The sequence below is a fragment of the Dama dama genome, chromosome 22 (genome assembly GCF_033118175.1).
Source record: "Dama dama isolate Ldn47 chromosome 22, ASM3311817v1, whole genome shotgun sequence".
NCBI lineage: Eukaryota > Metazoa > Chordata > Mammalia > Artiodactyla > Cervidae > Dama > Dama dama.
The window spans coordinates 20,166,191-20,238,279 of NC_083702.1; the positions used below are offsets into that span (position 1 = coordinate 20,166,191).

At 38.2% G+C, this 72,089-nt stretch overlaps 3 protein-coding genes across 8 annotated transcripts; all 3 read right to left on the reverse strand.

Annotated features, from left to right (window-relative positions):
• Nucleotides 1-2,413: 2,413 nt before the first annotated feature.
• CLEC1A (C-type lectin domain family 1 member A) lies at nt 2,414-21,739 on the reverse strand. Of its 2 annotated transcripts, XM_061124935.1 has the most exons (6): nt 21,447-21,733; nt 10,815-10,913; nt 9,070-9,246; nt 7,728-7,879; nt 4,973-5,091; nt 2,414-3,230 (listed from the first exon to the last, which is right to left on the reverse strand). In XM_061124935.1, exons 1-6 carry the CDS (start codon nt 21,559-21,561, stop codon nt 3,056-3,058), a joined length of 837 nt encoding a protein of 278 aa, XP_060980918.1. In that variant the 5' UTR covers nt 21,562-21,733; the 3' UTR covers nt 2,414-3,055. The 2 variants fall into 2 exon arrangements, with proteins under 2 accessions (XP_060980918.1, XP_060980919.1); XM_061124936.1 differs by lacking the exon at nt 10,815-10,913 and having other exon boundaries at nt 21,447-21,739.
• Nucleotides 21,740-21,827: 88 nt separating this feature from the next.
• On the reverse strand, nt 21,828-38,919 carry CLEC7A (C-type lectin domain containing 7A). Of its 4 annotated transcripts, XR_009689764.1 has the most exons (7): nt 38,723-38,919; nt 36,239-36,337; nt 34,870-35,007; nt 33,575-33,726; nt 29,681-29,799; nt 24,600-26,229; nt 21,831-21,878 (listed from the first exon to the last, which is right to left on the reverse strand). XR_009689764.1 is itself a non-coding variant. In XM_061124938.1 (6 exons), exons 1-6 carry the CDS (start codon nt 38,823-38,825, stop codon nt 26,097-26,099), a joined length of 744 nt encoding a protein of 247 aa, XP_060980921.1. In that variant the 5' UTR covers nt 38,826-38,919; the 3' UTR covers nt 24,030-26,096. The 4 variants fall into 4 exon arrangements, 2 of the variants coding, with proteins under 2 accessions (XP_060980921.1, XP_060980922.1); XR_009689765.1 differs by lacking the exon at nt 34,870-35,007 and having other exon boundaries at nt 21,828-21,878; XM_061124938.1 differs by lacking the exon at nt 21,831-21,878 and having other exon boundaries at nt 24,030-26,229.
• Nucleotides 38,920-59,510: 20,591 nt separating this feature from the next.
• On the reverse strand, nt 59,511-70,328 carry OLR1 (oxidized low density lipoprotein receptor 1). 2 transcript variants are annotated; one of them, XM_061124941.1, is made up of 6 exons: nt 70,175-70,328; nt 68,209-68,310; nt 66,464-66,709; nt 61,738-61,877; nt 61,302-61,417; nt 59,511-60,738 (listed from the first exon to the last, which is right to left on the reverse strand). In XM_061124941.1, exons 1-6 carry the CDS (start codon nt 70,227-70,229, stop codon nt 60,594-60,596), a joined length of 804 nt encoding a protein of 267 aa, XP_060980924.1. In that variant the 5' UTR covers nt 70,230-70,328; the 3' UTR covers nt 59,511-60,593. The 2 variants fall into 2 exon arrangements, with proteins under 2 accessions (XP_060980924.1, XP_060980923.1); XM_061124940.1 differs by having other exon boundaries at nt 70,160-70,328.
• Nucleotides 70,329-72,089: the final 1,761 nt, after the last annotated feature.

Consider the following 72,089-nt stretch of genomic DNA (forward strand, 5'->3'; position numbering starts at 1 on the left):
TTCTTCAGAATTACCTAAATGCACAAGAATCTAGAAAATAAGTCTTCTCGTGTTGGAAAATCCATTCACAGGGTGCTACCCTCTCTGATTTTTGACAGAAAATTGTTCTCAGAAAGTTGTATTTTCAAAGTCATGTTATGATTATTTCCTATTTTTTAAATTAAAAAAAAAGAAAGAGAAGTTTGTGGAAAGAATAATGTGTCATATTTCTTTCTGTTCTTTTAAAATATTTTACTTACATTGTGGTCAGTACTGTGGATTTTGTTAGGCTGAGAAGGAATCGAGGAAAGGGTTGGAGAAGAATCGGCTCAAGAATTAGTAGAATTGGTTTCATATGAAATTCTCCAGGCCAGACTACTGGAGTGGGTAACCACTCCCTTCTCCAGGGGATCTTCCCAACCCAGGGATCCAACCCAGGTCTCCTGCATTGCAGGCAGATTCTTTACCGGCTGAACCACAGGGAAGCCCTTTAATCTATTAATAAATGTTAAATGAAAGCTATTCAGTGAATTAAAGTCATCGTTTTAGCAACACATACAATTGTTGACTTCCCTGGTGGCTCAGATGGTACAGAATCTGCCTGCAAAGCAGGAGGCCTGGGTTGGATCCCTGGGTTGGATCCCTGGGTTGAGCAGCTCCCCTGGAAAAGGGAATGGCAACCCACTCCAGTATTCTTGTCTGGAGAATTCAATGGACAGAGAAGCCTGCTAGGCTAAAGTCCATGGGGTCGCAACAAGTCAAACATGACTGAGCTGAGTGAGTAACACACTTTCAGTAAAGATTTAACATTTTCTATCTCATATAATCAGTGAAGTTTTAACAGTATTTTCTATCTTATATAATATGCATTTTATTAAACAAATGTGTTTGTTTTGCACATTTAATGCTACAAGTTTGGAAAATGCAGAGGAATAAAGTGTGGTTTCTTTTTTTCCAAAAATAAATAAATAAATGCTATTATTTTTCCTTCTTCCTCATCTAAAATGACACTTCCCCTTAGGTTGCAGATTTGGAGAGAAAACACTGTTCATTACCCACTAACCAGGCAGCTAGGCCCGCTAAAGCAATGACATTTAGAGACATTTGTCATCCATGCTGAACCAGTCTGTAGTTGTATAAGATGCCAGGGGTCAAAACTGAACATGTGCTAATTTTACTCAGTTCACAAAATCACCTGACTTTCTCATGAGGCAAGGTTTGAATAATACTTAATTGCTTAACTAAAAGCCTAATCCCTGCTTCTTGTTATATGCTTATTATATTAACCATGTTCATTAAACATGTGTACTTGTCATAGAAAATATTTTGTAATATCCACAGGTCCCCAGTGGAGGGATCTCTGCAATTTGTTCACGAAAGAAAGTTGTTTTTTGCTTGCTTTCATTCACCCATTTTTTAAAATTAAATCCCTTCTCTGCTTTGCAACATATTTTTAATATCCCTTATATTATATATTACAATGTAGATTATGAAACTAATTTCACATGTACCTCATTTCATCTATCAGTAACACCCTGAGAAAACTATAAATATGCCCACTTTATGCCTAATGAAATAAGCTTTGTGAAGTAAAGGGATTTGTCTGATAATAAATCACAATAAGGGGTTTTTAACTGTCATTTTATGGTCACAGATGTAGTTCTTTCTGCACGACACAATAAATTAATGCAAAATTTGTTCAACAGTGAAGAAATTTCCTAGCTAACAAATGGAAAACTGAAGGGAAAATTCGTAAGAAAGAAATCTACAATCAGTGATTGATAAGTGGCACAGTATTAGGGGAATAAACACAACCATCTTCTCTTTATTGTGTATTTGTTAATTTTATGTCATTTCACCATGAGATAGATGTTTATGAAAAATAAAAGTGAAGCATCTCAGCTTCCACTGTTGAAAAACAAAGAATGATAACAAATTATCCCTTCTAGTGTTAAACCCCTAAAATTGACTTCTCTCTAAGCCAATGAAGTCAGGGTGTCGTGCTGGTGTTATTTGGAATTTCTGCTACATGTGTGCATGTTGTTATTCTGAGCAGGGGACACCTGCACAAGAAGCCAGCTGTGTGTACCGATGTCACAGTGTCCCTTTCATTTGCCATGATCTGATTAGATAACTTACCCTATCACAATTCAGTTGACTCATCCTTAGCCATATGCTGAAGACATACACATAACTAAAAAGATTTAAAATTCAGAATGTTAAAACTATCCTCCTGAAGACAGCATGCCTCTCCCAGACTTCTTAATTTCCTCAAATAATGAAATAATCAGTACTATTGCAAAAGCAACTACAAACTCTCAATAAGACACATATAACCACAACATTGACTGCTATCATATTTTGTGGAAGAGCACCCTGAAGTTGAGTTTTTCCCTAAATCATAAGTCCATTCTAAAATCACCAACACTTTCCATTATTTATATTCATTATTATTAAATCTTTAGTACCTGGGAGAGTACACGACTTAGCGACTAAACCACAGCAACACCTGGAAGGCATTCAGTTCAGTTCAGTTCAGTTCAGTCACTCAGTCATGTCTGATTCTTTGGGACCCCATGAATTGCAGCACACCAGGCCTCCCTGTCCATTACCAACTCCCGGAGTTTACTCAAACCCATGTCCATCGAGTTGGTGATGCCATCCAACCATCTCATCCTCTATCGTCCCCTCCTCCTCCTGCCCCCAATCCCTCCCAGCATCAGGGCTTTCTCCAGTGAGTCAACGCTTCACATGAGGTGGCTAAAGTACTGGAGTTTCAGCTTCAGCATCAGTCCTTCCAATGAACACCCAGGACCGATTTCCTTTAGGATGGACTGGTTGGATCTCCTTGCAGTCCAAGGGACTCTCAAGAGTCTTCTCCAACACCAAAAAAAAAAAAAAGCATCAATTCTTCGGCGCTCAGCTTTCTTTATATAACAGGGACTAAATGGACAGAAATAGAAACTGGACCCACACTAGGCCAGGTGCATATAGAGTCTAGAGTTGTGTTCTGCAGAGCAGAAGCTTCCAGCTCTCTGAAGGGGGCCTGCAGTTGCGGTTGTAGCTGGAGAACCGTTCACCTCCACCTCTGGCTCAGAGGCTCATGGAGACTCTGCACCTTCACCATGGCTGCAGCTTTTTCACAGGCGCATCGTCTCAGCTCTCTGCAGTCCTTGGAAAAAGCCTTCCCATTGAGGATGGTCACACAGTCCCTGCTTCTCAGGTTGGTCAAATCTATCATAACCTCAAACCTCAAAAAAGAAAGAAAAAAGTTATTTTATCATAGTTTATTTCTAAAATAAGTAAAGTACATAGAGAGGGTCCTAAGCTAGATAAAGTTATAGAATAGACACCCAGAATGAGTTTACTGAAAAAATGGGGTCACCAGCCTTTTTCCTCTCAGTGCTCAACTTCCACATACATTCCAGGGGCATCAGGTCACTCAAAACAACTATTTCTGACTAAAATTAAAATACATGTTGTCATCCAACGTATCATATGATTTTACTGCCATCCGAAAAATTATCTATCTTCTCTGTGACTCAGTTTATTTAACTGTAGAATAAAAAATAATCACATTGAATATGTACTCTCTCCTGGAAAAATAAATCTTATATAGGTATATAGGGGTTTCCCTGGCAGCTCAGATGGTAAGGAATCTGTATGCCATGCAGGAAACCCGGGTTTGATACCTGGGTTGGGAAGATCCCCTGAAGAAGGGAATGGCAGCCCACTCCAGTATTCTTGCCTGGAGAATTCCAAGGACAGAGGAGCCTGCGGGGCCACAATCCATGGGGTTGCGAAGAGTCAGACACGACTGAGCAACTAACTTTTCACTATAGTTATACAGAAAGATGTCTGCTCAAACATGGTTTTAAATTGTTATATATTTTTAAATTAATTTTTATTGGAGTAAAGTTGCTTTACAACGTTGTGTTAGTTTTTACTGCACAGCAAAGTGAATCAGCTACACATGCGTGCGTGCTAAGTCGCTTCAGTCATGTCCGACTCTTTGCAACTCCATGGACTGCAGCCTGCCGGGCTCTGCTGTCCATGGGGATTCTTCAGGCAAGGACACTGGAGTGGGTTGCCATGCCGTCCTCTAGGGATCTTCCCAACCCAGGTATCGAACCCACATCTCTTACATCGCCTGCATTGGCAAGCATGTTTTTTACCCACTGAGCCACCTGGGAAGCTCAAATCAGCTATATGCATATCTATATCCTTTCTTTTTGGATTTCCTTCCCATTTAAGTCACCACAGAGCATTGAGTAGAGTTCCCTGTGCTATACAGTAGGTTTTCATTAGTTATCTATTTTATACATTAGTATCAATAGTGTACATATGTCAATCCTAATATCCCAATTCATCCCAATTCACCCCTGCCATTCCCCCTTGATATCCATATGACTGTTTTCTATGTCTGTCTCTCTATTTCTGCTTTGCAAATAAGATCATCTATATATATTTTTAGATTGCACATATATGCATTAACATATGACATTTGTAATATATTTTGATGATATAGATATTACATTTACCAATCTCGGAGAATATACCATACTCATTCCTATCTAAATGCACATATAAGTAAAACTAATTTTTGATAATATAATTGTTTATATTGTAAATCCTCAGAGACTGTATTTTGAAAAATGTGCTCCCCATTTCAATGCACAGAAAACCAAGAGATCTAAGGTTTTACTTTATCTCTAGGTACTGACAAGTTGTAGAGTTGTGTGACCTTACATAGGTCACCATTACAACCTGGGCTTCAGTTTATTCATCTGTAGCAGAGCTTCCTCCCTCCCCCTCTCTTTCTTGCTCTCTCTGTGTCAGTGAATCCCACTGGGCCTCTCTCACTGATTTATGAGCCATTCGGAGAGTAAGTACTATATTCTGTATATATCTTTGATGTCCTCCTACACAGTATCTTGTCATTCAAGCAAAATCTATTAAATGCCTTTCCCACGAAATGTGCTAAAAGGCTTACAGTTTGGAGGAGTGAGGGGTTCCGTCCATCCACAGCCAGGCCTTGCCGCTGCCATTTCGGGATAGCCCTGTCCAATAAGAGTAGAAAAACTCAGAGTAGCTCTGAGGCATGGCAAACTCCTGTGAAAGGCACACAAGAAAACCTTTAGCTTTAGAGATGTTGTAATATATCCATGGAGATGCGTATATATTGGCTGGCTTGCACTTTTAATACAAGAACAACACATGAGTCCTGCCTGCGTAAGTAATAGGACATTTACAAAAAACAGTGTTCATCCTGAAGTCAGCTAATTTGCCCACGTTACAGAATTATTTTGTCTTAGGAAGCATGGACTGAATACTGATGTGCTGAAACCAAGAATCACATCAGCCAAGATTTAGAAATGATCCACTATTTTCAAGTCACAGGATTAAATAGGATTGATATGAAAAAATGCAGGAGACAGATTTGGAGACATCTGGGAAATGGAAGAATCTGGAAGGAAAAGTGCAGGAATGTGAAGTAATCGTCACAAATATATGTGACGGGGACTGACCAGGAAGGAGAAAAGAATAATGCAAAAAAATAGGTAAAACAGGAATTTATAAGGATGATTTATGTCTCAGATGAAGAAGAAAAATGTTTCATATATTTGTATATACATTTTTGTGTATTTACATATATAGAATTCCTTTTCTACTGTCCATATTGAAAAATGTTTGATTATTTCCCTCTATCTATTCTCATTCTTTAACATGGAATTTATCTAAATCTATTATAATTATATATTTTTATGTATTTTTTTTCAACAATACTATGAATTCCTTAAGGACATACACTTCATTTTATTTATTTTCACATTCTTAACCCCTCAGATAATTAATGGCACATAATGGTTCAATAAAAGATTATCAGAAGTATAAATGAAGCTATTGCTAAGCAACAGTCATAGAACAGGCATATCAAAGGAACTGTAGCTGAAAATATTATCACCAAATAAATCGTGACCCCTTTATGTTAAAATTTCTATAGATAAATCATATGAAAGTGATTTAAATATATATAAATATACAAAGTACATGAGAGAAAATTACTATATAACTTTCATAATAATATTTCCAACCACTGAATATATTGTTCTTCAGTGGTATATCTGAATCCTCAGTATATGCTGGAGGTGGAGGAAACGAAGAGAATCTGAAAAATTAACAGAGTTTATGCCAGCTTACACTGGCTTGGCCAAATAAATTGCCTCATTTTCTGCCTAAACTAAGCCATCAAGAAAGGATGAAAAAGATTATTTTAGTAGATGAGAGAGACTGCAGAGTTTCATTCATCACAGATTTCAGGAAATGGAAAGGAATTAAGATGCAACTAGAAAGACATTCTTCCCCAATGGCTCAGAGGGTAAAGAATCCGCCTGCAATGCAGGAGGATACCTGGGTTCAATCCCTGGGTCGGGAAGATCCCCTGGAGAAGGACATGGCAACCCACTCCAGTCTTCTTGCCTAGAAAATCCCATGGACAGAGGAGCCTAGTGGGCTACAGTCCTTGGGAGTGCAAAGAGTTGTAAATGACTGAGCATGATGCAAAAAGACAAGTTTACAGAAAGATGTTAAGAGTTTGCAGACTTAGTTGAGTATTAATTTTAATTAAATAACTCTTTTGATAAAGTACTCTGTGCCATGACCCCTGTCGAAACAATGATAGATAAATAATGGAATTTAATTCAAAGTCAATAACAAATGTAAGAGAAAAGGGAACAACCACAGCATTTTAATAGTGAATTTGAATTGTATGTACCTATCAATAAATGCCAATTTTATTTTCATATTTTCCTTGACCACTCTATGTTAGGGTATAAACTCCCAGAAGACAAGATATTTATTTGCAGATTATGGAAATGATTTAATTACATAGTTTTCAATCAAAAGTTTTGTCACTCTCACAGAAAGACAGGAAGTGCTATTTTCGTTCCTCTGGTATGACACCAATATTGCTCCCTTCTTGCTGCTAAGTCACTTCAGTCATGTCCGACTCTGAGACCCCATAGACGTCAGCCCACCAGGCTCCCCTGTCCCTGGGATTCTCCAGGGAAGAACACTGGAGTGGGTTGCCATTTCTTTCTCTAATGCGTGAAAGTGAAAAGTGAAAATGGAGTCACTCAGTTGTGTCCGACTCTTAGCAACTCTATGGACTGCAGCCTACCAGGCTCCTCCATCCATGGAATTTTCCAGGCAAGAGTACTGGAGTGGGGTGCCATTGCCTCTTACATAAGCCAAAAGAGGTTAAGAAATTGAGACATTCTTTATTTGAGTCCTGACTGATGGTGAGTTTGAAGGACTTTCTTTCATGTTTCTAAGGGGTGGATATTTGTGGAGATCGTTCCACAAATGATGACCACAGAGGATCACTCAAAGCAATAAAAATAAGATTAAGCCTTGATTACAATAAATGAGAGAATCTGTGGACCTTAATTGCTTAGAATCTTTTTATTAATTTTTATTGGACTATAGTTGATTTATAATATTGCGTTAGTTTCAGGCATACAGCAAAATGAATCAGTTACACATATATCCACTTTTTTCTTTTTTTAGATTCTTTTCCCATATAGGTCATTACAGAGTACCGAATAGAGTTTCCTGTGCTATAGAGGGATTTTTATATATAACAATGTGTATATGTTATTTATTTTATATATAATAATATGTATATGTCAATCCCAATACCTCTTTCTGAGAATACTTCAGACACTCACCAAGCCTCAGGACCTTACCAGCACTTCCTGTGTGTTTATCTTCAGCATAGTCGAGTTCTCAGCAATGCAGAAATATTCACAGCCCTGCCAACTCTTACTTTCTTTATAGAATTGGTAGCATTTGTCCCCATGCCATTTCCATTTTTCTGGGCAAGGGCTACATCTGTGTTCTTAAAAAGAAACCAAATTGAGTGAGTTATTTCCTACCCTGTCTTCCTTCTCTTAAAATCACATAATATTTGATGACCCAAGAAACAATTGATTCTTTCTCTCTCTTAGATATTTAATTGCCCAGGCAATGATAATTACAAATGTTTACTGAATACCCACTGTACGCCAGGAATTATAGTTGGGTTTATAGCAGGAACAAAAACAATGTAGTGGGAGTTAGAACAGACATGATCTGCTTTCATGGGCAATGGACTCTAGTTATAAATGGTTAGAACTTCAAATTTCTTGCCCTGTGTAATTCAGCATAAAGAAAGTATATTCAAATTCATAACCTTTTCATCTGTTCAGAAACTCAATATGCATTGGATTTGAGAAACCATTGAAGTTTCTATAATTTTCTTCCTCAATATCCTCTTATACAGTAGTACAAGGATTTATTAATGAAATATATAGCAATTGGATATGGATTATTTTCTCACTCAAATATATGTAAGTAAAATTTTAGAAAAAGACCACATAAATACTAAGCCAAGCATGAATTAAACCAGCAAATCTCCCTGGGTCAGAAATTAAGATGGACATCATAGTCAGAGTAGTAAGTGCACAGACCAAGGGTGAGATGGACTGAGTGGGTAGTGACTATAAATGCAAGAACTAGGCTCTCAGAGCCATGGTCTAACACCTATGTGGGCACATGGTCCTAGGCCTTTAAGAGTTGGGTATCTGAAACTAAGTCCCTTGTGGGTATACAGTGAGATGAAAATCCCACCATTCCACAAAAATATCTTTACTTTAAAAGCAATCCAGTGTCAAAATGTTGACATCTTAAAATCTAAGGTCAACACACAAATGGTTATTATATTCTTGTTTGTATTTTTCTATTTGAAAGATTTCATAAGGTAATCCTGTATTTTATTTACTTGTAGTGTTATTTTGGTTATTCAAAGTTAACTGTACTTATTATTTTAAAATGTCTGAACTTGATGAATCTCATCCTGTACTGTAACACAGACACAGTTGAACTACATGATCTTGATAACTAGGGATGACCTGGTTGTTCAAATCCTTTATTAAGTTTGCCAGATGACTTGCTGAACAATACATGTTTCCCAGGTACACTGATGGGAGAATCAGCTCTGTATGGATAGGTGTGCTCAGATCAGAGAGCAGCTCAGTGATCAGGACTCACCTCCAGTTTTGTTATAGAGCTCACGACAGAGTTTCTCAGCCACGTGATGCAGAGTTTCTGCAAGTTTCCTGTTTTGGGTTCGAAGAGATTGCAGCTGTCGGGAGAGATTCCCCAATCTTTCCTCCTTTTGCAAAATGCTGTCTTGCTGAGTATTGGAGAGCTGGTAGAACTGAAAAACTAAACCAAATTACCAAGTGAGGCTGGACAGCTTATTTCTTCACTTTTATTTCTATTGTCTACACCTTGGAAAATCAAAACAGTACATTGTTTGAGATCCCAGGCTCTGAGATCTCATATTGCCTACATTCAGGTTTGGACTCTATAATAAATTGCATTGCTCTGGGCAAATGAATTTCTCTATTTCCTTATCTGAAAATGTAGAGTTATAATAACTGTTCCCAGCTTCAGGGATAAATTCCTTAAACATATTTACTGTTCAATAAATATTTCTGTGTATACTATCAAACCATTACTCAACCTAAAAGTATAAATAATTTATCAATTAATCATTATATTGAGCATTGACAATGTACCATATGTTTTTATCACATTCATAGTAATATTATCATTTTTATATTTTACAACTTTGTAAACTGGGCTCAGTGAGAACAAGTAATTTTCTCAATATGACTAGGCTAGAAAATTTCAACTTAGCTTTAAATTCCAAGTTTCTAAATCTAAGTAGAAACATCCTTCATGAATCATGAGAGTCGCTTTATATCACTGAAAAGGATATTGTTTGCAAAACAACAGTTATATCAAATTGGGGAGCCAGGGTAGAAACATTAAAATTAACATTAACTTTAAAATTAACATAAAATTGACATTAAAATCTGCTTTTATTGTTAACCACTTTCTTCAACTGTTCAGGACATATTGTTGTAGGGTCCTATCTGTTGAAATAAATTTATCCCCTTTCTTTGCTGAGTTTTAAACTTTATTCTTACTAGTTTGAAAATTAAAGACTTTTATACATGAATTCTTCTTTATTTGATTTCCACAAGTCTCTGCAAAATGATTCTATAACTTCTTGGACTTCTTCATTACAATAGTGTATGTGTGTGTGTGTGTGTGTGTGTGTTAGTCAGTCATGTCTGACTCTTTGCAACTCCATGGACTGTAGCCCACCAGGCTCCTCTGTCCATGGAATTTTCCAGGAAAGAATACTGAAGTATTCTAGGAAATAGGTTGCCATTCCCTTCTCCAGAGGATCTTCCCGACCCAGGGATCAAACCCAGGTCTCTGGCATTGCAGGCAGATTTTTTACCATCTAAGTCACCAGGGAAGTCCCCCCTTTTTAAAATAATATTTAATATTAAATATTATAGTGATTAAAGACTTGGTCTATTCTCTGTACCTTGAGGAGGTTGGATATAAATTAAATCTTTCCCTCTGCATGGCCCACCGAGCCATACATGCCAGAAACAAAAATCACTGCGGCTGTGTAGTCTTTTGTGGAATGGAAAAGGGCTGATGTGTACATTCATTAAAAATTGCTGATGTTAAATATCGATAAATAAACAGACAAAAACCTTCTTATTGCACAGAGAATGTAAACGTTTAGCTGGAACGTGATTGTCGTATTTTAATGCTTCTTCCACTAGACTCATCATTTACAGAGTTTCATCCGAAAAAGGACTTACTCACAGGCTCCAGAATCAAAGTTAAAAAAAAATGATAAGTATTTCTCATCCTAGACAAACCTTGAAACCAGGATCCTCCCCCAAGTCAGAGTGCGGACTTACACACAAGCCCCAGCGCGGCCAGGCCAATCAGCAGCCCCAAACAGAGAGTCAGCAGGATCAGGGCCACTGGGCGCCAAGCCGAACAGGGACGCCGGCGCTCTGCAGGGAACGGAAGCAAAGACAGGGTTTCACTTTTTCTTCCTTTTGGATCTACATCACTAGCAAGGGAGTAAGAGGACTTGGTTCTGACAGGTTTCAAGGTCTAGATACCATTTCCTCGGTCCTGGGAAATAGTAACAAGGCTCCAGGCCAGGCCTGACTTAATCTCTGCTAGATTCTTTCACAAGCCCCGCCCACTTCTACCTTCCTCCTCCACTCAGTCCTACTTTGCATTGAGTCAATCTATGCATTACTGTTAACCTTCTTTTTGTCAGAATTAAAGTCGCAAAAGACAATCACGAAAATGCCTTAACAAAGAACAATTTTTCACATCATCAGAGAAGAAGTATTGTGTTGTTACTTTTTGCAAAACACTCCCTTTCCCAGTTCGAATTATTCCCAGTTCGAATAAGCAAATTGCCTATCAGTAATGAGGCACTATTGGTAAAGAATCCTCCTGCCAACGCAAGAAAAGCGAGTCTGATCGCTGGGTCAGGAAGATTCCCTGGAGGAGGAAATGGCACCCTACTCCAGTCTTCTTGCTTGGAAAATGCCATGGGCTGAGAAGCCTGACGAGCTACAGTCTTTGGGGCAGCAGAGTCAGACACAACTGAGCTACCCACGATGAGAAGTTATTGTTTTACTGTTTCTTTTTGGAATTTCTTTGTTGAAAGTTCTTCTTATTTTGCTTGTTCATTCATTTGATTTTATAGCTCCAAAAATAGATGATAAATGCAACATGATCATCAGTTTTTGAATGATGGATTTAAGTAATCTCCACCTTGTACCCATTAAGGAATGGGGGTGGGGGGGGGAACTCTAGCCAGCATCTTTCCCTTTCCCACATCCCACAAGCTTGCCTTCTGGTGATTGCATAGGTTCTGCTGAGTCAGGGATAAGCTCATAACCTTGTGAGGTCAGCTGTCAGTCTGAATAACTAGCAATATCTGACTAGGAAGACCCACAGTCAGATGCAAATATCCTCTGGCATTGTGATAAAAATTAAAGGGCAAACTCTCAAACCCTGGTCTCTTTTGTGACCTGTGAGTTTCACTTCATTGGGAATTCAAATTAGGTTCAAAGCAGAAAGATTAAAGACATATAAATTCATTTCCTCTTTAGCAAAGTCCTCTGCATGATAACTTTCAGAAACAGAGATTTGTACTATGCATTATTTCCAAGTGGGTAATGATAATTATTAATAGTAAAGATAGTATAGAAGTAGAAAATATGATCAATATCCTCTGAGACTTACCACCAAACAGGGAAAATAAAAATCAGGATCCAGACATTGATATATTTTACAATGTGAATCCTATTTTAATTTTATAATCATATCTTTTCACAAAAACTTTCAATGGTGTGCATTATTTTTAGGATAAAATCCATTGTCACTTTTCCTAAAGATAGATGGCTCTTTTTAAAAAGTGGGCATTTTATTATTGTACTTCTCAACTTAAAAACTTGGGAAGACCCAGAGGAATCGGGTGGAGAGGGAGGTGGGAGGGGGGATTGGGATGGGGAATACATGTAATTCCATGGCTGATTCATGTCAATGTATGACAAAACCCACTACAATATTGTAAAGTAATTAGCCTCCAACTAATAAAAATAAATGAAAAAAAACAAAAACAAAAACTGCCAGTAGGGGGAATTCCCTGGTGGTCCAGTGGTTAAGAATCTGTCTGCCAATGCAGAGGACACGGGTTTGATCCCTGGTCCAAGAAGAGCCCATGTAAGTGGGGCAACTAAGCCTGAGAGTGTGGCAACTACTGAAGCCTGGCATGCCCTAGAGAGCCTGTGCTCTGCAACAAGAGAGGCCACCATAGTGAAAAGCCCATGCACCACAAGTAAAGAGTAGCTCCTGTTCAGTTCAATCAGAGAAAGCCAACACCCACCCAGCAATGAAGACCCAGCACCAGCCAAAATAAATAAAAATTAAAAAAAAAAAAAAAAGCATACCTGCCAATAGCTTTATTGCACTTATAATAAAATTCTACAAGCATCTTTTTCATCTGGAGCCTGTCTAGGTCTCTCATCCATTTCTGAACTATCCTCCTCTCACTCAAACAGTCTAGTCACAGTGACCTTCTGTTTATCCTTGATCCAAACCACTGTGTCCTTGTCTTAGTACCTTTGTATTAGCTCTGTTTATACTCCTGCATTAGTCAATCCTCAAGTGGGTTACTGGTAGCCTACTTGCAATCCAGCTTCCCATTTAAATGGTGCATCCTTGTAAGATGTCATTGGGAGTTCACTTCTAGCATATCATCACATTATGTATGTATGTCAAAAAAAAAAAAAAGATTACTAAGTGCTATTCCATGGCCTTTCTTTTGTCTATTACCTCTGCTTGAATGTCCATAGCATTAAAACAGTGTTCTTGTCGGGACTTCCCTGGTGGTCCAATGGTTAAGAATCCATCTTGCAGTACAGGGCACACAGGTTTGATCCGTGGTCAGGGAACTAGGATCCCACACACTGCAGAGCAACTAAGCTTGAGGGCTGCAACTCCTGAGTCTGTGTGCCACAACCAGAGGGGCCGTGTCTGCAGTGTAAGATCCTACGTGATGCCTGGGTGCCACAACTAATACTTGAAGCATCCAAATAAATAAGATAATACAAATAATAAAAACAATGATCTTGTCTATCTTGTTCACCAATGTATTTCCAGCACCGAAAATAGTGCCTGGTCACATAAGGGCTGAATACATATTTGAGGGCTTCCCTCACAGCTCAGTCCATAAAGAATCTGCCTGCAATGCAGGAGACCCAGGTTCGATCCCTTGGTCAGGAAGATCCCCTGGAGAAGGAAATGGCAACCCACTTCAGTATTCTTGCCTGGAGAATCCCATGGACAGAGGGGCCTGGCGGGCTACAGTCCACGGGGTTGTAAGAGTCAGACACAACTTAGCGACGAAACCACCACCACCACATATTTGAAGGAGCAAATGCAAGAAGGGTGAAATTATGAAAAACTAATATTACCTAAACTATGCAATTTTTACAGAGGCACAGAGCATTGTCTATCATTAAGCTTTACAGGTTGGTATTTTATTTTTTTAATCTACTGACTTTTCAGCAATATTTCTGTCAGCAGAGGGCAGACTCAGCTAAATTCATCTCCTGGCCAGACTGGTTTCTAGACACTGACTTAAGTGACATTCTGAAGCATAAGCAGATATAATAAAGATTTGCTTTCTCCTCTGTTTCCTTCAAGCGGCTGGTCTATCTGGTTTGGTCTAAATTTTTCTGGAAATTGCTAGCTACTTATGACAGCATCCTTAAGGATACATCAAATCAGCAGAACATGAAAGAGTAAGATCAGAGACTGAATACAGCTTGAGCTAAACATTCTCCCGCAAACCCTATGTCTCTTTAAAGTTCTATATAGCCTATATAGCTCAAGAAAATTAACCAGATGGATGTTTCTAGATTCCAGAGGCAAGTATATATGTAGACCCACCACCATGGTAGCTTTATTTCTCTCTCTTATCTATTCAGTTTAGTCATGTCCGACTCTTTATGACCCCATGGACTGCAGCACGCCAGGCTTTCCTACCATCAAATATACTATATATCCTATTTACTTGGGGTAGCGAGGAGGAACTGTGGGAGAAGAACTGACCCAGCACTAGGAAACCAGGCTTCCATGATGGAGAGACTACAGTATTGAAAGTTTTACTTATTTCTTTTCTTTGAAGTTATTTTTCCCTCTAGGTACTTTTCTTTTCTAACTGAATTTAATTTTCCCGAGTTTTGTTCCAAGCGCCCTGATCATAATGAAGTCTCTCTCTCTGGGGACCACTCCCACCCTAAAATAAGAAAAATAAGCTGCCTGGAGGTGCTTCAGTTTGGATTGGCTTTATTATGGCTTTATTTCTTGGAAGACAACTGCGATGCTGTCTCCTGAGGCATGTTTAGAAAAAGGTGTGGTCAGGCCAAGGAATGATACCAAACATCCCTAGGAATAATAAGATATATATAGAAAAAAAACACCTCTTTCCTGTAACCTCTTACTATAATATGCTATAAAAAGCTGTAGTGCTAAGGTCAAGTTTTGAATAAAAATCCCTTTGTAGTTACAAGAAATTTTATGGATGAAAGCAGTTGCCTTACTTGAACAACTGCCCTTCATTAGCCATCAAGGAAGAGTTTGTACACCTCCTCTCCCAGGGCCTCTAAGAAATAAAACAACACTGCTGAACGTAGACTTTTTAAATGCTTCTGAAATAAGAAGGGTCCTAAAAGCTTGAAAAGACACAAATAATTGAAATAATTTGCATAAAGTCACATTGCAAACTGGGCTTCCCAGGTGGCTCAGTGGTAAAGAACCCGCCTGACAATGCACGAGATGCCCGTTCGATCCCTGGGTTGGGAAGATCCCCTGGAGAAGGAAATGTCAACCCACTCCAGTATTCTTGCCTGGGAAATGCCATGGACAGAGGAGCTTGATGGGCTACAGTCCATGGGGTCACAAAAGTCAGACATGACTTAAACATTAAACAACAACTTATATGTCCAGTCGAGTTTCGTTTCTGAAATATATTTCAAAGATAATATTACTATTAATGATAATTGCTAACATTTTTTGAGTTACTGAGATAAATACTGTATAGGAATTAATATCATCCATCCTTACAACTACGTTATGACGTAGATACTATTGTCATCTCAGTGTTACAGATAGGCAGCTGAGTCCTAGAGAAGTCAGTAAGGCAATTAATTAATTAGAGGCTAGTAAGGCAAGGGGCTTCCCTGGTGGCTGAGAGGTTATTAAAGTGTCTGCCTGCAATGTGGGAGACCTGGGTTCGATCCCTGGGTTGGAAAGATCCCCTGGTGAAGGAACTGGCAACCCACTTCAGTATTCTTGCCTGGAGAATCCCATGGAGGGAGAAGCCTGGTGGGCTACAGTCCATGGGGTGGCAAAAAGTCGGACACGACTGAGCGACTTCACTTTCTTTCACTTTCAAGGCAAGGGTACATAGCTACTGATGATAGTACTTATTGAGTGTGTTATATATATTTTAGTGTTTCGTTTGAATCTCCCAATAATTATTCAAGAGGGCACTACTTTAAACTTTTATTTGGATAAGAAAATTGCAGTGCCCAAGAGCTGCTTAATTTTCTTACGGTTGCACAGCTAGGAAATGATGGAGCCAGATATGCTATCCAAGCATTCATTCTAGAGCTGAATGTTTTTTAAAGGTGATTTTATTTTGTTATTTATTTATTGGCCAAGCAGCATGTGAGATCCTAGTTCCCTGACCAGGGGTTGAACCGGTGTCCCCTAGAACTGGAAGCACAGAGTCCTAACCACTGGATCACCAGGGAAGTCCCAGAGCTGAATATTTTAAATCATTTCCCAATCCTCCCAACAAATCCCACATTAATATTTGCCTTTATAAGGGAGCTCCATATGGAATTACAGAAACCCTAGCATTTCCCCACTTGCAACTTTTCACATCTGTGTTGTGAATAACTTAATAAGAGTCACCTTAAATTCATATATTTTCTACTCTACCACCAAGGTGAGCTTACTAAATTTAAGTCTCCCTCAAGGTTAAAATGTTCCTCGGCTATAAAAGGTCCTCCATAGAAGAACACCACCACCCCCTCATTACTCCCTCCCTTTGAGGACCACACATTCTTCAGACCAACAGTCTACCTTGCCATCCTGTTTGACTCTGCTGATGATTCCCAAAATTGTCTGGATCTAAATTCCAATCTGACATCTACGCCTGATCTCTTCCCTCTATAGTTTTGTCTTCCTTCTTTTTCCCATGAATATCCTGCACCGAGCTAGCTCTTATCTCTGTGCTTGTCTTTCCACATGTGGTCGTCACTCTGGAAAGGCCACCCAGGGCCAGAGTTGCTCTTCCTGGAAAACCTGAACTTAGACTTACAGACTAGATCAAATGTCACCTCGTTCAAAGATACCCACATGTGTAAACACTGTCAGTAACTTATTCATTCCTCTTTGCTTCCGTGACTTCCTACATATGTTCAATAGCAGTACATGACATGCTCTTCTAATCAGCAATTCAGATCATTCCTTCCACTTCTCCAAGCACCTAAAAATAGAGTCTCCCCAGTGCCTACCATAATGTTTGACTTTTAGTAGGCATGAATTAAAGATGTGTTGAAACAGTTAGAAGTGGTTTATGCTATGACTCTTTTTCTACACAGTTTTTTCTTTTATTTATGTTATCATGGAGCTCTTTGCTTTTTGGGGGGGAGGGAGGCTGCAGAGCATATGGGATCTTAGTTCCCCAACCAGGGATGGAACCCAAGCACCCTGCATTGGAAGAGCAGAGTCTTAACCACTGGACTGCCAGAGAGGTTCCTATGCCATGTCTCTTGAATGAAGGGTTTGTGCTGTGGTTGAGGAAATGAAGCTAAAAATCTTGGAAAAATTTAAAAAAACATTATAATTAATATGAGTAAGGGGAAAGTGGAACTTGAATTTAATAAAGGTTCTCTTCTTACTATTATTTTCCTCTTAAACACAAATATGTTTTCACATTTTTTGATAGGGTTATATTTAGGCAAGAAATCGGACCCATAGTTATTTAATTCTCTCTTTCTGGTACATTATTACTGGGAAGTGCTGTAGTTGCACCTCTTTCCAATCTGCAATTGAATTAGAATCTCCTACACTGTAAAAAATAATTTTAGAAAGCACTCATACAACCCCACAACACATTAGCTCTAACATTTTACCTTTTCTCTTTAGAGCCAGGCTCCTCAAAAAAGAAGACAGAAAGGGGGGAAAAAAGGAATGAAGAGAAAATTACTTAAATTATGTATTTTCTTTCTTAACTAGTAGTTCCTTTCAAACCCCTGCTATGAAAAATGACCAATAATCCCTTTTGCTTCCTATTTCTAATAAATTTGTTTTTAACCTTCCTCTTGCTTGAACTCTCTGCCCTAATGTTTATTATTTTTAAAATTTGCTATTTATTACCATTGGCATGTCCATTTCTCTCACAGTTAGTGTCTCTTGGCCTCTTAGAAGCCTCTCTCTCCTGCTCCACATCCATTACTATCTATCACTCATTGTTAGTGGGTTCTACTGGGTCTCTTTCTCAGCTTGCCCTTCAACTATATTCCCCAAGATTCTCTCCTTGGCACTCTTCTCCTGTGTTTTGTCTTACTTTGTTTTCATTTTACATTCCTCATTGATCTCACTCAGAAAGTTTAATCCCTGCCTAAAAGCCATTAATTCTCACGTGTGTTGAGTTGGCCAAAATGTTGGAGTTCTTCTGTAACATCTTATGGAAGAACCCAAATGAACTTTTTGGCCAAGCCTATGGGCTTCCCTTGTGGCTCAGTTGGGAAAGAATCCAAGAGCCCCTGGAGAAGGGAAAGGCTACCCACTCCAGTGTTCTGGCCTGGAGAATTCCATGGACTGTATAGTCCATGGGGTCACAAAGAGTCAGATACCACTGAGCGACTTTCACTTCACTTCATACGTGTAGCTCAGAATCCTTACCTCAGACCCACATGCAATACATACAAGTGCTTTAGGCAACTCCAACTGCTTGTGCCTTCTCTTACAAGCATGTCATACTCACACTGAATCCATCATCTTTCCTAGTCCTTCTGTAGCTTTCTTAGTTAATGGGAGCACCATCTACATAATGTCAGATGGAACCCAATCAACCCATGTTCTCCTCTTCCTTGACTTCCCCCTTTGTAACCGGTCACCAATACTTTAAACACTCACTTCTCAATATCTTTCATATCTAATTCCTCCTCCTCATTCCCACACTACTTTAGCTCAGGTTCTTCTCACCTCACCTTACTTTAGACTAAAGTAAAAGCTGGATATGAGCTCATCCAGCTTCACATTCCTTCAAAACATCCCCCTCCAACTCTACTCCTTAACCATAATATATTTCATTCTCTGTAATACAGTTACATAAGACTGCCATGGCTTTCCTCTTATGTGTCTGGCTGCCTGTAGTAACCCCAGCCCCTTAAACCCTCCCATTTCTGTTCCCATATCACAAGAAACTTCTTAAAGTTAAGTCCACTCAATGGTCACTCCCTCTTTCAAATCTTTCCTGATCTCTACCCTTACCAGACAGAAATGACCAATTCCTCTAGGAGAGCATGCCCCATCACAGCACTGCATCACACTTGCTGTTCACTTCACAACTTTCTTATTCTTTAAATTTCCTCATAAGCAGGGATCATACCATATTTGAAAATATATCCTCAGTACTTTGCAACACGCTTGGCTTGACACGGACCTCAAGCATAAGTTTAGGGAAAGGAGGTCTGAGAGTGTTGTCTTTCACTTTTATTTTGTATCCTTTGAATTATTTGGCATGTTTTAAACACAAATGTAAATTTTATATCAAAAATTGAAAACTAGAAAATAAGTTAATATGTATACTTAATTTTATTCATTCTAAAGAAAATATTAAATTTTCCCAGGCACAATTGTGTCACAATCTTAAATTGAATCTGAATCTTCTGCATTTCTGAAAAACTCCCAGAGTAGTTGTTACTGTTATTTTTAGCAGCAAAATGATATCAGATCTGTTTTTCTAGTAAATAATGAGGCTTCTATTATGACATTCCTCTAAATACTTGCATTATCATGAGATGGAAACAAAATATCAGACATGTAGGGTAAGACAACTATTATCAGATGTTTGCCTGCAAGACACTTTGACCTCCACTCCTCCTGCTTCAATTGCCATTCTTACAAAAAGGCTGCCAGATGTTTCAGCTGGTGTTTTATCCTGCTCCACCCCTCTCTCCACCCTCTAACCTCAGCAGAACTTACCGGTACACCCTGTCCCTGATTATGCTGATCACTAAGCCTTGTGCGAGTTCCCAGCTCTAGTCAAAGGTGAAGATGAAGCTGTATACAAGCGACTTGAAACCACAGTCCTGAGAGCTGACTCTTCACGGGATTTGTTGGAGGAATATACCATATCCTATTACACATATCTGGTGGCTACAGAAACTGACATCCCAAAGTTATCAGTTTGTTTCATATCAAGGAGGCTGGAAATTTCCAGGATCTAGTACCAGAAACTAGATACTTTAGTATAAATAAATCAATGAATAAAATCTAAAAAGCTGCCACAAGAATCCCAGGTGGCACAGTGGTAAAGAATCCACCTACCAAGGCAGGAGACATGGGTTCAAACCCTGGGTCAGGAAGATCCCCTGGAGAAGGAAATGGCAAACCACTCCAGTATTCTTGCCTGGAAAATCCCATGGACAGAGGAGCCTGGCAAGCTAGAGTCCAAGGGGTTGCAAAGGAGTCAGATACAACTGAGCGGCTAAATAACACCTTGTAGTATTAGAACCTAATCCCGTCTCTACTACAGTTTGAGATCTTTTTATCAGGACTCAGGTCACATTTCTGCCTTAGATTGTCTGAGTTTTCTAGGAAATAGAATCCTTCTTCTCCAGACTGAGAAAAATATATATGTATAAATGTGTGCGTGCTAAGCCGCTTCAGTTGTGTCTGACTTTGTGTGACTGCATGGGCTGTAGCCTGCCAGGCTCCTCTGTCCATGGGCATCTCCAGGCAAGAATACTGGAGTGGATTGCCATTTCCTTCTCCAAGTGATCTGCCTGACCCAGGGGATCGAACCCACATCTTATGTCTCCTGCATTGGTAGGCAGGTTTTTTACCACTAGCGCCACTTGGGAAGCCCGTATGTATATATAGTTACATATAAATGCAAATATAAATATATATATATGTATATATATATACATTATGTGAAAAAGTGAATTATCAGAAATAACATAAGATATGACTAAAATTACTTTCACAATTTAATCCAATCACTTCAATAATTCTAGGAGTCAAGAGAACAAAAGGGAATGAGATGGGATATAATTGCAACTTTGGTCATTATTTATATCACCAAATCATGGAATTTCAGAGGTGAGGGGATATTAGAAAGCATTTGTTTTGATCCCCTCTCATTTCACAGATAATAAAACCAAACCCCTGATGTTGGCGTGACTCTCCCTGGGCCTCACAACTTCAAGAAGCAGAGTTATTACAACAAATTATCAGGGTTAGCGTATCTGCTTGGAAACGCCTCTCTAAAGCCATGAGTTCAAAACTAACAGAAAGTTAGCCTTTATCAATCTAAATTTCCAGATCAGATCACAGATGGTAACTAAAACAGCATCGGATCTGACCTTCACTGGGAACACAGGAAGGAGAAAAGACATTGCTCTAACTGTCCATTCAATCTCACGTTTGCCTGTGTGCTACACAAAATGGTAAAAGCAACACCCTCAAGTGCAAACCACTCTGCTAGAGACAGACTCTTAGAAAAACCTCTGTGCATATACTGAGTTTAATTTTTTCACGTGTTCATATATGTGGCATACAAGTTGTAGTTAAGTGCACAGATATGCACCATTGTAAATCACAGAAACATTTTCTCTTTTTCCTCCACTTCGTACCCTCCTAGGCTACGAAGCTGGTACCCTGGCTCATCTCATGCATTTCTCAAGGGTCTGACCAACTTGGACGACGGGTACCTGTATGGCCAAGCTCTGGCCGCTGGGATGTAGCAGAGGCTTGAGAATGCAGGCTCATCGTGGTGTCTCCATCAGCGTCCAGCATGTCCCGCGTGCTGCTGTATTTGGCCGGCATCTGGATTCCTGCACGGGTGACCGTGGGCTGCGGCTGGATTTCCCCAAGTGAGACGGTTCAGAGGCCGAGGCACTGAAAGGCATGCCTGGGGTTCTCCTCCGGGAGCGAGAAGTAGGGAAGCCTCCGACTCCAGTTCCTGCCGCCAGAGGCCCGGCCCCTGTCCTGTGAACTTGAACTCTGATTGCCAAATCCGTCAGGCCGAGGGGAAACAGCGTGTGTTTTCTATTTGGGCGGTCTCCGTCGGAACAATCATCCGAGGGGGTGCCCTTCTCGGCTCTCTTTTGTTTATTTGTTAGTACTTCCTGTGTAACTACAACCTAAAAAAGCGGGCAAGAATTTACAATCGCCAGCAGGAAGGTTCCCAGCAATAATCCCAGAGGGACCTCACAGGGCTCTTATCCATCACACACTCCCTGAGTTACTCAGATCTAGTTGAGTCTGCCTGTGCCTTTGTGAAAAGAAATTATCCGACTGGCCTCTTCCTTTCTCCGAGGGCATAAGGTAAAACGGGTCCCCAACCTGTGGGCATGGACTGGTGCCTGCTGTCAGATCAGCCTTGGCATTAGGTTAGAAATAAAGTACGCACGTGGTCTTCCATCCCTGGATATGTTCCAGTATCTCCCAGTTTATTGTCTATGGGAACTTGAATGGAATTTGTATCCTACCGTTGTGTGAAAATTATATAAATCTTAATTATGCCGAATTGGTTCATAGTGTTTTTCAGGCTTACTATATCCTTCTACTTCTCTGTATATTCATGCTATTAATTTTTGAGAGTTTGATACTGAAACTCCAACTAAAAATCTTAATTTATCTACTTAAAAATAACTGCAATATATGACCTTCTCTTTTATTTTCCAAGTCTCCTGTAAATGTGTTATCATATTTTCATAATTAAAAAAAAAAGAAAATAGTAAAATGATTTAAAAAATAAATAAAGTGCACAATAAACATAATGTACTTGAATCATCCTGAAACTACCCCCCGCACCCCTGGTTCATGGAGAAATTATCTTCCACAAAATTGGTCTCCGGTACCAAAAAGGTTAGTGTGGGAATCAGTGCGCACATGGAAAATGAGGAGACTTCACCCTTAGGCTTTATATGGTAAAGCATCAAATACAGGGAATGTCAGCCTAAGAGAGTCTTTTCGTTGTTGCTGTTTTAGTCGCTGTTGCAACCCCACGGACTGTAGCCCGCCAGGCTCCTCTGTCCATGGGATTTCCCAGGGAAGAATACTGCAGTAGGTTGCCATTTCCTTCTCCACAGGATCTTCTTGACCCAGAGATCAAATGCGTGTCTTCTGCATTGGCAGGCAGATTCAAGGAGATCTTTAATAATTTTTACCAAAGAACCTACATTACATTTTTACTACTTGTCCTTAAGTACTTATTTTTTTTTCAACCATGACAAAGATTCTTACTTCATTGTAGGTTCTACTCTCAGATTCTGAGGCACATCAGTGGAAAACAAAACTCTCTGTACTTTTAGAGCCTACATTATACGGAGGAAGTCAGATGCTATACAAGAAAAATAGTAAGTAAGTTAACTGTTGAATATATTACACTATGATTAAAGTTATGGAAAAATACAGAAAGTGAGGAAGATTAAGAATATACAAGGACTTCCCTGGCGCTCCAGTGGCTGAAACTCTGTGCTCCCAATGCAGGGAATCTGGGTCCTATTCCTGGTCAGTTTCCCACATGCCTCAGTGAAGACCTGAGAGCCACAACTAAGACCCAGCATAGCCAAAATAGATAAGTGTTAAAAAGAAAATAGAATGTACAGGAAAGGAGTTGGAAATTTTCAATAAGGTAGTCAGAGTCAGACTCATTAAGGTATGCTACTTGCACACAGACTTGAAAGAGTCTGCAGAAATCTAGGGTAAGAATAGTTCAGGTAAAGGGACCAGGAGTCTTAAAGGCCCTGAGAGGCGAGCATGCTGGCTGTGACTGAGAAACTGTAAGGAAACCATTGTCGTAAATCGAATAAGTGTTGAGAAGAGACCCTCAGCTTGAAGGAGTACATTTCTTTTAGAGTAATACTCAGTTATTTTTATTTAAGATTTTTGATGCATTAAATATTCAGTCTCTGGGTAAAAATAAAATCTATATATAAGACAAAAGACATAAGAAGACATGGTCACCTAAGCTCAATAAAGATTTAATAGCAAAGAACATCAGAGTATTCTTGCCTGGAGAATTCCATGGACCAAGGAGTCTGGCAGACTACAGTCCATGGGGTTGCAAAAAGTCAGATATAGCTGGGAGACTAACACCCTCCTTTCAATCAAGATTATGGCATGCTATACTGGCCAGCAATTGTCTTGGTCAATATACAATTGTAAAGGTCTTTAGTTTTTTGGTTAGTTTTATTTATTTATTTATTTTTAAATATGTGGGAAGTGAAGGAGAGTTTTAGTAGAGGGCTGGTATGACTTGTTTAAACTGAAACTCCAATACTTATGACGAGCCCACTCATTAGAAAACACCCTGATGCTGGGAAAGATTGAAGACAGGAGAAGAGGGTGATTGGATGGTATCACTGACTCAATGGACTTGAGTTTGAGCAAACTCCAGGAGATGGTGAAGGACAGGGAGGCCAGGCGTGCTGCAGTCCATGGGGTCGCAATGAGTCACACACGACTTAGCGACTACAACTGCTATGTAGGTGCTAGAAGACTACTTTGAATATTATTGCAATAACTCAGGCAAGAGGTGATCCTTGAAGAGGTAGTGTTTTCTATAGCATAATCATTCCTCATCTTGAATTATCCTTTAGACATAAGGCCTACTAGCGGCTGTTTTCACTTTTCTGTCACTTGGAAAAGCGTGGATGTTTTCTGTTCATTCTCATGCATGATTCCACATTGGCTATAGTATTAATAAGGGATGTATGATAAATTTTGGACAGCCTAGAGCACTCTGACTTTACATCATCACTTCTTGTTAAAATCATGCTTTTAGTTCTCACTTATAGGTTATTGTTGCCTAGCCCGTCTGTTCTAGATAAGTACAGCTGGACATTCAACATACAGACCTATTTTCTTTGATTATCATGATTTCTTCAACTCATGCACTCCATTTTAAAGTTGCGGGAGAAAAAAATTAAACCAAAAACAAAATTAAAATACATGGTATCTTTTCAAAATCCCACTTTATGCCTTAATTTAACTCAGCTTTAATAACCTTTTCATTTCCACATTTCTTTCCAGATAGTGACAACCCAAGTTAGTGTATTAGAAAGGTAATAGTCACTTCACCAAAATTTTTTCTCTGTCTTTTAGATTTTTAAATATTTAAGATCTAAAATTTATTCTTCAACACAAAACTACCTACTATACCACTTCCTCCCCAGGGCCAAGTTCATCGTCATTTTTAGGGAGAGGGCAAACAATAATAGTGCCAATTATACATGGCACATAACTTAAATGCCAAAGATTCTTTAATTAACATTTTTTATTAAAGTGAAATCACATAACAGTAACGATTTTAAAGTGAAAAATTCAGTGAGCTTGACACGATTTCTGTTCACATATTAATAAACACTAGAAGGCTGTGAATATCCCTCCAGTAATTATGGAAATCCCCACTGGAAATATAAATAACATCAATGGGAAAGTTTAAAAGAAAATAAGAAAGAGACAAATCATCATATGAGGAAACTTATTTATGTTCCAATAATACCTTTTACAGTAATTTCTGAGGAATTGCTGAAAACTGCAAAACAGTCATCATAGAAATAATAAAACATGTTTTGCATTACAAAATGTTAATACCTTAGCCAATAGGACAGGTTATGCTTTTATATTTATTAATCAGATCTTTTTTTGATTGATAGTATTTAAAAAGAGAAATATTTCTTACCAAAGTAGATTCCCTATAATTTCACATTATACAAGATTCTCTTAGGGATATGGCAGGCATATTCTCTTGGTTATTTAACTAAAGGAAAAAAAGATGCAATTGATGGTTTTTATGATGCTTTTGATCATAATCATGACCATGTTGATGAATAAAATAACAAAATGGTTCTGATTTTAGTAAAGCATTTTTTTTCCTCTTTTCCATTTAGCTATTCAAAATATATTGCTATCTGTGTCTGATACACTGCTGAAAGTGGAAGAATAAGTAGTGGAAACACACCACATGAACTCCAGTGGCAGTTTTTAGGACAAAATACAACTCTGGTATAGTCAGAAATTAAGATCTCCTGAAATACCAAGAATTCACAGCTAATCCCAGATAAATAGAATGGCAGAATGAAAATTCTACTATTGATAGAATGAAAATTCAAGGTCACGTGTTCTGACTCTATTTCTAGGACTTTAATAATTAGAATACAATACTGATTACCCAATAGACTTGGGGAGTATGGAAATCACAGCCTTCCATCCTGTTTCTCAGCTAAGATTAAAGTTGGCTGAGCTCTCTTGATATTTTTTTCAGCAATTATTTTGACCTCAAATATATCTCTTTTCTCTTTGGATTTATACCCTCCTTAATATCTTACATACTTCTCTCTGATCCTCTACCATTATACTGACAACTTCTTCTCACAAATACTATATGAATGCACACTGCAGAGCTGGTCGTAAATGTCTGACACATGGATCCATACACAGTTGTGAGATGAGTCTTTTTCGGTAACTGTGCTTCTGATTTGAAACCTGTTAAAATACAACACAGTATAATAATTAGAACAAACATAGGGAATACTATTAATATCTATTGTCTCCACAATACTGGCATAGTTGGTAAAGATACTGGTGAAAACAGTTTCCAAAGTGTATATTATTGAAAAAGAAAACGTGAATTTAAATTCACTTTTTTCCAAATGGTAGCAAAACCAACCTTCACTATTAAGGCATAAAAAGGACTCAAAAACTTTCTAAGAAATACTACTAGTTGAAAATAAAAGAGAAAAACCATTTAACACTTTATAATATTAAATTATAATACATAATAATTCTGTACTTATCTTTCAACCTTTTACCTAGAGGTATACTTATTAAATAAAGTAGCAATTTAGTAAAATTATTATTGGGTACATTTAGTGAGTAGACAAAGTAGACGAGTTCTTGCTGACGGTGACTGAGAACTAAGTGAAGAATCACGGGTATCAAGGCCATTGAAAGCAATTCAAACAACTCTCTATATTTAAAAAAATGTTTATGATTTTATTTACTTGCCTGCTCCAGGTCTTAGCTGTGGCACATAGTCTCTTTGCTTGCAACACGTGAAGTCTTAGTTGCGACATATCTAGTTCTCTGACCAGGGATTGAACCCAGGGCCCCTGCACTGGGAATGTAGAGTCTTAGCCACTGGACCACCAGGGAAGTCCCAAACAACCCTATATTTTTTAATGAATCCTGAAGGTTGTATTGTGTTGCAACATAATAATAGACAATTATGAGAATTACCATGAATAAATAGAAGCATGGCTCTGTTCTATTTGTCCTTAGTTTCCTAAAGGAGGAGTGTCAGTCAATTAGTCAAGCTCAAAGGGCATCCCTGAGCCTCAGTGTAAAAGCTGAGGTCTGGTACTCTTCATCCTGTACATCTGTCTCTTCTTGGTCCTGAGGATGGAGGAGTGAGAGAATTCTTCTGGTGAAATAATTAGGCCAAGGTCATGAAACAACTTTGATCCAGCCTCAGGGAGAATTCTGGCCAGTGTTCTTCTCCAAAATATCTTTCTGACATCTAAGAGATTTTGGAGAATGTACAGAGCCAGATTAAAATGACTGTCACTAATGAGTAGTTACATATCAAAATGTTAATTTGGACCTACTCTTATGACTTTCGGGAGTCCACCAGTCAGTTTTTAAAATAGCAAACGAAAACTCAACACAAACAAGTGCTATAGAGAAGTAAGATATATATTTTGTCAAGATCGTTCATTAATAAATTCAATGTGCTTGGCCAAAGTGAGATAGTTCAGTGGTATAAAATCAAAGTGTGATCATACTCAGCAGTTTGTACTATTCACACTCAATAGTGCTTGCCAGAAGCAAATGAAAAGCCACTCTGCAAAATTCAAATTAATTCTACGAAAATTTAAGATATGTTAAGTGCATTAACAACAACAACAACAAAAACCTCAGGCATAGACGAAAACAAATAAATAAATGAATAAAAATTAGAAGAAAAATGCGACTTTCCCAGTGGTCCACTGGTTAAGCCTCCATGTTCTCAATACAAGGACCCCAGATTCGATTCCTGTTTGAGAAACTAGACCCAACATGCCGCAACTAAGTGTTCGCATGCATACTGTAACTAAAAAGAACCCTCATGTCACAATGAAGACCCCACCCAATCAAATAAATGTTTTTAATTAGAAGAAAAAGGTAAGAGAAACAGATACACATGAATGTAAAATACTAGGTTATCAAACACAAATATTAAAGCAACTATACAGTGTATTCTGGGAGTTAAAAGACAATATTGAGAATGTTTTGGAAAAGCTAAGAATTATAAATTGCAACTGGATAGATTTGAGAAATTATAAAACTGAAAAATTCATTAAACAAAGTTAAAAGCTTAATTGAGGCTTTTAACAGCAGTTTAACTGAAGAAGAGGAAAAGCAATGAAACTGAAAGATGTATGAGAGGTAAATAGGTTAAAGAAAAAAGACAAAACTATAGGAAAAAGTAAATGAGACATATAGTATATTGTGAATGGGTCTATAACACATTTAATTGGAATTCTAGAAGAAGGGTAGAAAGTCAGGGAACAGCAACATTTGAAGTAAGTATGGCTGAAAACTTCAAAGCTGAAAAAAGACTTGAGATTTAAAACTTATATTGCTTTCAAATAATTGACATTTCAAAAACAACAATAAAAATAGAATACATTATAATAATATCTTTGAATGCCTAAGAGAAAAAAGCTACAGATGTCTAATTTTATACTCAAAATATTTTTTAGAAAAGTTGAAATAAAGAGTTTTAGACAAGCACAGAGAATTCAACCGTAAAATTTCAGCTCTAAAGGAAATACTCAAATGTATTCTTCAGATTTAAGAAGATGATTCAAAATGGAAGGTAGGAGAGGCAGAGAGGAATAAGAAGCAATGAAAACCATGAATCTGTGGGAAAAATCTAATAAACTGCATATCTCTATTGTTTTCTAGGGCTATATTTTTATTGACTCTAAGATGCCATCAATTGTTGGTTGCCATTTATTTAATTTAATACTGTGAAATAAATGCATCTGAAATGAGAATTTAGCAGAAAACCCTGCAGAAGCTGGAAAACAAAGGACTATTTTGGTGCAGGAGTAAATGAAAAAAAAATTGCAAAACAGAAAAGAGTAACAAATGAAATGTGCATTTCTCAATCTTGCCACCAGGAGGAGTTTTGTTGCCAGTGTTAGTCGTGTCTGACTGCCACACCACAGCCTGTAGCCCACCAGGATTCTCTGTCCATGGAATTTCCCAAGCAAGAAATACTGGAGTGGGTTGCCATTTCCTTCTACAGGGGAGCTTCCCCACTGCAGGGATCGAAGACGGTCTCCTGCACTGCAGGTAGATTCTTTACCATCTGAGCCACCAGGGAAGGTGGAAGGCGGGAGGAAAAAATTATATCCCCAGGATGTTGAACCACAAGCTGCTACTTATACAGTTTCTCTATCTGAACCCTTGATAAAAGCTTGTGCCAGACACTGTGCCTAGTGATTTTACTTTCATCTCAAAATCTTTAGAGGTAGGAATTGTTTTTATTCTCCTTTACAGATTTGGAAAGATTAAGCAATTTATCCAGTTCCACACAGTGAGTGGACCAGACTTAAGCTGAAAACTGACTTCAAAGCCCTGCTCTTAACCACAGTTTTACACTGAGCTCCTTCCTGGGAAGCTTCAAACACATGCCTTACTGGTAAGAAAGCTGAGGGACCACTTGTGTTGATATCTTGAAGTGACCACTCATCACTTTTTGACCTATAAGTCCTTCTCTATCCTCTTGTTTTGCTTTTTTTTTTTCCTGCCTCGGTGTCTTTTCCCATCACTATGTTTCTTTTTCTCTCTCTTCCTTATTATGGCCAACAGATTGGATCCTTAACTGTGTGACATGCTCTTACCTCCCTGAGAGAAGGTATGAAGCTTTGTCTCTCTGGATACTTACAGGTTAGACAACAAGGTGGAGCCATCCTCCCAGAGCCATGGTTCTCCTGTCCGACGGCGAGAAAGCCCTATCCAGAATGAATGATCAGGTTGGGAAGACACTTGCCTTGATATAAATTCCTGTAAGGAAACATAAATACAAGTCAAGGAGAGAGAAAGAGAGACAGTGAAGGACAGAGATGACAGAGACAGAGAAGATACAGAAAAAGACTATTAGGAGATTTTGAGAGACAGAGATTGAATCACCTTGATGGAGGATGCATGCATATACTGGCGTCAACCTAGATAGACGTGCCAGTTCTTGAATGCCACTCACTGTCTCAAAATGCATATCTTATTTTTTCAGAGTCCTTATCATTTAATTTTCCAACAAAGAATAGATCCTTCTTTTATATATAGCTGTCCAGCTTTCCCAGAACGACTTATTGAAAAGATTGTCTTCTCTGCATTGTATATTCCTGGCTCTTTTGTCATAGATTAGGTGACCATAGGTGCATGGGTTTACTTCTGGGCTTTTCATCCTGTTCCATTGATCTACATTTCTGCTTTGGTGCCAGCACCATACTATCTTGATGACTGTATAGTCTGAAGTCAGGGAGCCTGATTCCTCCTGCTGTTTTTTCTTCTCAAGATTGCTTTGGCTCTTTGGGGTCTTTTGTGTTTCCATACAAATTGCAAAAATCTTCTACTTTTGTGAAAAGTGCTATTTGTAATTTAATAGGAAAATTTCATTGAATCTGTAGATCGTTTTGGGTAGTATAGTTATGTTCACAGTACTAGTCTTCCAATTCAAGAACATGGTGTGTCTTTCCATCTGTTTGTATCATCTTTGATTTCTTTCATCAGTGTCTTATAGTTTGCTGAGTACAGGTTTTTTGCCTCCATAGGTAGGTTTATTCTGAGGTATTATCCTTTCTGTTGCAATGGTAAATGAAATTAGAACACTCCCTAACTCTATACATAAAAATAAACTCAAAATGGATTAAAAACCTGAATGCAAGGCTGAACACTGTAAAAGTTTTAAGAGAAAAGCGTAGGCAGAACACTCTTTGACATAAATAGCAGCAAGATCTTTTTTGACCCACCTTCTAGAGTAATGAAAATAAAAGTATATGAAAATAGATAACAAATGAGACCTAATTAAACTTAAAGCTTTTGCACCACAAAGGAAGCCATAAGCAAGACAAAAAGACAGTCCTTTGAGTGATAAAAAATATTTCCATACAAAACAACTGACAAGGGATTGATCTCCAAAATATACAAACAGCTCGTGCAACTCAATATCAAAACAACAGACAACAAAATAAAATGGGCATAAAATCTAAAGAGACATTTCTCCAAAGAAGACATACAAATGGCCAACAAATCCATGTAAAGATGTTCAACATCACTATTAGAGAAATGCAATTCAAATCTACAATGAGGCATCACCAGTCAGAGGTGACACCAGTCAGAAGGACCATCATCAAAAAACTACAAACAATAAATTCTAGAGAGGTTGTGGAGAGAATGGAACCCTCCTACACTGTTGGTAGGAATGTAAATTGGTACAGCCACTATGGAGAACAGTATGGAAGTTTCTCAAAAAACTTGAAGTAGAACTACCATATAACCCAGCAATACCAATGCTGGACACATACCCAGAAAAAACTGTAATTCGAAATGACACATGCACCTCAATGTTCATTGCAGCACTATTTGGAATAGCCAGGACATTGTAGCAACGTAAATTTCCATCAACAGAGAAATGGATAAAGAAGATGTGGTACATAAAAACAATGGCATATCACTCAGCTCTGAAGATGAATGAAATAGTGCCATTGGCAGAGACATGGATGGACTTAGGGACTGTCATACACAGTGAAGTAAGTGAGAAAGAGAAAAGCAAATATCATATAATGTTGCTTACATGGGAAATCTGGACAAGGTGATACAGATAAACATGTGCAAAGAAGAAGTAGAGACACAGACATAGAGAACAAATTTAATACCAAGGGGGGAAGGAGAGTGGGATGAATTGGAAGATTGGGATTGATATATATATATATCATATATGTAAGTAAGTGTTAGTCGCTCAGTTGTGCCCAACTCTTTGCGACCCCATGGACTGCAGCCCATCAGGCTCCTCTGTCCATGAGATTTTCCAGGTAAGGATACTAGAGTGGGTTGCCATTTCCTTCTCCAGGGGATCTTCCCAACCCAGGGATCGAACCCGGGGTCTCCTGCATTGCAGGCGTATTCTTTACCGACTGAGCTACAAGGGAAGCCCTATATATAAATATACACACACACTCGTACTCAGTGCTCGTGTTCACTCAGTCGTGTCCGTCTCTTTGCGACCCCATGGACTGTAGCTTGCTGAGCTCCTCTGCCCATGGGAGTCTCCAGGCAAGAATACTGGAGTGGGTGGCCATACCCTTCTCCAGAGGATCTTCCCAACCCAGGGAACCCGGGTCTCCTGCATTTCGGCATCCCAGGCAGATTCTTTAGCGCTGAACCACCAGGGGAGTCCCATACACACACTCCTGTGTATAAAACAGATAACTAATGAGAACCTACTGTATAGCACAGGGAACTCTGCTCAGTGCTCTGTGGGGACCTAAATGGGGAGGAAATCTCAAAAAAGGAGACTCTGTTTCATAGCAGAAACTAACACAGCATCCTAAAGCAACTATACTCCAATAAAATTTAATGTAATAAATCCTTGATGTCAAAATTGTGCTGCCTGCATTCAGTCTACCAGAATAAATCCAAGAGCGACAGAGTCTGTAGGCCATGTTCATGGATGACAGGCTACTATCATCTCCACAATTTTAATTGAAAATATAAGTTTACATAACCTTTGTCAAGAAATGCTTCTCAGAGTTAGATGACTATCAAACAGTTTAGTTCTACCCCATGGTTTATGAATAAGTAACCTAGTGTTTAATGATCATATTTGAATTGTTGACAAATGTAACTCAACAAAGTGGCGATTACAAGAAGGTCTAAAAGCCAGACAGACTTCCAGTCCCATGCTCCCCCTCCCTCTTTTTTTTTGCCATACATCTATTTCCATTAACTTTTATGTCAACTACAACTGTGGGGAAAACAAAACAGAAAAACAAAAATGAGAGTAGTGAAAGTAAGTGTAAAAGATGTAGGTTGTTTAGATTTGTATTGTAGAATGTTTCCTGACTATTAACTCCTCCTCATAGCTCCTCTGAGTTCTATCCTTCATGCAAGACGTGTTGTAAGTTGCTCTTTTTCTGTGCAACTTTTATGTCTACAGGAATTTCTCTCTCTGAATTTCTATGGCACTTGGTGCCAATATGAGATATTTAACTTTTAACAGCTGTTGAATTGTTTCTATTTTCTTAAAAATTATTTGAGCATTGCTAAAACTTTACTTTTAAACCTCTTTGCCTTTCCCAGTATCTTGAAAGGAATAAATTATTTATAAATGTATGTTATCATAGCTTGATAATTATGGTGATAAGGGGAAGAACCTTCTTTTCACTGTACCACATTTAAAACCTAAAATCCAAACCCACAAAAATGAGTGTAGCTTGATTATTAGAGTCAACTTGGAGTTGTGTTTAAAGGATTTATTTTAAAGTGAAATGTGCTGGAGTCGGTTGTCATTTCCTTCCCAATCCAGGGGTCAAACCTGGGTCTCCTGCATTACAGGTGAATTCTTTGCCAATTGAGCTAGCAGGGAAACCCAAAATGTGTTCATATTTTAATTAATCAAAAAGAAAACATGTATTATATACTTTACTCAACATATGCTATTATTATAATTATGGAGAATATGTAAAATTACTTTCTTTTAGGGAAAATAGTTATCTGGAACCTACCTCTACTTTTCTGCTCAGTATAGACCACAGATATTACAACCACAATCTACACTTACCAACTCTTTTGAGCTGTCTATCTTCAGGAGATTAGAGCCCAGTTGAAAGCATCGTCTTTTACTTCTATCCCAGGAATCTAATAGTGTGCTAAATAGATAACAGCTGTCCTCATGTGTGATCCAGTTAGGGGGACAAGAGCTAGAGAAAACTCCTGGAAATAAAAGACAAATACAATGAGGTTCATACTATGAATGGTACTTCAGTACAGGTACCATTCTTCCTAAGGACATAGTAATCAATGAATTGCCATGAATATATTTCATTTTCAATTCGAACTATACAGATATGACCTTACAGAAGGGATCATATTAAAACCCCTTATTCATTTACAGCTAAAAAATAACTGAGTGACTATAATGTTTTAGACTATCAACTCTCCTTTCTTTCTTGTCTTGTCTTCCATGCCTTCACAGTCAGCTCAAAACTCCTTTTCTCCATGATAACTCTCAAAACAAATCAATGCAATATCAGTCATTGAGATATACAGTATTTTCATGTTGACTTATTTTACCGGTGTGACATCTATTTCAGAATGCAATTCGCCAAATAAGAAAAGTGTAAGAGCATGCATTCACATTACAGAGTAATGTGATAAAGACAGTGAAGAGGTATGTGTCCAGAGATGGAAAATTGAAATTCAAATATTGTCATACTCAATAATGGTGCAGTTAGGAATTAAAGTCTAGTGTATACAAAATTGTAATCAAATCAATTAATTTGTATGATTAAAGAAAAATTTAACTGGTTTTCAGAAACATATTTATTAGATGTATAGATATTAAACATATCTATGAACCTTTAAATTCTTAGCAACACTTTCCCTTCTTTCCTTTTTCTATTCCCTTTTTTTTTTTTTTTTCACCTTTTCTGGTGTCCTATTCCCTATATTAACTATACCACTTTAAAATGTCTATTCCCTATGGTGTGAGAACACGTTATGTTCCTTCAAATCAAATTACACAAACCTTTAAAAGCTTAAGTATGCAAAAAATTAGTGATTTGAGAAAAATCCAACTAAGTTGGAGATTCAACTAAGTCCATAAGGTATTTATGCTATCATTTTGTAATCTGGATCTCCTGCATTGCAGGCAGATACTTTACTATCTGAGTCCCTAGAGAAGCCCTTGTATATTACAGAGGACTTATTTTACTGAGGTAATATTGCTATGGGCTTTATTTGAATGCAGAATCACCACATATAAAAGTATTTTCTTCATCCCCTGCTCCAAGCCTTAGTACCAAAAATTAACCCTTCTGAATCAAGGACCTTATTAATCCTTAATTCTTCCCTTGCCTGTGGTCCTGAGAGCCTTGGTAGGTATCACACTATCTTCTAAAGATGATTGTGTGGGTTGACTCTGGTTGTCTTTATTTCTTGATGGAACGCTGTCGCTCTTCAACAGGTTGTTCCCTGAACTGGATCTCCAAATACCTTCATATACCAACAACAATAGTAATGACAGAAAAAAAAAGTCATTTTTACTATGTTTGAGAATTAAAATCCAAAAACCTACATTTTTGTTGGCATATAAAGGGATGTATTCTTGATTAGTGATAAATAGATAATACATTGCTGATGGAGAGGTAGAGATAGATGGAAGATAGATAGGTGATAGCTGTCTATCTTGAATAAATGGAAAAAAGAAATAACTTCCATGAAGAAGATTTAATGCAAAAGAGATAAATGAAGTAGATAGAAGGATGGGAGGAAAGTAAGAGGCAAATGGAACATAGTCCTTTGGTACCACGATAGATTTGAAATAGTGATAAATCATCTTTATTATATTATTTTAAAAATGAGAGTTCCTTGAGAATCTGCCAGGTGCCTATAACATAGAATGTATTCAATAAACACATGACTAGTTAAGAAATCTTTCATACTTTCATATACCCTCTTCAAAGGCACAATAATACTTTATCCAAAATGGAATGCATGAATAATAAAATCTAAGGAAATGTATTCATCTATTATAAAATACCTACTTAGAATTTCATAAGTGCTTTGAGTATTTCCTGATATTATCCAAAGGAGCTTAAAGATCAGGTGTAAAACAATTTCCTTAAATCATGAGTTGTAAAAAAATAGCTTAAATTCTTTAGGGAGTTTATCTCTTAGGAAGATAAGCACCAATTGCACTTCCTTCACCTCCACTGGTTTCCTTTCATTAATTTATCCTAGGAATTCCGCAGCTTTGAAACCAGCTATTCAAGGAGATCTTGCAGATAAGAGTATGAGTTATCAAGACAGATTGCCTGCATTTCTAATCATGCTCCTAATGGTAACTAGTTTATGACCCTAGAAATAAAGTTAGAACTAATAGCATCAATTCAAAGGGTCTGTATTCAGATCCGGTTAGATTATGTTATGCTCTTAAAAGAGTGTCTGGGGGAATTCCCTGGTAGTCCAGAGGTTAAGACTTCACTTTACAATGTAGGGGGTATGAGTTCTATCTCTGGTCTGGGAACTAAGATCCCGCATGCCTTAGGGCCAAAAAACCAAAACATAAAACAGAAGTAACATTGTAACAAATTGAATAAAGACTTTAAAAATGGTCCACATCAAAAAAAAAAAAAAAAAAAAATCTTTCCTTAAAAGAGTGCCTGAAACATCATAAATGCTTGTTAAATGTCTGTTGCTGTTCATCTTCCCCACCAGTACTTACCCGAGGTACTCAGGACCACAATTATCACCAGCATCACTGAGCATAAAATGCCCAGAGTCACAGCAATCAGACGGCAATGAGAGGATACAGCACAAAGTCCTACAAAGTCAAAGGGATCAGAAACTGAACCAAGAAACAGGATGATAAATCACTGAGCACTTCAGTTCTACAGTTCATCAAAATCTGATACCCAGATAACCTACTCATCTAGGGTTAGTCTGAATTTTTCTCCCTCTTTAGTGTACCTCTTCAGGGTCAGCAACTGTAATTTGAGCACAGTGCCTTGAGAGCTATGCACTCCTAGTTTCAGCTCCACATTGATATCTATAGGTCTTGACACTACCAGGATTCCCATCCATTCTTAGAAGAGACAGCTTAATGTAGCAGAAATAACACTGGTTAGGAAGGGTAATCTTCCTCTTTCACTTATTTCTTGCCTGTCGTTGGGCAAATTACTTCCTCCATTTTTCCGTTTCTCTTTGTGAAAAATTAGGGTAATGGTACATCAAAGAATGACTGTGGGAATTAACACAAGTAAAAGCATCTAGTTTAGAGACTAGCACCGTATAGGCAACTCACAGTTTGTCCACACACACCTATAATCACACACATGCCTTCCTATCTCTTGCTTCACCATGATTTTCCATTCTTCCCCAATAGGTTGCCCAAGAAAACAAAACAGTGTGACAAGAGGAAAATAATTGTGCAATGGGAATGACCAGAAAGCAGAAGAGAGCAAACGCTGATGTCAAAACCTGTGAATAATCTCTTTCTTGATAACAGGAAACTCACTTTATATTAATATCACCACATCAAGACTGAGAATAAGCAATAAGAGCATTTCAGGGAACTGTCAAATGGAAGAATCATAGAGGAGATTAAATTGCTCACTCAGTGAAGAGAGAAATCTTTTAATGCCCTTCTCCAGATTTCACTTTTTTTACATAATGTCTAAGATTCATGTCCCCATAATGGAGTCTTTTATCTAACTCATATATATATGAGTTATACACTGTATAACAGTTCACTGTTATACAAAGAACATTTTTAGTTTAAAATTTTTTTTCACTGGGAAGACCCAGAGGAATCAGGTGGAGAGGGAGGTGGGAGGGGGGATCGGGATGGGGAATACGTGTAAATCTATGGCTGATTCATATCAATGTATGACAAAACCCAAAAAAAAAAAAAAAAAGAAAAAAAAATAAGGAAAAAAAATTTTTTTTCCAAATCAATCTCATGATACACATAAAAAAATCAGATTTGGGATTCTAAACCATATGACTTATTTTATTTTTAATTAAACTTTTTATTTTGTATTGGAGTGTGGCTTCCCTGGTGGCTCAGTGGTAAAGAATCTGCCTGCAATGCAGTAGCCATGGGAGACATGGGTTCGATCTCTGAGTGGGGAGTATTCTTGTCTGGGAAATCCCATGGACATAGGAGCTTGGTGGGCTACAGTCCATGGAGTTGCAAATAATCGGATACCACTGAGCGACTAAGCACAAAAACATGAAGTATATTGAAGTATAGTCAATTAACAATGTTGTGATATTTCAGGTGGACAGCAAAGAGACTAAGCAATACTTACAGATGTATCCATTCTCCCCTGAGCTCCCTCCAGTCCAGGCTTCCACATAACATTGAACAGAGTTCCCTGTGCCATACCGTAGGTTCTTATTATCTAAACCCTGGCTTCTGACTTCCCTTTGGCCTTTTTCAAAAATCCTGAGTTGTTTTTCCTGTCTTCTTTCTTTTCTTTTCTGACTCCAATATCCTGATGTTGTTCATATGCACTTCTTTAAATTTCCTTAACCTTCGTTCTACAGTTTACTTTTTTCTATCAAACAAGTCACTCCTATTGAAATTTCTTCATCTTTGCATTTCATCACATTTATCACCAACTCCTTACTTTTGAAGCGTCTATCTCTATAGAACAGAGAAAGTGTGGGTATTTTCTGTCATCATTATAATTAGCTTCAATGCAGTTGATCTCCACTCCAGTACTCTTGCCTGGAAAATCCCATGGATGGAGAAGCATGGTAGGCTACAAGTCCATGGGGTTGCAAAGAGTCTGACACGACTGAGCCACTTCAGGGGCACTGACCCTCCCCACAGTCAAAAATCCCCCTATACGTTATAGCTGGTCCTCTATATTTGCAGTTTCTCCATATCCACAGTTTGACATCCATGGATTCAACCAACTACAGATCGTCTAGTAGTGTGCTATTTACTTTTGAAAAACATTCATGTATAAGCAAATCTGTGTGGTTCAAACCCGTGTTATCCAAGGATCAACTACGTTAGTAATTAGCCATTGAATGGTTTCCCAGAGAACAGTCTTAGTGCCCATTCAAATTATCTTCAGTGACTTCTGAAAACCTTTTAAAGTAAAAGCCTGGAAAACCAGAAGTCTGTCCAACTTTTTCCACTTCCAGTTTTAGTTATAAGAGTGTGAATGTTGAAGTCAGAAAGAAAAAGATATACCTTTCTCTGAAACTACAGATCTCCTGGTGATGTTGCGAGAGCTGAAGTCTAATTGAGTATATCCATCTTCATCCAAATTTTCTACCGAAGATTGGTATTCCATTGTTCTACTGAGTTCCTGAATTGACACAGCATCTGAAAGCTTTCTTCTCTCTCCTAAGACAACTGCCTGTGGACAAAAGAGGATCTGTGAGTCAAGTCATGTGGGAGACGCATTTACTAGGCTTAAACAAGTTGAGCTAAAGTAGTCCAACCAGATACCCAAAAGCAGGAAATGAAAAACTATATTGTGGTAATTTCCCATTGGTACCTTTAGATCCTGTTTCAGAGACTGATGACTCTTCAGAAGATTATAAGGTAGGACTTCCCTAGTAGCTCAGTGGTAAAGGATCCACCTGCCAATGCAGGAGACATGGGTTCGATCCCTGATCCAGGAAGATTCCACATGCTAAGGAGCAACTAAGCCCACCTATCATAACTGTTGAACCTGTGCTCTAGAGACCGTGCTCTGCAACAAGAGAAGCCACTGCAATGAGAAGCCCGCACACAGCAACTAGAGAGTAGACTCTGCTCTCTGCAACTAGAGAAAAGCCTGTGCAGCCATGAAGACCCAGTGTAGCTAAAAATAAATAAAGTAAAATAAAATTTTAATTATTTAAAAAATCATAAGGTAGCACAATAGATAGATCTTTGTTTCAGACCAATAAAAAAATAAAACCAATTAATGTTTTATGCTGCTTTCATTATCCTCACATCTGAATTGGACATCATTAAAGGATTTTGCCTGTGTAAACCTAAAACAATTTTAGTTCCTTGAGTGCACCAATACTGTATTATAACCATTCATTCATTCATGTACTGGCTCTATCAATAAACATTTATCAAATGCCCATATTTTAAATTGACAGTAGCTGGGGATAAAAGGATCAATGACACCTGTGAAGAAGCTCCCTGAGTAATAGAGCAAAACCACAAATGGGTGTACGGAGGATACCATAGATGGGTATATGGAGGATGCCATAAGGAGGTACATTGAGAGAGGAAACAAATCTCTTCAGTGCTTGTCAGAGGTTAATGATACAAAGTAGAAAATTACTTATTCAATAATGAGCTTAATACTATCCATTGCACATGTGTTCTTATACAATCTCAGTTTTCCAATAAGTCTAGGAGGTAGGCACCTATAAACCAGTCCTATTTTCTTTTTTTAAAAGCATAGTTGATTTACAATGTTGTGTTAGTTTATCATTTACAACAATGTGACTCAGCTTTATATATATATATAAGATATGCATATAATATGTTATTTTTCATAATATTTTCCATTACGGTTTATTACAAGATATTGAATATACTTCCCTGAGCTATACAGTAAGACCTTGTTGTTTAGTCTTCTTTTCAAAACTGAGACATAGAAATTTTAGTCCCTTGTTTAGTTTTAAGAAGCTAATACAAATATCGATGCAAGGAATCAAACCAAACTTTACTCTTCCTGCAAAACTCATGATCTTTCCTGTTATGCTACACTGCCTCCTTCACCATTCTGTACACTTGTATTGCAAGTAACAGTTTATGGAGAATTCAGGAAGTGAAATATTGTGTTACATGCTTAATATTTCCTCTTTTCCAATTTCCACAGAAATGCCCAAGTTAATGAGATATGGAAAACACTTGTCATTGCTAGAAACTAGAGAGAGGTACCATCTGTTCACAAGAGTTGGAGGCAGGCAGAAAGAAGGAGACATCTGGTTGTTATCAAAGATAAAGCCAAACTTCATTAAAGCAGTTAGGACAGTAATTATTTCAATAGTACAGTTACAACAGAGAAGAGGGCCCAGAATAAACTGAATTCAACTTCCCCAAAACAGAAGACAAGAGACTTTTTAAAGGCTGGAGTGTGCTAAGGAAAAGGCTCTCAGGGTTAATCCATGTGACTAGACCATTCAGATTTGTTAATTGCTGCTTCTTCAGAAGAGAAACAAACTTCCCTTTCTGACAGGAAACAGTGGTTGGTGTTGAAGCAAGGTTGTGCCCCTACCCAAGTTAGACACTTTCCTCCCTCCCATGGGAACTGGGCATGTTATCTTCCTAACTCGCTGGACGTTTGCTTTCAGAGATGGCTGTCAGGACCCTGAAGAACATTTTCGGTGGTAGATTTACATCTCAAAGGGCAGATAGAGGACTTTAATTGCAGGATTTCTGAAGTAACTGCTCTACGAGGGGTTTCAGGGGTCTCTCTGTTTATCACCAAGTTTTAACTGGAACAAGCAGTAAATTCTCCTGGAAACATTGAGTTTTCTCAGGCAGGCATTTAAAAGGGACCTGGGATCATTCCAGGACACAGCCTTAAACTGCTGGAAGCTGTTAGAGTCTGTCAAATCCCTTAGTGCAGAGGTTTGGATAGAATTGTTCTATTCTAAGAGTTCTACGGTTCTCATCAATACATAGCAAAATGGAAGAGAGGTCAATGGAAAAAGAAAAAAGAGAGAGACGTTTCTCCCTTGTACCTACCTGCCATAAAAGTTTTATTAACTTTTCAGACACATTGCAAAGTAGTGGGATGGAGCTAATCTCAACCTCCATCAGATGTCCAGCTCCATGACGCAGCCCTTGAGAAAACAGAGGAGAGCTGGAGAACAGAGGATTTTTCTGAATGAATAAATTGGTTCAAGGAAGAAAGTTCAGTTAACTAAGTAGAACTAGAGGATAGAAATGAGGAGAGAATTTTCTAGACAGTAACAAAAAGATTTTATTATTGATTCCGACACCCACCCCCCATGCCACACAGACACTCAATGGGAGAATCTTTACAGATTAGCTTTTAGATTCTATGACTGCTACCCTCTATTCAATCACAATCCTACAAAAACAATCGACTTTCTAAGTTGTCAAAGAAAATTTTCCATAAATGTAAATATTAGCCTTTTTATTTGTCTGGGACTGAAACAATTAAACAGTGAATACACAAATCATTGACAAATTGGGAAAAAATAATCCCTCAGCATTTTAAAAGGCAGAAGGGGGAATTCCCTGGCAGTTCAGTGGTTAGTATTCAGAGCTTTCACTGCCATGGCCCAGGTTCAGTCCCTGATAGGTTAGCTAAGATCCTGCAAGTTGCAAGTCATGGCCAAATTAAAAAAAAAAAAAAAAGAGCAGGAGAGAGTAAGAGAGTCAGTTGGCATGTGTTGTGTTTTAGTGGCTCAGTCGAGTCCAACTCTCAGCCATGCAGTCCTCCGGGGATCTTCCCAAATGAGGGCTCAAACACAGGTCTCACACATTGCAGGCGGATTCATCACTGAGTCACAGAGAAGCCCGAGAATTTGCATGTTCAGAGAAAAATGCCCCTGGTCCCCTGGTTAAACTTTAATGTAAGAAACAGGTTAAACATTAATGTAACAAAGCACCATACCAATAAACAAACAAAACCCAGCAAATAACAACGATCTTAGTGAGAGTTAATGAAAAACTGTATTTATACAGCAAGTTTTTTCTTCGAAGAAAAGTGAAAAATCTGAGAAAAGTTCTTAGAAGTGAAAATATATTTTATAAACTAAAAATACATTTATTTGAATCAAGTCAAATTGACTACTGCACCAAGAAAACAACATAAAGAACTACATTCAGTACAGTTGAGTTAGCCTGGGAATGGCAACCCACTCCAGTGTTCTTGCCTGGAGAAGCCCATGGACAGAGGAGCCTAGCCGACTACAGTCTATGGAGTCACACAGAGTTGGACACAACTGAATTGACTTAGCATGCATGAGAAGTTCTCTCATTTCTACATATGTTAAACTGTTGTTAACCCTAGTGTTTGCTCTCAGAAATAAATCTCGAAAATAATAACCTTTCTAAATTAGTACCTATTTTGATAGGTTTACCAGAATGAGTGTTACATCAGGAAAAGGAAACATAGGAGATCCTGAGGCATAAGTCCAAAGTGATTTTTTAGAAATTTTATATAAATAAATGAGTAAAGAGAAATAAATATATAAATATATATAAATAAATAAGTTATATAGAAAACAAGATTATTCAAAATAAACTAGGCATTCACTTAAGAACCATTGTAGAAGAAGAAAATGTCTTTAGGACACATTTCAAATAACTTACCTATCACAAATTAAAAAAAAAAATTCTCAAATTTCACCTCTAGTTTGAATGCTAACTTGGGTCTCCTTCTTCCCTTCCTTTCTCCATTCATCCACTAGCAATTAAACATGAACTGAGCATTTACCATATTCTCAGTAGCCAGGATACAAAGAAGCATAAGCCCCAATCTCCATCCTAACTGGTTTTAGATTATATCTGGAGGGTGAAGACCTAAAAAGAAGTTACTTAAATTAGTTAAGAATGCCCTGGTTTGGGCAGACCACAAAAATCACTTAACTTTATTCACAACACTCTTTCCAGTGTTAAATTTATGCTTACTTCAGAATAACAGAGAATGCTTTCTAGATTCCTTAAATGTTTTCATTGGGGCAAAACTCTGTCTTTTTTTAATTGGTATATAATCTCTTTACAATGCTGTGTTAGTTTCTGCTGCACAACAAAGGGGATCCGCCACATGTATACATATATCCCTCCCTGAAACAGAACGAGACCCTGTGGTCCTTGTTTCGCATGTCTTCAGCCTGCCTTTTGTCTGTGGAAAAACTTTAGCCATAGAATAAGTTTAATCAGAGAAGTGGAAACACGCAGAAACAAAGGAAAACAATCAAAGAGACCAAACAATAATAGTTCAGTCTGTGAGCAAAGTCAAGGACTTTCAGTTCCTTTTCAAGGACTATAGATAATATTCTGAGCCATATCCCATGAGCTGTCTTATATAATAAATCCTGAAACTCCCACCACGTGAAGAAGTTAACTACATAATGATCAGACTGTAACCATGACACAATCTTCCACAATTCCTAGAACTGGCCTCAAGGAAATGCGAACAAACCTAAAACAACCAAGATGATGCTGGTCAGACTACCAATTACCAGTTTCAAGAATGGTCTGTCTGAGCTGACTCTGCCGTTTCTGCATGTAGCCCCCTCCCTCAGCCTATACAAGCTCTTGCCCGCTGGTTGTGGGTGGGCAGAAGACTTCTGGACAGACGTCTGTCTCACCTATCCCCTCCCACCACTCCCCAACCCACAATTGCTGGCATCCAAAATAAGACAAACTTTCCTTTCCCCCAAACTGACCTCTTTATTAGCTTTTGGCCAGCAAGCAACCAGACTCTACTTTCGGTTACAAATTTGTTGATTAAAATGTTGTGTCTAGACACTCAGAGGAAACTAATCTTGTGTTTCCCCTGGAAACAATGGTTGTTAGTACTCTCTGTGGCTCTATACAACATAACAACCATAAATAATAAGAACTGTGTAGATAAATAAATAAACAGAAAGCTAAAATTCACCTGTTATCACCATAATTGTTTAAAACTTTGGGCAATCAAAGACCTTTTCAGGCAATATTTTATCACTGATGTTGTTTAGTATTGCTGACACATGATAATTGTAAAAAGCAAAATGACTTCTAGAAAATGTTATTATTTTAATTCTCCTCAGACAGTTGACCACCTCCTTATTGCCTGCTGAACACTCATTGGCTTTATCTTCTCTATTCTATAAGGGTCTAAATAATCTGATGTCTGACTAGCTTTTTAACTTCATGCCTTCATTAACCATGGTCTTGAAATACTGGCTTTTAAAAAAAAATAAGTATAGTTGATTTACAATGCTGTGTTAATTTCAGGCGTATAGCAAAATGATTTATTTGGTTTTTTATTCTTTTCCATTACAGATTATTACAATATATTGAATATAGTTCCCTGTGCTTTACAGTAAGTCCTTGTTGTTTATCTATTTTACATATGATAGTATGGATCTTTTAATCCCATACTCCCAATTTGTCCTTCCCCTATCCTTTCCCTTTTGGAAACCATAAGTTTTTTTTCTATGTCCATGAGTCTGTCTCTGTTTTTTAAATGAATTCATTTGTGGTATTTTTTAGGTTCCACATGCAAGTGATCACACAAACACATCAAGGTCAGGGACTTTGCACATTACTGTTGGCTGATATGTTTTGCCTTGAGTACATTGCATGGTGAGGTTTTTCTTGATAATGAAGCAGAAAACAGTCAGAGCACCTTCCTTTCACTCTTAAACACAACATATAGCTTTTCTTTTTCTCTTCAAAGTACTTACCAATGTTTGAATATATCTCATCTGTTTATACTTAGACTCTCCATGTCCACATGTTTGTAAGCCCCATGACTTAGGATTTTGTTTGTTTTGTTTTGGCCACACCACACAGCATGTGATCTTAGCTCCCTGACCAGGGATTGAAACCTCATCCCCTGCATTGGAAGGCAGTCTTAAGCACCACACCACTGGAGAAGTCCCCATGAATTAGAAATCTGCTTGTCTCATTCATGCATATATTCCAAGAAACTAGACTCCTTTCTGATTCACTGTAAGTTATCAATAAATATATGTATAAAAGATTACGAAGGGGAGGGTGGGACGAATTGGGAACACAGCACTGACACACACACACACACAAACACACATATATATTACCACTTGTAAAACAGATAGCTAATGGGAGCCTGATGTATAGCACAGGGAGCTCAGCTCAGTGCTCTGTGATGACCTTAAAGGGTGTGTGTGTCGGGGGAGGGGGGTATATGCATACGTATAGCTGATTCACTTCTTTGTACAGCAGAAGATAACACAACATTGTAAAGCAATTATACTCCAATAAAAAAGATTATAAATAAACAAAAATACTTTAAAAATAATAAAACATGTACAAACATATATAAGTGCCTTCATATACTCTAGTCTAAAGTTACCTATATAAACCCCAAAAAGATAAGCATTCTGTCTCCATCTGTGTTCTGTGTCCATTTTCTAAGCCAGTGTCATAACGGTCCTGTCTATTGGGGGAAATAGATAAGAAAGCTAGCAATTATGTTTCTTATGAACTAAGAGCTAAGCTATTGATGATTCCAGTTTCAAACCCCAAATCACAATCAAGTTGTCTTTAAATTTCCTTTGGAGAGCAAGGAAAAACAAAGTATGAGGGGTATTATTTTCAAATGGGAGGTTTTTCTTGTATATATGTTTGCTTGTGTGTTTTAGGTTACATGTGGCATTGTCTCTTTTTTCTACCCACTGTGGCTCTTATTTCTCCATTCTATTTGCTTTTGTTGCTGTACGGACTGTTAATGCTTTGGTTAACTATGTTTACTATATTTTCTTTTTTTCCTATACCTTTAAACTCAGTATCACCTTTAAAAAGAAGAGAAATATAGCAAAATGTGATGTAGTACAAGTCAAATAGGAAAGTGTCTAGACTGCCCCAGTACTGCTACAAACAGAGCATCTCTGATTTTATTGTTTTATATTTGGAAAGTTACTATATAATTTTATCTAGTAAAAAAAGCAATTGAACCCATCAAATATTTGGAAGTTCTTCATCTGTTATATGGGCTTTCCAGGTGGCTCAGTGGTAAAGAATGCAGAGGGTACAGGAGACGCAGGTTCAATCCCTGGGTCGGGAATTTCCCCTGGAAGAGAAAATGGTAATCCACGCCAGTATTTTTGCCTGGGAAACCCCCATGGACAAAGGACAAACTGTGGCAGGCTATAGTACACAAGAGTTAGACAGGATTGAGTGACTGAGCACACACACCCCCAGTGTATTCCACTCATTTTTTTTTTTTTTTTTTTTTTAAGAGGGGAAGCCACCTGAGATAGGGCAACTGAAATTCAGAGAGGGGAAAATAATCTCCAAGTTTTGGCAGAACTACCAGATTCAAAGCCTGCATTCCATCTAATGAATCAATCATCTTACCTTGTTGCTTTTTAGGTACCCTTAGTTACAGGGTAACCAAAAAATGAAAATAGATTCCATGTGGTGTGTGATCTGAACTGAGTCAATATGAATCGATCAAAAAAACTTAGTAAAATCAGGCAGGGTGCATGAGGTGATGGTGCCCTCTGCTGCTTTGTATTATGAATTTCAAGGCAAGTTAGAGGAAGTTAACGTTTTACTCATTTCTGAGTGAAATTGAATTTCAGACTCCTAATAAAAATTTAACTTTTCCAAAAAAAATGTGGCTTTCAGTCTGCTTAACGTCATCTATATTTCTTTATTCCTAAGAAATTATGGCTTTGGGAGTTATTCTATTGTGAGTAGTCATCCCATGGACTATAGAGTCCATGGAATTCTCCAGTCCAGAATACTGGAGGGGGTAAACTTTCCTTTCTTCAGGAGATCTTCCCAATCCAGGAATCGAACTCAGGTCTTCCTCATTGCAGGCGGATTCTTTACCAGCTGAGCCACAGGGAAGCCCCAGTAATGAAGAGATACATTTATTGTACATTTAATTTTCAATGCCTGACAATGTGTCAGTTCCTGGAGGGCAGGAAGCTTGTCTTGTTCACTACAAATTCCCAGCATGTAAAGTAGTGCTTCGTATATTAAGAGAATAAAACTGTATATATGTAGCTATTTTTATTTTCTTCCTACACACTAGATTATAAGCACCCTGAGAATAAGCACTCTCTATATTAATTACTACCTACTCTGTTATCACTAGAGAAAGAAGACATATGAATGAGACTTGTTAAATGAATAAATTCTCACCCAAAACTGAGAATAATTTCTAATCCACATCTCTTTGTCACAGAAAATTAGAATAACTCGGGGAAAGCAAAACAGCATGAAACTATTATTCTGATGGTTAGGTCACTGAGTTATATAAGCTTTATCCCGGGAATGCAAGGATTCTTTAATATCCGCAAATCAATCAATGTAATACACCACATTAACAAATTGAAAGCAGGTATTTTAAAATTATATCTTAGGTATCCTACTTCATTTCCAATATATAACCCACCTGCTTAATAAGATAGGCATAATATTAAAGCTGTTTACTGAAATTTTTTTAATGTTTGGGGTTTGTTATAAATAAATACAAGACAGTGCTGTAGAAGAGTATCCCAGAAAAGAGTTTAATAAACACAAACAGTTTGATGTTTATGAATATATTCAGGTAGATTCCTGCTGTCAGGAATGCTTTATAGGATGCCTTAGTAAACTTAAATTATTTATGTTCTCTAAAAGGAAAATTATAAATTATCTATCAGTTGTGCTCTTTCTTAATGGAGTAAATAAACTAGGGAAGAGCTGAGTTATGTTCACTGGAGTATAACTTGGACCATTAAATTTATTTTATTTTATTTTTAACTTGGACCATTAAATTTAAATGGGCTCTACAAATGGCCAGTTTAATAATTGTCAAAGTCCCTGAGATTTTCTTATGGTCCATGTAAGTCAAATGCCTAATACTCTTACTTAAAATTCTGAGTTTTCCCAACTGTGCATATGCTTAGGACCATGTACTTCTGTCTCATTTTTAAAATTTGCTTCCAGGAAATGAGTGGTTCCTTAATTTTCTGGTTTATGGCATCCTTCACAGATTAATACCTTGCACATCACTGGAATGAGTCTGGCTGATCATGGGGGCCGAAGCTGAGGGGATTTTGGAAGTAAATAGAGGTGCAAAGAAGGTACATTTGGAGACATAAGGTATAAAGATTAGATGTTTTATTTTAATAATTTATTTTAAAATATTTGTTTATTTATTTGGCTCTGCCCTGGTCTTAATTATAGCATGTGGGATCTAGTTCCCTGATTAGGGATCAAACCTAATGAGCCCCCTGCATTGGAAGTGTGGAGTCTTAGCCACACCAGGGAAGTCCCAGGATTAGATACTTTAAATTTGCTCATTTTACTTGTTAAAATTTAAAAACTTGAACAACAGGGTCAGGAAAGCATATATATTCTGCTCACCTCTCCAAACCAGAACAGTCTAACTCTGTGAAATACTCTAAGGTAATCTATATTTGAAATAATATTCATTTATATGCCATCTATTCCCATTGACCCAAATGCCCTGCAAGCCCTAATAACTCAGAAAATCTCTACAAATAAGAAACTGAAGAACTGTTGAACAATACTCTTTATGGTTTAGGAAACAAATGCCAAGTCAAGAGAAGATCCACAGGACACTATTTCAACAACAACAAACAATTCTAAGCAATGTTTATAAACACAGTTAAACCTAAGTTAAGAAGTTATTTGGTCAATTTACTGTATGAGATTAAGAACCTCTACCAAAAACAGAAACATGTGTAGGAGCCTATTAAAAACAAAACAACAACAACAACAACTAATAGTATAAATAGTTACCATTTCTTGAACTCTAACCAAATCCTAGGTGCAGTGTGAGCTATTATGTAAACATAATTTCATTCAGTTCAGTTCAGTTCAGTCGCTCAGTTGTGTCCGACTCTGTGACCCCATGAATCGCAGCATGACAGGCCCCCCTGTCCATCACCAACTCCCGGAGTTCACTCAAACTCATGCCCATCGAGTCGGTGATGCCATCAGCCATCTCATCTTCTGTCGTCCCCTTCTCCTCCTGCCCCGAGTCCCTCCCAGCATCAGGGTCTTTGCCAATAAGTCAACTCTTCGCATGAGGTGGCCAAAGTACTGGAGTTTCAGCTTCAGCATCAGTCCTTCCAATGAATACCCAGGACTGATCTCCTTCAGGATGGACTGGTTGGCTCTCCTTGCAGTCCAAGGGACTCTCAACAGTCTTCTCCAACACCACAGTTCAAAAGCATCAATTTTTCGGTGCTCAGCTTTCTTCACAATCCAACTCTCACATCCATACATGACCACTGGAATTAAATTCTCACATATCTATGAACTACTAGATATAACATGATAATTTATGAGCTATTGGAGTTATTCGTATTTTTCAGTTAAGGAACTCAAGCTAATAAATATGCTAAGTAACTTTCCTTAAATAGCAAAGATGTATTTAAAAAAAGGGATTTGAAATCAGGTAGTCCAAATTTAGAGTGGATTCCTTTAATGACAAGTAAACATGGCATAAACACGAAGTTATTTACATCAGGAATCAGCAAGGTTTTTCAACAAAGGATGAGAGAATAAATATTTCAGACTCTGTGGATCACTTACAGTCTACAGCATATTTATTATTTGTGTTTTTTTAAAAACTTTTTATTTTGTATTAGGGTATAACTGATTAACAAACAATAATGTGATAATCTTAGCTGAACAGTGAATAGACTCAGCCATATATATACATGTATCCATTTTCTGCCAAATGCCCTTCCCATCCAGGCTGCCACAACACACATTTGTTTTAATAGCACTTTAAAATGTGACTTCCCTGGTGGCTCAGATGGTAAAAGCATCTGTCTACAATGCAGGAGACCTGGGTTCAAACCCTGGGTCGGGAAGATTCCCTGGAGAAGGAAATGGCAACCCACTCCAGTACTCTTGCCTAGAAAATCCCATGGATGGAGGAGCTTGGTGTCCATGGGGTCGCAAAGAGTCGGACATGACTGAGTGACTTCACTTAAAAATGTAAAAACCAGTCTTAACCCTCAGGGCATACCTAAATAAGCTACAGGCCAAGGCTGTAGTTGTAGCCCTAATTTAAAGAATAACAAAGATAGGAAAAAGTATATGTTTGGGATTAAGAAGCAGTACATAAACTGAGAGACGTATCCCCAAGATAGATCAGATCAGGGCAATGTCCTCCAAATCTAAAGTTTAGGAAGACAAGTTGCCAAGGTCTGGAAGAATTGGAGACAGAAATAGTAGAAGTGACTGAACAATGACTCATAGGCCCTGTCAGCTTGGCTAAAGAAGATAGCTCTGTCATCAAGTTTGAAATCTCTATACTATACACAGAGGCAAGAAATTCATCTTCCAATCTTGCCCAGACTTTTTTCTCCCCAAGATCCTTTCAGCTCAACAAGTTTTTGTTCAGAGATACCAGTAGCTCCAACAGAAAGAGAAACTAAAATTCCTACTTAGAAAATCCTTCCCTTGGACATTTGCCTAAAGCCAAATGGAATAACAAATACTGTGCCAACTATAAATTGGCACTTGCCATCTACCCCAACAAGGTTTAAATCATGAGCCACTGCAGCTGCTGACCTTCAATACCCCCTGAAAGGAATTCAGGGTGGAGATCCAGAATAAGGCACTCTGTGTTCTGGATGAAACTGGCAGAACAGGTCAGGAGAAGATTTTATGACCCCAATTCTTGCATCTCCTTGTATTTAGAAAAACACTAAAATCATTAATGGTGACATCTGTTCTTCGTGACTAGCAGCAAGCATCTGCCATAATGTGTGCTTGACTGCATGCACTCCTCTTCTCTAAAATCATACATATCACTGATCTTCACCCCTACCTCTTTGGAGCAGTTTCTCAGAGCTACCTGAACTGCTGCCTCCTGGGCTATAGTCCTCATTTTTCCCTAAATAGAACTTAGGTGACAATTCTCACTTTGTGCAATTTTTTTCAGTTGACAACAGGATTTACCTTCCAACCTGATAGATACAAACAAAACACAAAATGCATGAATCAGCAGTTTTTATAACATTGGATATCAAATGACAAAGAAGGACAGTGATCCATGAGAGATGGAAACTAACAAGGTGAGTACCAGGACTGCCCCAGTTTATCATGTTTATAGAGTTTGCAGGCCACACACAAGGGAAAGGGGAACTGAAGCATTTGCTGGAAAACCCCTGAATTGAGAAAGACTAAAAGGCAGCAAGAGTTCAAAGGAAAGTACAAGAGAAAGGAGGGCTACACAGATAGAACCCCAGAGACTGGCAGAGAGAATCTCCTACACATCAGAGCATAATGTGAGAGAATTACCAGAGGGATTGGAAAAGTGAAGTGAAAGTTGCTCAGTCATGGCTGACTATTTGCGACCCCATGGACTGTATAGTCCATGGAATTCTGCAGGCCAGAATACTGGAGATTAGCCTTTCCCTTTTCCAGGGGATCTTCCCAACTTCTAACCCAGGTCTCCCATATTGCAGGTGGATTCTTTACCAGCTGAGCCACGAAAAAGAACCATCAAAAATAAACAAAAGAGGACTTCCCTGGTAGTATAGTAGATTGGAATTTGCCTGCCAATGCAGGGGACACAGGTTTGATCCCTAGTCTTGGAAGATCCCACATGCTGAGGAGAAGCTGGGCCCGTATCCCACAACTGCTGAAACCCTGATGCCTTGAGTATATGCTCTGTAACAAGAGAAACCACCGCAATGAGAAGCCCATGCATTGCAAGGAAGAGTAGCCCCTGCTCACTACTATAGAGAGAGCCCAGGAGCATCAGTGAAGACCTCGTGAAACCAAAAATAAATGAATCATTAAAAAAATAAATAAATAAACAAAGGAAATAATGCCTAAGTTCACGTGGGGCAGGAAACCCTGCCCTTTCCCAACAACAAGACTAGACAGGATCACAGCTCACGGATTCTTGGGCAGGATACTCAGAAAAGTCTTCCTTCACAATGGAGAATAATTAACCTCAGACTGAGAACTTGGCTCTGGTACTGCCTGATAATCGTAAAAGCAATATCCAGAAGCATCTCACTGTTTCTATGTAACTTAAATTGCTCCATAATAAAACTCAGGAAGATTTATAAGAACAAAAAAATATCTAGCTTAGACCTAATATAACATCATAAGTCAATTATGCAGTAGACCCTTAAATGACACAGATTTGAAATGCACAAATCCACAAATACTGCATTTTTTTTTTCACTAAATCCATACTACCATACCACTTAATCTGCATTTGGAATGGAGGATGCAGAAGGCTGACTATAAAGTTATACAAGGATACAGGGAACCCAAAATCAGTGCTCTGTGACAGCGTAGAGCAGCAGGATGGGGAGGGAGATGGGGGGGTAGGTTTAAGAAGGAAGGGATGTATGTACACCTATGGCTGATTCATGTTGATGTATAGCAGAAATCAGCACAATATTGTAAAGTAACTATCCTCCAATTAAAAATAAAATAAAATTAAAAATAAAATAAAAGATATGAGGATTTTCTACCACATGAAGGGCTGGTACCTCTAGTCCCCCCATTACTTAAGGGTCAACTGTACTCCAATAAAAAATAAAATTACAAAAAAACCTCCTAAGAGTCTAGAATTAAAAGGCACAGACATTAAAATAGTTAATATGTTCTTCATATGTTCATAGATTTAAAGTGCTCCATGGAGACTTGGAAGATTCTTTTTTTTTTTTTTTGCTTTGTAAATGCAGGGTTTTGAAATTTACTTTTTATCGGAATATAGTCACAATACAATGTTTTGCCAGTTTCTGCTGTGCAGCAAAGTGAATCAACTATATGTTTACATATATCCCTTCTTTGGGGGATTTCCTTACCATTTAGGTCACTACAGAGTGTTGAGTAGATTTGTCTGTGCTATATAATATGTTCTCATTAGTTATCTATTTTACGCATAATATCAGCAGTGTATATATGTCAATCCCAATCTCCCAACTCCTCTGTTTCCCTCTTCCCCTTGGTATCCATATATTTATTCTCTACATTGGTGGACAAGGAGGATTTTTTTAAACCATACTTCTAGAGATGAGAACTACAAAGTGCGAGATGGAAAATAGGTGTATATTAATGATAGACACTCAGTACAAGAGATTCATGGACCTGATGACATAACAATAGAAACTATGAAAACTGAAACATTGAGAGAAAATAATTTTTAAAAGGAAAGGAAAGTTAGAGGACAGGGAGGGAGGGAGGAAAGAAAGCAAGCAAGAAAGAAAGAAGAATTAGTACACTGTTGTTGTTGTCAATCTCTTTGCTGCCCTGTGAACTGCAGTAAGACAGGCTTCCCTGTCTTTCACTATCTCCTGGAGTTTGCCCAAACTCATGCCCATTGAGTTGATGATGCCATCCTACCATCTCTTTCTCTGTTGCCCCCTTCTCCTCCTACCCTCAGTCTTTCCAGGCATCAGGGTCTTTTCCAGTGAGTTGGCTGTTTGCATCAGATGGCACCTTGGCAGCCGAATATTCATATATTTGGAGTCCCTGAACAGTGTGTGTGCATAGAGGCAGGGAGAGGGGAAGAGAGAGAGGTGGAGTGGAGGCGGGAGTGTTTGGGGAGGCAGGGCAGAAAAAATATTTGAAGAGGTAACACCAAGCAACTTAAAAATTTTCAAATTGATGGAAAAGAATAAAGATTTCATCACAAGCAGACCTTCACTATAGGAAATGATAAAAGCTCTTTAAGAAAAATAAAAATATCACATGATGTAATATGGATCTAAAGAAAAAAAGAATGAAAAGCACCCAAAATGTTTACTCCATGGGTAAATATTTAAGATTTTTTTGCTTATTGTTTGATGTCATTAAAAGATGATTTACTATTTAAGCAAAAATGATAACAGATACAAAAATAAAATGTATGGCAATGTTAATGTGAAGGCTGGGAGAAAAGACATGGAAGAATACTATTTTAACTTTCCATTCCTAGATGACTCCTACACATGAAGATGTATAATATCTCCTCCAGTGCGTGTGTGCACGCTGAGTTGCTTGTTTTGTCTGATTCCTTGAGACCTATAGCTGGCTAGGCTCCTCTGTCCACAGGATTTGCCAGGCAAGATTATTGGAGTGGGTTGCCATTTCCTCCTCCTGGGGATCTTCCCAATCCAGGGATCCAACTCATTTTCTGGCATTGGCAGGCCAGTTCTTTTACCACTGAGCAACCTGGGAAACCCCATCACTTCAAGATAGATTGCAGTAAGTCACAATCTGTATATAAATCCTGAAACAACTACTAAAATAACAACAACAACAAAAGAGTAATGTTAAAAAGCCACCAGGAAGATAAAACAGGATAGTAAGCAATATTTCAGTCCAGCCCAGTTCAGTCACTCAGTCATGTCCGACTCTTTGCAGCCCCATGGGCTGCAGCACTCCAGGCCTCCCTGTCCATCATCAACTCCTGAAGTTTACCAAAACTCATGTCCATTGAGTCGGTGATGCCATCCAACCATCTCACCCTCTGTAGTCCCCTTCTCCTCCCACCTTCAGTCTTTCCCAGCATCAGGGTCTTTTCAAATGAGTCAGCTCTTCGCATCAGGAGGCCAAAGTATTGGAGTTTCAGCTTCAACATCAGTCCTTCCAATGAACACCCAGGACTGATTTCCTTTAGGATGGACTGGTTGGATCTGCTTGCAGTCCAAGGGACTCTCAAGAGTCTTCTCAAACATCACAGTGCAAAAGCATCAATTCTTTGGTGCTCAGTTTCTTTATAGTCCACCTCTCACATCCGCACATGACTACTGGAAAAACCATAGCCTTGACTAGATGGACTTTTGTTGACAAAGTAATGTCTCTGCTTTTTAATATGCTGTCTAGGTTGTTCACAACTTTTCTTCCAAGAAGCAACCGTCTTTTAATTTCATGGCTGCAGTCACAATCTGCAGTGATTTTGGAGCCCAGAAAAATAAAGTCAACCACTGTTTCCACTGTTTCCCCATCTATTTACCATGAAGTGATGGGACCAGATGCCATGATATTAGTTTTCTGAATGTTGACCTTTAAGCCAACTTTTCCACTCTCCTCTTTCACTTTCATCAAGAGGCTCTTTAGTTCCTCTTCACTTTCTGCCATAAGGGTGGTGTTGTCTGCATATCTGAGGTTATTGATATTTCTCCTGGCAATCTTGATTCCGGCTTGTGCTTCCTACAGCCCAGGGTTTCTCATGATGTACTCTGCATATAAGTTAAATAAGCAGGGTGACAATATACAGCCTTGACGTACTCCTTTTCTTATTTGGAACCAGTCTGTTGTTCCATGTCCAGTTCTAACTGTTGTTTCCTGACCTGCATATAGATTTCTCAAGAGGTAGGTCAGGTGGTCTGGTATTCCCATCTTTTCGGAATTTTCCAGTTTATTGTGATCCACATAGTCAAAGGCTTTGACATAGTCAGTAAAGCAGAAATAGATGTTTTTCTGGAACTCTCTTGCTTTTTCAATGATCCAGCGGATGTTGGCAATTTGATCTCTGGTTCCTCTGCCTTTTCTAAAAGTAGCTTGAACATTTAGAAGTTCACATTTCACATATTGCTGAAACCTGGCTTGGAGAATTTAGAGCATTACTTTGCTAGCGTGTGAGATGAGTGCAATTGTGCTGTAGTATGAGCATTCCTTGGCATTGCCTTTCTTTGGGATGAGAATGAAAACTGACTTTTTCCGCTCCTGTGGTCACTGCTGAGTTTTCCAAATTTGCTAACATAATTAGTGCAGCACTTTCACAGCATAATCTTTTAGGATTTGAAAAAGCTCAACTGGAATTTCATCATCTCCACTAACTTTGCTCTCAGTGATGCTTCCTAAGGCCCACTTGACTTCACATTCCAGGAAGTCTAGCTCTAGGTGAGTGATCACACCATCATGATTATCTGGTTTGTGAAGATCTTTTTTGTACAGTTCTTCTGTGTGTTCTTGCCACCTCTTCTTAATATCTTCTGCTTTTGTTAGGTCCATACCATTTCTTTCCTTTATTGAGCTCATCTTTGCATGAAATGTTCCCTTGGTATCTCTAATTTTCTTGAAGAGATCTCTGGTCTTTCCCATTCTATTATTTTCCTCTATTTCTTTGCACTGATCACTGAAGAAGGCTTTCTGATCTCTCCTTGCTATTCTTTGGAGCTCTGCATTCAGATGCTTATATCTTTCCTTTTCTCCCTTGCTTTTGGCTTCTCTTCTTTTCATAGCTATTTGTAAGGCCTCCTCAGGCAGCCATTTTGCTTTTTTGCATTTCTTTTTCTTGGGGATGGTCTTGATCCTTGTCTCCTGTACAATGTCATGAACCTCCATCCGTAATTCATCAGTCACTTTGTCTATCAGATCTAGTCCCTTAAATCTATTTCTCACTTCCACTGTATAATCATAAGGGAATTGATTTAGGTCATACCTGAATGGTCTGGTGATTTTCCCCACTTTCTTCAATTTAAGTCTGAATTTGGCAATAAGGAGTTCATGATCTGAGCCACATTCATCTCCAGTCTTGTTTTTGCTGACTGTATAGAGCTTCTCCATCTTTGACCACAAAGAATAAAATCAGTCTAATTTTGGTGTTGGCCATCTGGTGATGTCCATGTGTGGAGTCTTCTCTTGTGTTGTTGGAAGAAGGTGTCTGCTATGACCAGTGTGTTCTCTTGGCAAAATACTATTAGCCTTTGCCCTGCTTCATTCTGCACTCCAAGGCCAAATTTGCCTGTTACTCCAGGTGTTTCTTGACTTCCTACTTTTTCATTCCAGTCTCCTATAATGAGAAGGACATCTTTTTGGGGTGTTAGTATTAAAAGATCTTGTAGGTCTTCATAGAACTGTTCAACTTCAGCTTCTTCAACTTCAGCATTACAGGTCAGGGCATTGACTTGGATTACCGTGATATTGAATGGTTTGCCTTGGAAATGAACAGAGATCATTCTGTCGTTTTTGAGATTGCATCCAAGTACTGTATTTCGGACCCTTTTGTTGACTATGATGGCTACTCCATTTCTTCTAAGGGATTCTAGCCCACAGTAGCAGATATAATGGTCATCTGAGTCAAATTCACCCATTCCAGTCCATTTTAGTTCACTGATTCCTAGAATGTTGATGTTCACTCTTGCCATCTCCAGTTTTATCACTTCCAATTTGCCTTGATTCTTGGACCTAACATTCCAGGTTGCTATGCAATATTGCTGTTTATAGCATCAGACCTTGCTTCTATTGCCAGTCACATCCACAACTGGGTATTGTTTTTGCTTTGGCTCCATCCCTTCATTATTTCTGGAGCAATATTTAATTAACACCAAAGTAGACAAGAAAAGCGTGAAAGGCTGCAAAGGTGAGTTGGAAAAGTGAAGATGATATCAAGATGATATCAAGGTGATAGACTTAAATCTAATTGCATCAGTGTCACAATAAATGTAATCATTTAAACACATAAACACGGGCAGAAATTGTCAAAGTATATGAAATAGCAAGACGCAACTATCTGTCACCTGAAAGAAGCAGACTCTAAGTACAAAGACAAAACCTGATTAAAAGTAAAAGAATAAGGACTTTGTTGGTAGTAGAGTAGATCAGAATCTGCCTGCCAATGCAGGGGACACAGGCTGGATCCCTGGTCCAGGAAGATCCCATGTGCCGTGGAGCAACTAAGCCCGTACTGAGCCCATATGCTGCAACTACTAAAGCTTATGTTTTGCAATAAGAGAAGTCACTGCAATGAGAAGCCCAGGCACCACAAAGAAGAGAAGCCTCTGCTTGCTGCAACGAGTGAAATTCCACATAGAGCAATAAAAATCGAGTGCAACCAAAAATAAATTAAAAAGCAAAAGAATGGAAAAAGATACACAAGGTTTACATTAATCACAGAAAAACAAACCTGCCTGTTTTCACTTCATTCAAATAGATGTCAAAGCAAACATTATAGAGCCAAACTGATTTTTTTTTTTAGAGGTGAGGGGAGGCACAAGTAAACAAGGTCAGGAATGAGAGAGGTGGCATCACTACAGACTCTAGAAATATTAAAATAATAAGAAAATATGAAGAAAAATGTGAGGCCAGAAAAAGAAAAAAAAAATAGAAACTTAGATGAAATGGACAAATTCCTCAAAAGACAGAGCCACCAAAGCTCATTCAAGAATAAATCATTTGAATAGCACTGTGTCTATTAAAGAAATGGACTGTTTAACTGTAGGTAGTTAAAAATCTTATAAAACAAAGAAAAATTTTTGCCCAGGTGACTTCAATGGCAAATTGCTTCAAACACTAAATAAACAAATAGTACCAATTTTACACAAAGTCTATCCAAAAATTGACATAAAGGAGTACTTCTCTGAAACCTAAACCTGACAAAGCCATTAGATGAAAAAAAATTACATATCAATATCCTTCATAAACATAGCTGCAAAAATCCTAAGCCAAACTTTCTCATACTGTTCATTGGAAGGACTGATACTGAAGCTGAAACCCCAATACTTTGGCCAACTCATGTGAAGAGTTGACTCATTGGAAAAGACCCTGATGCTGGGGGGGATTGGGGGCAGGAGAAGAAGGGAATGACAGAGGATGAGATGGCTGGATGGCATCACCAGCTCGATGGGCATGGGTTTGGGTAGACTCCAGGAGTTGGTGATGGACAGGGAGGCCTGGTGTGCTGTGATTCATGGGGTCGCAAAGAGTCGGACACGACTGAGTGACTGAACTCAACTGAAGCCAAACTTTAGTGGATCTAAAATTTGGTGGTATATTAAAGTGATAATTTTAACCCCAAGGATAATTTTAATTCCAAGAATCCAAAGATGGCGTAGCCTTCTATAATTATACAGTGTAATTTACCTTGTTAGAAAGAAAAGACAACTATATAATCGTATCAATAGATGTAGGAAAAATATCAGACAAATCAATGTGTTAGTCTCTCAGTCATGTCCAGCTCTTTGTGATTCCTTGGACTGTAGCCCACTAGGCTTCTCTGTCCATGGACCTCTCCAGGCAAGAATTCTAGAGTAGGTTGCCATTTTCTTCTCAAGACAAATCAATACCCATTCCTAATAAAACTTCTCAGTATTGTAGGAATAAAAGGAAAATTCCTCAAACTGGGTTAATTTCATTTGTGAAAAAAACACCATATATAACATTGAATGATTTATTCCCAAAGTCAAGAACAAAATAAAGATATGTTCTGTTACCGTTCTTATTCAATATTTTACTAGAGATTCTAGTCCATGAAATAAGGCAAGGAAAAGAAAAAGAAATCATCCAGAAAGGAAAAAAATAAAAGTATTTTTCTCAAATAGCATGATTATATATCTAGAAAATCCAATGAAATACACACACAAAATACTTACTAGAAGAAATAAGTGAGTTTATCAAGGTTTCAGGATATAATATTAATACAAAACTTTATTATAATTCTACATACTAGCAGAAGACTTTGAAAATAAGAACTATAAATGATAACAATACCATCTACAGTAGCATAAAAAATGTGAAATACATGATGATAATTAACAACATCTACACAAAGAATATTACAAAGCATTGCTTAAAGAAAATAAGGAATACCTAAATAGAGCAATACACCTTTTTCATGAGTTGAACAAATCAATATTTTTAAGAATTCAATTTTTCCCAAATTTATGTATGGATTCAGTGCAATTCAAAATTTCAAGTTTTTTTAGAAATTGACAAGCCAATTTAAGACAGAAATAGAAAAACATAGAAACATAGAGTAACCAAACAACTCTAAAAAAGAACAACAATGAATAACTACCACCATGTGATTTCAAGATATATTAAAGAACCATAGAATTCAAAATATCATGCTGGTGTTGTAAGTCAAGAATAATAAATAAATCAATGGAAAGAAATAAAAAGTCCAGAAATAGACCCAGGCATGTATGGATAATTGTTGACAAAAGTGCAAAGGCAATGTAGTGAAGGAAGAATAGTCTTTTCAAAAACAATTGAATACCCACAAGCAAAAAAAAAAAAAAAAAAAAAAAAAAAATTCCATACATTCATATGTCACTTAAAAATTAACCTAAAATAGGTTCTAGATTTCCATGTAAAATCTGAACTCTACAATGTCTAGAAGAAAGCATAGGACAAAAATGAGGAAAATGCTGTGACCTTGAGTTAGACAACAAGTTCTTAGAAACAGTGGAAACAGGAAAATTGACTTCTCTGAAGTCTGGCAGGGGAGGACTTGGAACAAGTTAAGTGAAAAATATACAGAGGGAATTAAAACTTTTGCTATCAAGGTGTCAGACAACTGGGCCCAGTCTCTGCTAAGGGGTTTTGCACTCAACTAGTAGCAGGCAGTTCCTGGGGCTCTTGTGGTTTACACCTAAGTGACGAAGTATAGCTTAAATTCCAGAAGAGAATTCAAAGGTCTTCTCCTCCTTTTCCTCCAGATCCTTCAAATTCACTGTGCTCTCAATAGATTCGCCTTCTTTTGACATATACTGAATGCAGTTAAAATGCAGTTTTCAGCAAAAACAGTTCCTCTTTGAATATATGCACAGGTACCTGAAGGATACATATGGGAAACAGCTCCCTGAATTCTAAACCTGCAGGCAGGGAGAAAAAAAAAAAAGAAAAATTAGATTTACTGCCACCTTGTCTTAAAGCTTCAAGTCAGTAATAAATGTGAGCAGGAAAAGGTAAGAGAAGATCCGAATGGGTAAATGGGCAAGTCCCTATGTAAGAAAGTTGGAGAGAGATTCAGAAATTCCCCAAGCTTCTTTCCAGCAAGAAGAGGACACTGCATGGAATGCAGCAGTGACTTCAATAGTAGGTTCAATGAAGAATGAGAAACTTACGGACTTCCCTGGTTGTTCAGTGGATGAGAATCTGCCTGTCAATGCAGGGGACAAGGGTTGGATCCCTGGTCTGGAAAGATCCCATATGCCTTGGATCAACTAAGCCCATGTGCCACAATTACTGAAGCCTGTCCCCCTAGAACCCATGTCTGGCAACAAGAGAAGCCACTGCAATAAGCCCACACATCACACGGGGGAGCAGCCCATGCTCGCTGCTATTAGGAAAAGCCTACACAAAGCAGCAAAGACCCGGTGCAGTCAAAAATAAAAATAAATAAATAAACAAAACTTAAAAAGAACAACAAACTTACAAGTGGGGCCTCAAAGGAGTACCATCTTCCCAAAGCCACGAGTAGTTGGGTTTCCTCATTGACAACCCCATCCAGAAGGGGAAACTGGAATGGGCCATCACTCGCTGGATGAATTCCTGTGGGGAGTAACAATTCTGGGCTGATGAATGAGTGGGTGTGGACTTTTTAGATTAGATTCACAAAACTAAAGAACCCGAAGAGAACTTTGACATCCTCTCCATGTCTTTACAGCGATGTCTAGCGGAGCCTAGAAATACTTAGTAACCTGTCCATCCAAGGTCACGCACACATCCAGTGGCCACACAAGGCTAGAAATCAGGTACGTATTCTGATTCCTAAGCAAGCGCTCCTCTACTGAGGGTCCAAACCAGATCTACTTACCTATGACTGAATATTCCAGCCTGACAGACATCCCACACGTCCATTGAACACTCACCAATTCATCTGTGCTATTAATCTTCAGCAAGTGGGCATCCAAAGACAAGCAGTTCTCCTGGCTTTTTTCCCAATTAAAAGGGCCAGAGGAAAATTGGTAACAGTTTTCTTCATGCCAGAGCCAGTCCTGGGGACAAGGACCTAGGAAATATAGTATATCTAATCAGTGAGTTATGCCTGAGAAAAAATATTAATATTTCTATAATTCTTAACTCAGTTCACCTCTCAGGACTCCCACATGCATACCATCTCTTCTTAATCAGAATTGTACCCAGACTCTGCACATCCCTAAATAGCCTAGAGTCTTTATTTCTCCTTTTTTTTTTTTGGAGAAAAAGAAATGCATTCTGATTTTAGAAAACTAAATTAAAAAGCGAGGCTATTAAAAAGCAAAGCTTGAAGTGGAATGTAATATTAGAAACTGATCTACTTTTTAAAAAATTATGTTTGGAACTATGTAAATGAGTTAGGGGATGAATATTTAATAGCTATTCTGTTACTAAAAGATGTGCTTATATATTTTAAAGCTTCAGCTCTTTGAATAACAAATTTAGGCTTAGATCCTGTAACTCTTACTTCTGGATAGGTAGCCGTATGCGGCTTTTGAGTACTTGAGTAGTGGCTCATCTGCATTGAGATTTGAAGTATGTATAAAATACACCTAATTTTGAAAACTTAGTATGAAAAAAGAACGTAAAATATCACATAAATAATATTTATACTGATTAGTGTTGCAATAACATTTAAGAGTATTGGATGAAATAAAATACGTCACTAAAATTAATTTCATCTCTTTCTTTTTCATTTTTCATGTGGCTTCTATTGGGGTAGCCAAAAAGTTTGTTCAAGTTTTTTCTGTAATATTTTATAGAATAATAGAAGCTTTAATGTCGCATGTGTGGTATACCCTGTATTTTCTTTTGGACAGAGCTGCTTTAGGGAGAACAGTATATGGAAGCAAAGTGGGCATCTCCATTTCAAAAAGATTTCAGTAGGTAGAGAGTTTTCAGCAGCAAAATTCCCAGGGAGTCCAAAAACTTCAGGGCTTAGGAGACAGGCAGAAACATGACAGGGTCTGTGTGTCTGTGTGTCTGTGTGTATTAGTCACTCAGCCATGTCTGACTGTTTGTGACCCCATGGGCTGTAGTTTGCCAGGCTCCTCTGTCCATCAGATTTCCTAAGCAAGAATACTGGAGTGGGCTGCCATTTCCTTCTCCAGGGAAACTTCCCAACCCAGGGATCGAACCCAGGTCTCCTGCATTGCAAGCAGGCTCTTTACTGTCTGAGCCACCAGGGAAACCTGTCTATGTGTTTACAGATATTTTAAATACTCCCTGATTCCTTCTCCTCCTTTCCCTCTGCCTCTCAGTTCCCCTCACCCTTTCTCCCTCTCACCCTTCCCCTTTCTTCCTTTCTTCATTACCATCATCACCATCTCTTCTCTGTGTTACTAAAACTTGGAACCTTTCTACTAGGGAACAAAGCCCTTTGTTCTACACTGTAACCAAAAATATAAAACTCAAATCCTTGAGAAAGGCAACATTTCAATTTCACTTTGTGGCATAAAATCATTGCATAATTTTGTAAGAACAGGTTTTATCAGAGAGGACAAAATAGAAGGGCACTGAACTGCGAAAGGAGAAAGTGAAGGAAAGAGGACATACATAACACCAGGCTGAAAGCCAAGAATGCAAGATTCTTCCCAATTTGCATAGTCCTGTCTAACTATGCTGAAGGAAAGAGTATACTGGTTTTCTTGAACTAAAAGAAAAGTCTACGTAGGTTTTCCAAGTCATAAAAAAGTGGAAAAGATGAATCTCATAGTGTATTCAAACCACCTGTATTTCTTTAATTATTTTTTATTTAACAAACACAAAAAACTGCTAGGTGCCAGAAATGGTTGGCAGTAATTTTTATGTATTGGCTCATTTAATCCTCATAACAACAGTATGTATAAGTTCATTCATTTTCTTCGTTTGAAAGACAGAGAAAATGAGAATTTGGACTTAGGCAGTCTAAATCCAGCATCTGTGTGTTTAATCAGTATATCCCACACGTGTGTGCTCAGTCACTTCAGTAGTGTCTGATGCTTTGCGACCCGCCAGGCTCCTCTGTCCATGGGATTCTCCAGGCAAGAGTACTGGAGTGGGTTGCCATATCCTCCTCCAGGGGATCTTCCCAACCCAGGGATCGAGGGCTTCCCTGGTGGCTCAGAGGTTAAAGCGTCTGCCTGCAATGCGGGAGAGCCGGGTTTGATCCCGGGGTCAGGAAGATCCCCTGGAGAAGGAAATGGCAACCCACTCCAGTATTCTTGCCTGGAGAATCCCATGGATGGAGGACCCTGGTGGGCTACAGCCCATGGGGTCACAAAGAGTCAGACACGACTGAGCGACTTCACTATCACTTATCACTACCAACCCAGGGATCGAACTGTGGCTCCAGCTACTCCTGCATTGCAGGTGGATTATTTACACAGTGAACCACCTGGGAAGCCCCCATTATATCACATTACCTCTCAAGCTCCTGAGTTTGAATGAATTGAGGAAATACTTCTTGGTGCCCATCAAGACATGTTAATACAGTGTTTCGAGGTAAATCTGGAACTTGGCACTTTTAAAAAGCTAGGTGGGTAACAATTATGTACACTAAAGGTTGAGAACCACCACTAATTCCAGTGCTAAAATATCTGTTACTTGGAAGGCACTGCATCTTTCTAGCTGGCTGACCTCAAGCAAACTACATATGAGAATTTCTCAGCATCTCGCCTTCTTCATACTTTTATGGAGAATCACAGACTTGTCAGTAAGAAAGATATAACTTATCTCAAACTTGAGAAAACTGGCATATTTTTCTGCATAGTATTTTATTGTTGCTTTTGAGAATCTTCTCAAAGCTGCTTGATGAAAGGCATGTCTGCCAACAGAAGACATATCATCTAGTATTTTCAATTAGTTGTCTAAACTTGGCACCTTTGGAAGATGATTCTGAGCAGTCCTGACATAGTTTTAATCCCATATGACTGATAAAAACAAGACTAGTTTATGGCCCCACCTGTGAAATAAACCATTTTTTTGGTATGTAGCTATGTCTGCTTATATAAACATCCCTGTCCTTGATATATTAGGTTCCCTCCTTTAAGCCTTGAGATGGTTTTATTTCTTCAGCTGTTCTTTCCTTAAAGAGATTCAATATACAGTTGACACTTGCTTAAAAAAATCAGCTTGTCTAAAAATTTCTGCTTATTTTGGAAATTTAAATAACCCTGTACATACTGAGGGCCTCCCAGGTAGCACAGTGGTAAAGAATCCGCCTGCCAATGCAGGAGATGTGGGTTTAATTCTTGGGCTGGGAAGATCTCCTGGGGTAGGAAATGACTACCCACTCCAGTGTTCTTGCCTGGAGAAATCCATGGCCAGAGGACCCGGGTGGGTTACAGCCTATGGGGTCGCAAAGAGTCAGGCATGACTGAGCACACACATACTGAAGATATTTGTAAACTGCAAAAGTTTATATGAACCTACTTATCATTAAACTTACCTGGCTTTCAACTTTTTGATCTAGAAAATAAATGCATGGGTATCTGTAAACTGTTACTATGTAGCCTTTAGTCAACAAAATTACATGGTTGAGACCATGAGCTATACAAGCAAGAAGCTGTTTATTAGTGGCAGTTAGGTGCTAACGTCAAGAATAAGATTCTCAGGCACCCCATCAAGAAATCAAGGTACCACTGAAAGTGACTCCATTTCGCACTTTCTAATGCTCCCCATGACTAAAAGCACATGATTTAATTACACATTGTTGAAAAACTAAATAATACATATGGATCACTTCTGTAATATTATCAGAGTTCACATTATCCTCTGCTTATTACAGATGCTACTATTTCTACCTGCCTCCTTGATTCTGAGTTCACTTCATTGACTGAGATCAACTCAGTTCTTCTCATATGCACTGATTTCCTGGGTCCCTCACATTTTTGTCTGATTTGAAGTATCTACTTAACACTTACAAGCCAGCTCACCTCTATTGATTCAACTTATGTTGATGTAGTTGTATACTTTAAGAAACAGTCCCATAGAATAAAGCTAATGAAGAGGTGGGAGTTCCCAGGCCAAAGGAGACCACTTGGGAAAAGAAATCAGTGTTTACGATACATTGGAATGGAAAGAGATGAGAATCTGTACCAAGAAGTGGGAGGGTCCTGCCAGAAAATCTCAAAACTAAAATCTTAAAAAGAAAGAGAAGGCTCTTGTGAGGAAGGAAAGCTTAAATCCACCAGAAAATGTGGTTGACTGAATCAGATAATCTCAAGAATTTGACGTGTGATAGAGTGAGGATGACATCAGATAGGGGCTTCCCTGGTGGCTCAGAGGGTAAAGCGTCTGCTTGCAATGCAGGAGACCTGAGTTCGATTCCTGGGTCTGGAAGACCCCCTGGAGAAGGAAATGGCAACCCACTCCAGTACTCTTGCCTGGAAAATTCAATGGACAGAGGAGCCTTGTGGGCTACAGTCCATGAGATCACAAAAAGTCAGACACGACTGAGCAACTTCACTCTCCAGAGCAAGGATGACAAAAATAGAGGACCTATAATGTAGAACCTGATGAATGAAAAATGATACATACATCCATACACCAATATTGTCCTTGGGACATTGCAAAAGAAAGGTTAAGATTCACAGTTAAGCTTCTATTGTTTCTCTTGACCCCCTCTCTCCCTCATACCTGAATAGTTTGCTGCCTCTTTCAGAACTTCTTGAAGATTCAGGTTCTGGTGATGAAGTTCCATTAGTTTCTTGGATTTCTCATCCAGCTTGTGGGCAAGGGTTTCTATCATTTCTTTGAGTTCCTTCTGTGACTCCTGGGAAGATTTTTCTGATTGGCGCTGGGCTAAAATCTGTCCCTCCAGGATATCTTCCTGGTGAGTAAGGTTTGCTTGCTGTTGCTTTAGGAGCTCAGACACCTGGGATACTAAATTAGAACTAAATTGAGATTCCAATTCCAATTCCCAATAAAAAAAATTCCTCCACTGGATTTTGAGGCAATCAAAGAACAGAATCAAACCATCTATTTTGACAACAAAGCAACCCAACTTTACTCAAATTATGGATTTGGAAGTTATTTGATATTTCTGATATATATATATATAATGTTGGAAACTGTCTCAGATACTTATGATTAAAAAACAAACAAACAGGATTTTACTTGTTACTGAGAGTTACACACAAGTTAAAAGAAATCACAGGTTAAATCATTTATCAATGGCATAAGTAAAATGTAGATAATCTAAAATAGGCAGACACAAATCATACTCAGTGATTATTAGTAGGACTTATCATTAATGATTTACTCTACTGTGTCTTAATTCTGTGTCTTAATTGCCCTTTCTCCACCCATCCACACTTCCTGATTTTACATAAAAACTGTGACATTCGCCCTGTTTTTGAGAAACTCTCCCATGGGATTATTTTAAGCTGCTTTCGCAAGAATATGAAAACAATTTTTCAATTTTAGCCTTTTTTTTTTTTTTTTTTTAGGAAGGGTGGAGATGAAAGGAAGGTTGTGAAATCAAGCAGGCTACAAATGTTAAGGGTCCAATGTCTCAGTTCTATAAGTTTGATGGTTCAGTGCAAAGTAGACCCTTTGGCTTGAAAACCATACTTGACCCTGTTAAAAAGTGGTCAGAATCTCAGAGGAAGACTCTTCCAATGACCACCACTGAGTCAAGGGCTCTTCTCCCACATCGTTAGGAAAGGATTTACAGGTTCAAAGTGTTCATAGATTGAAAAAATAAGTGGTTTGTGACCTTAAACACCAATTGAGGAACAAATTAGCACTTCAAAGGCCTTCGTAACTTAGATTCTAGAGAGCCAAAATAGCTCAAAACTATAACCTAAATACATAGATGGGTTAGATGTATGATCATCACCGTTTTTTCCCCTTCTTGGTCACTTTCACCTCTTCATTTCTTTTCCTTTTGACATCCCCTCTTTCCTAAATGGCCATATTGTAAATCCGAAGACTGTCCTATTTTAAATATTCTATTTATGAAGACTGTGTTTCTGAGTTAACTTAAAACTGGTATTTAATCATTTGTATTAAAACTCAGTGTGAACTAAATGAAGTGTCTTTTTATGGGTCCCTTTGGTGATCTTATGGGTTAGTAACTTCAAATTCTTTCCTTCCTCATTATTCTGGGGTTTAAATGGACTCTAATCATGAAGTTCTGGAAACAAAATCAAACAAAAACCTAATATCTGTAATCTTCATCCCATGCCTCAATCTATTTGAGGAAAGAAGACAACGAACTCATTCATCTTCCCATTCACTCCTAAAAATGGTCTGCCTTAAATGTATCTAAATCAAGGCGGTTTATAGTTACTATGAAACCAACTAATAAACGGTATTTAAAAGCCCTCATTTTTTTTTTTTTTTTTTTTGGTCCCTTCTTTCCCTGCTTCAGCACTTACGTTGCTGTATCAACAATATCACGGTCACCAGTAGTCCCAGACAAAGGACCCCTAGAGTCACAACAGTGGGGTACCACTTCCAAGAGGAAGCAAAACGAAGACCTAGAGTGACAAAGGAGAGATTCACAAAGACAAAAATGATAGAGGTAAGTGGTCAAACAATTCTTTGGATCCAGCCTGTACCTGGCACTTCGCACTACTTACTTCTAGTCTTTCCAATGACTGCAAATAATTCACTATCCACATTTACAGGCAAAAAATATGGGCAATTAAAAACTTTAAGTAATTTACCCATGGTCACACAACTGATGAAATTTAGGAGCTGGGATTCTATCAGATATTTGACTCCAAGAATCTGATTCTAGTTAAGTTCAATTTTCTTTTTCTTTTTGGCCTTGCCACTCTAAATTTCCCTGCCCAGGGACCAAAGTCATGCCCATGATATTGGAAGCATGGAATCCTAACCACTGGATCACCTGGGAATTCTCCAAGTATCTGATTCTAAAGCATATACTTTGTCTAGTCTCTCCACAATACCTTAAGAAACTCTCAGTCCAGCTTGGTTGGATTTACTTCCTCCACAAGGCAGAGAGCCTGATGTTTTCAGTATAGACAATGTGTATGTGTGCATATGTGTGCACACACACCCACACCCCACACACACATACACACAGTTATAAGTAACATATAATAAATGAATATTAGATATCAAGCAAGTAAAGTCTTTAGTCAGCTAACCAACTGAAAAAGTCTCAAAAAACTAACATATAATTTTATGCTATTTAGTTTTTATTTCATTAAAAATAAATACATCTTGGACCTGGGGTTATTGACTAAAGAAAATATATAAACTAAATCTCTATATTCATTTGATTCATATTACTATCACGTCCTACACTCACACCAGCTATATCACTCTTGTTATGAGAAAAAAATTCCCCATTATTATAAAAGCAAACCATGTAGCTCACAAGTGTATGAATATCTTATTATGAAGTCTATCACCAAAAAAGCACAGATACTATCGTTCAGAAGGAAAACATTTCAAATAAAGGATTTAGATTCCTCACCTTGTAAGATAAACAAATAAGGGACTGAAAACGTTAACCCTTTATATGCAAATAAGGAAACTGACAACTCAGTGAGTTGCCTAAGATCACACAGATGTTAAGATCCAAACAGAGATTGTTAATCCAATTTCGAGTAGCTACATGGCTTGGACCATCACATCACAAAAGCTCCAGTGTGAATGTATAATGATTCAAATCAATCAATGATCAAATATTACTACTTTCACTGAGTTCTCAAGTGTCAAAAGCACTCTACAGATGAGCCAAACAAAATAGAAGTTTTGACAGGAAGGAATATGGTTCATTCACTGATTCAGGAGTGATTAAGCTCCTAGAATATGTCTGGCAAATTGGCAGAAAGGAAGTTGAAGATAATTATGTGTCTTGCAAGTAATTGCCCAATCCTAGCATTAGGAGAAAATATCCGGGTAAATCTTTCAATCGACATTTCCCTCTGGTCAATATTCCTCCCATATTATAGCTCAGTCTTAACTCTACCACTTAATAGCCACATAAAACTGGGTAATTTAGTTAATCCTCCTGATTACTAGTTAGTCCTCTGTAAAAGGGAGATGATAGTAGTCCCAACCTCAAGGTGTAAAGCTTTAATGCATATAAAGTGAATATCATAGAAACTAGCCTATAGCAAATGATCAATAAGAGTTGGTTATCATCACCTTCTACTACATCATCATTCATACAAAGTTAGCTTATCATCATCTTCTTTAATCACCATATCTGACTCGTTTTCCTTTTAAGTAAATGTTATTAACTCTAATATATTTCCACACTCAGGCATTGTAGTTTTCTACTCCTATATTCAGTTAGTTTACATGTCTAAATTAACTCTGTCCTTGTATTCATTTACCCAGCCCTCGTACCTTTTGCTGTCTCACCATTTGGCTTCTGATCAAGTTGATCTTTCATGCTGTTGTGGTCATCAACAGTCATTTTCAAATGTATTCCAAGAATGAGAGAGTGAAGCTGTTGAGGACTTCTACGAAGTGAAAGTTTGTGAGTTCCTGCTGGAGTGTTTAAATAGCTACTGATATCTGGTGGAATGACTCAATCATTGGTAGGAGGAAGGAGAGGCTTTGCTTCATATTGGGAAGTTGGCTGACGCAAATTCTTGAGATATGTCTATTGCAGGAGGGGAAAGTGGTGAATCTGATAGTGTTTCAGGATATTTCACCAAGTAATTTATGAAAGGGAAAATTATATTTTCCATGAGCATTAGAGGAGTAGATTTTTACCCATGCTTCAGATAAGAAAACTGAAATTTAAAAGGGTAAGTCCCAAAAAATTTGTAGAAGAGTGTGCATTTAGACGAGATTTTTATTCCAATATCCATGAATGTTTATTTCACTATACCAGACTATCTCTACACTAGGGTCTTTCATAAGTCTCACATTTTCCTTTTTAATTTTGATAATTTTTTTTGTCAGCAATAGGCTTAGGAATTTGGCAGTTAATCACATATGACTCATCTCTCTAGCCATGACAACCTTGGTAATTTTAGAACTTAGGAATACTATTTCATACAGTGGCAGTATAGAGAAATATGCAGCAGATGGAGCTAGTTTGTGTTTTTTTTTCCTTTACTATTACCTTGGTCTATAATCTAGGGGAATGTCTTTAACTATAAATTGGGACACTACAATGTCTACTTGATAATGTAGATAAAGTTGCTGTAGGGATTCAAATTAGATACTGAGTGAAAGTGCTTTGTACTTCAAACACAGTAAAAACTCAATAAATGATAGTTATTATTATTAGCAATAGTAACACTCAGTTCAGTTCAGTTGCTCAGTCATGTCTGACTCTTTGCGACCCCATGAACCACAGCACACCAGATCTCCCTGTCCATCACCAAGTCCTGGAGTCCACCCAAACCCATGTCTATTGAGTCAGTGATGCCATCCAACCATCTCATCCTCTATTGTCCCCTTCTCCTGCCTTCAATCTTTCCCAGCATCAGGGTCTTTTCAAATAAGCCAGCTCTTCGCATCAGGTAGCCAAAGTATTGGAGTTTCAGCTTCAACATCAGTCCTTCCAATGAACACTCAGGACTGATCTCCTTTAAGATGGACTGGTTGGACCTCCTTGCAGTCCAAGGGACTCTCAAGAGTCTTCTCCAACACTTTTGATGATGTTCAAAAGCATCAATTCTTCGGCACTCAGCTTTCCTTATAGTCCAACTCTCACATTCATGCATGACCACTGGAAAAACCATAGCCTTGACTAGACGGACCTTTTGTTGACAAAGTAATGTCTCTGCTTTTTAATATGCTAAGTTGGTCATAGCCTTCCTTCCAAGGAGTAAGTGTCTTTCAAGTTCATGGCTGCAGTCACCATCTGCAGTGATTTGGGAGTAAAAAAAAATAAAGTCAGCCACTGTTTCCACTGTTTCCCCATCTATTTGTCTTGAAGTGATGGGACTGGATGCCATGATCTTAGTTTTCTGAATGTTGAGCTTTAAGCCAACTTTTTCACTCTCTGCTTTCACTTTCATCAAGAGGCTCTTTAGTTCTTCTTCACTTTCTGCCATAAGGGTGGTGTCATCTGCATATCTGAGGTTATTGATATTTCTCCTGGCAATCTGGATTCCAGCTTGTGCTTCCTCCAGCCCAGCATTTCTCATGATGTACTCTGCATATAAGTTAAATAAGCAGGGTGACAATATACAGCCTTGATGTACTCCTTTACCTATTTGGAACCAGTCTGTTGTTCCATGTCCAGTTCTAACTGTTGCTTTCTGACCTGCATGCAGGTTTACACTCAACACAGTTGAATTTTTCATCAAAGAATACA

What these genes read in the sequence shown, in the direction of transcription:
- CLEC1A (XM_061124935.1), bottom strand. Translation starts at nt 21,561, where the DNA reads ATGCCGGCCAAATACAGCAGCACGCGGGACATGCTGGACGCTGATGGA. An exon ending in GCTCTATAACAAAACTGGAG is followed by an intron (nt 7,880 to 9,069) that starts GTGAGTCCTGAT and finishes TTTCTTTTTAAG; the next exon opens with AACACAGATGTAGCCCTTGC. An exon ending in TAAACACACAGGAAGTGCTG is followed by an intron (nt 5,092 to 7,727) that starts GTAAGGTCCTGA and finishes TGCCTTTCACAG; the next exon opens with GAGTTTGCCATGCCTCAGAG.
- CLEC7A (XM_061124938.1), bottom strand. Translation starts at nt 38,825, where the DNA reads ATGGAATACCAATCTTCGGTAGAAAATTTGGATGAAGATGGATATACT. An exon ending in TGTGGTCCTGAGTACCTCGG is followed by an intron (nt 35,008 to 36,238) that starts GTAAGTACTGGT and finishes TGGTATATGAAG; the next exon opens with GTATTTGGAGATCCAGTTCA. An exon ending in TCCACCTTGTTGTCTAACCT is followed by an intron (nt 26,230 to 29,680) that starts GTAAGTATCCAG and finishes GTATTTTAACAG; the next exon opens with GTTTCAAATCAGAAGCACAG.
- OLR1 (XM_061124940.1), bottom strand. Translation starts at nt 70,229, where the DNA reads ATGACTGTTGATGACCACAACAGCATGAAAGATCAACTTGATCAGAAG. An exon ending in AGAGGCAGCAAACTATTCAG is followed by an intron (nt 61,878 to 66,463) that starts GTATGAGGGAGA and finishes TATATTTCCTAG; the next exon opens with GTCCTTGTCCCCAGGACTGG. An exon ending in TTAATAGCACAGATGAATTG is followed by an intron (nt 61,418 to 61,737) that starts GTGAGTGTTCAA and finishes TACTCCCCACAG; the next exon opens with GAATTCATCCAGCGAGTGAT.